Here is a 70,581-nt window from a genome sequence, read left to right as displayed (position 1 = left end):
CTTTGGGTCTAAAATGAGTCTCTTGCAGACAGCATATTGATGGGTCTTGTTTTTTAATCCAATCTGATAGCCTGTGTCTTTTGATTGGGGCATTTAGCCCATTTACATTCAGGGTAACTATTGAAAGGTATGAATTTAGTGTCATTGTATTACCTGTAAGGTGACTGTTAACTGTCTGTTGTCTGTGTTCGTTTCTGCTCTTTGCTGCTTTTAGGTTCTTTCTTTGCTTAGAGGACCCCTCTCAATATTTCTTGGAGGGCTGGTTTCGTGTTTGCAAATTCCTTTAGTTTTTGTTTGTTCTGGAAGCTTTTTATCTCTCCTTCTATTTTCAATGATAGCCTAGCTGGATATAGTATTCTTGGCTGCATATTTTTCTCGTTTAGTGCTCTGAAGATATCTTGCCAGTCCTTTCTGGCCTGCCAGGTGTCTGTGGATAGGTCTGTTGCCAATCTAATGTTTCTACCATTGTAGGTTACATATCTCTTCTCCCGAGCTGCTTTCAGGATTTTCTCTTTGTCTCTGAGACTCGTAAGTTTTACTATTAGATGTCGGGGTGTTGACCTATTATTATTGATTTTGAGAGGGGTTCTCTGTGCCTCCTGGATTTTAATGCCTGTTTCCTTCCTCACATTAGGGAAGTTCTCTGCTATAATTTGCTCCAATATACCTTCTGCCCCTCTCTCTCTCTCTTCTTCTTCTGGGATCCCAATTATTCTAATGTTGTTTCGTCTTATCATATCACTTATCTCTCGAATTCTGCCCTCGTGATCCTGTAGTTGTTTCTCTCTCTTTTTCTCAGCCTCTTTATTTTCCATCATTTGGTCTTCTATATCGCTGATTCTCTCTTCTGCCTCATTTATCCTAGCATTTAGTGCCCCCATTTTTGATTGCACCTCATCAATAGCCTTTTTGATTTCGATTTGGTTAGATTTTAGTTCTTTTATTTCTCCAGAAAGGGTTTCTCTAATAACTTCCACGCTTTTGTCAAGCCCAGCTAGTATCTTTAAAATCATGATTCTGAACTCTAGGTCCGATATCGTACTAATATCCGTATTGAGTAGGTCCCTGGCTGACGGTACTACCTCTTGTTCTTTTTGCTGAGGTGATTTCTTTCGTCTTGTCATTTTGTCCAGAGGAGAATAGATGAATGAGAGAACAAAATGCTAACAGGTTTACAACGTCCCCAGCAAATATACTGTATACAAATCAGAAAAGACCTGACAGCAGGGGAAAAGAAAGGGAAAGAAAGAAAAAAGAAAGAGAAAAAGAAAAAAAAAAGAAAAAAAAAGATAAAAACTAAAACAAAACAATACAAAAAAGGCAGAATATGATCAAATATGATCAGGCTAGTGCATAGATCAGTGCCACACACTAGATTTTGGGCGTATTTTGGTCTGTTAGAAAAAAGTGCCTCCTAAAATTTTAAAGGAAGAAAGACATATATGTACAAAATAAGGGTTGATACAATGAAGGGATGGAAGATGACTGTAAAGATGAAAATTATAAAAGATTTTATAAAAGGACTTGGTAAGATAAGTTGTTTGAAAAAAGAAAGAAGATTTAAGAAAAAAAAAAAAGGAAAAAGGGAGAGAATGTGATCAGGCAGGAGACTAGAACAAAGGCATACACTAGTGATTTAGGGTATATTTTGATCTGTTAGAAGAAACTGTACCTCAAAATTTTAAAGAGAGAACAACTTATATATATATATGCCAAAAATAAGGGTAACTACTATGAAGGGATAAAATATGACTCTAAAAATGAAAATAAAAAATGTTTTTTTTTAAAAAGGGATTTATAAGATGGTTGAAAAAGGGAAAAAGAAAAATAAAAAAAAAACAGTCAACAAAAATTAACTTTGATGAAATAATGAATCATGGTAAAAAAAAAAAAAAAAGCCATGAATCTATGTGCAGTATTCCCCTAGCGCTGGAGTTCTCCTATTCTCCTTGATCGGTAAACTTGGTCTTGGCTTGCTGGCTGTTTGTGCTGATCTTCTGGGGGAGGGGCCTGTTGCTGTGGTTTCCAAATGTCTTTGCCGGAGGCGGAATTGCACCGCCCTTGTCGGTCCGGGCTAAGGAAGCTGCTCCGGTTTGCTCTCAGGAGCTCTCGTTCCCTGCAAGCTCTCGGCACAGCTTTGGAGGACCAGGGTGAAAATGGTGGCCTCCCAATCTCCACTCGGAGGAGCTGAGAACTCGGGGCCCCGCTCCTCAGTGTGCCCCCAGAGAAAAGCAGTCACTTCCGTGTCCCCGGTCTCCGGCCGCACTCCGTGCTCACCCGGCCTGTGATCGAGCGTTGCTATCTCTGGCACCCGACCCCGCGCGGAGTCTCCAAACCCAGCAGATCCCTGCAGTGCGTTCCCGCACCGCTCCTCCCCGGGAAGGAAGGGGAGTCTCCCCGGATCTGCCGCTTGTTGGGTCCCTGCTGGGGGAGCCGTGGCCCGACTGGGCCGCAGATCACAGTTTATGGCAACCCCGAGCTGAGAGCCCACGCCTCGGCTCCGTCTCTGCAGCCGGCTTCCCCGCTCCGATCCCTGGGAGCTCTGCCACACTCAGGCTCCCCCGGTCTTTCTGTGACCCCGAGGGTCCTGAGACCACACTGTCCCGGGAGGATTCCACCCCCCGCTTAGCCACTGGAGCGGCGTCCCTCCGCCGAGCCAACTTGTAAAAGGTCCGATTTTGTGCTCCGCGGTTCTATCACTTGCCAGAAGCGGCCGGCGGAGGCCCCTCCCCCGCCGTCTATCCTCCCGAATATCGCCTCGGATTCACTTCTCCGCAAGCCCTACCTTCCAGTAAGTGGTCGCTTCTCTGTTCAGAGAGTTGTTGCTACTCTCCTGTTCGATCTCCTGTTGAGTTCGTAGGTGTTCAGAATGGTTTGATCCCTATTCAGCTGAATTCCTGAGACCAGACGAAATCTAGGTCTCCTACTCCTCCGCCATCTTGCTCTGCCCCCCCAAAAAGCCATGAATTCTATATGCAGTATTCCCCTAGCGCTGGAGTTCTGCCATTCTCATTGATTGGTAAACTTGGTCTTGGCTGGCTGTTCTTGCTGACTTTCTGGGGGAGGGGCCTGTTGCCATGGTTCCCAAATGTCTTTGCCAGAGGTGGAATTGCCCCGCCCTTGCCGGTCCAGGTTAAGGAATCTGCTCAGGTTTGCTCTCGGGAGATTTTGTTCCCTGCAAGCTTTCTGTACAGCTTTGGAGGACGGCAGTGAAAATGGTGGCCTTCCAATCTCCAGCCTGGGGGAGCTAAGACCTCAGGGCCCCACTCTTCAGTTCACCCCCAGAGAAAAGCAGTCAATCACTCCTGCCTCCCCGGTCTCTGGCCACACTCCGTGCTCACCTGGCCTGTGACCGAGCGTTTTTATCTCCGGCACAGGACCCCGTGTGGAGTCTCCAAACCCTGCAGATGCCTGCGGTGCGCTCCCATGCCCCTCCTTCCGGGGGAGGAAGGTCAGTCTCCCCTGATCTGCTGCTTGTTGGGTTCCTGCTGGAAGAGCAGTGGACTAGCGGTGATCATGGTTTATGGCAACCCCGAGCTGAGAGCCTGCTGAGAGCCTGCTCCTCTGCTGCGTCTCTGCAGCCAGCTTCCCTGCTCCAATACCTGGGAGCTGTGCTGCACTCAGGCATCTCTGGTCTTCTTGTGACCCTGATGGTCCTGAGCCCACAGTGTCCTCATGAGGGTTCCACCTCCCGCTTAGCCACTGGAGCGATGTCCCTCAGTGGAGCCGACTTCTACAAGTTCTGATTTTGTGCTCCGCTGCTCTATCACTTGCTGGTAGTGGCTGACGGAGGCCCCCTCCCCCGCTGTCTAGCTTCCAGTATATCTCCTCGGATTCACTTCTCCACACGTCCTACCTTCCAGAAAGTGGTCGCTTTTCTGTTCAGAGAGTTGTTGCTATTTTTTTCTTTGATCTCCTTTTGAGTTCCTAAGTGTTCAGAATGGTTTGATCCCTATCCAGCTGAATTCCTGGGTCAGACGAAATCCAGGTCTCTACTCTGCCAACTTGCTCCTCCCTTGGAGATTTAGTTTTAATTATAGTTTGGGTTCTCCTAGAAACGGAATCTTAACCAGTCAATTGGGAATCACCTCATCAGCACTACTGAGGTAATGTGCCTGGCATCCCCTAAAGGAAAGTAGCCTAGTGATAACCAATCTGGCTTTTTTTCTCCAGTGTAAACTTCTTGTTCCTGTTCCCTCCTGACTATTAAAGTCCTTCATTTTGTACTGCTCCACTGAGCTACTTTCTATCTGCTGGATTGGATGCTGTCCAATTCATGAAACACTGAATAAAGCCAATAAGATCGTAGTTGAATTTTATTTTCTAACAACTGTCAAACCCATAGGATTTTCATAAGGGACACAGCTACCACACACCAATCTTGGCATGTTGAAAATTTGTTGATGGGTAAGGATATACCAAAGAACAAAAGCAGGAGAGAAAATATTAGGATAGTAGAATTTAGGCAAAGAGTGTTAAGTGGAGTGAAGAAGAAGTCTTTCCCTGGAAAATTTATTCTAAGATACCAAGAAAATACAAATACTACGGCCATGACAGACACCTAATCCCAATATTATGGAAATGATGAAATCACAAATAGAGTAGAAAACAGAAATCTTTCAGAAGTTAGCACATCAAGTAGGAGGAGAATCAAGGAACTAGATGAAATAAGTAAAACAATGAGACCTTTTTGTTTCCAAGGGGCATAAAAATGATTTGGCTCTACCCTATGAGGGAAGAAGGAAGGGAGAGAGAACGAAGCCCAGGATTGCGGCCAGAGAGAATGACCAGAAGACCCCAGATGGCACCCCTTTGGGTTGAGGGGTGGGAAATATGACCCTTCTTCTGACTGTGGGTCCTTTGTCCTCCCTGTTGGTTTTCCCTGGTAAATGGTACTTCCTATAACTGCCCCCAAGTCTCCTGTGGAGTGTGCCCCTGATTTTCTGGCAGGAACTGGACCAAAAGTGGTATGTTCCAATAGCTCCTAGTCTCCTTCTGCAGCACCTCCTAGCTCAGCCAGTGCCAACCATGTGATTTTTGTCATGACACCATTCTCTCCCGAAGTATTAAAGGGCCATCAAGGACAATTTTGTGCATAACCAGGACCATTTCTATTGTTACTTAATGCATTTTCTTCACTTTCAAAATTAGATGTTGATTTCTATAGAACAAAAGGACATGACAAAAATCTTCTCTTACCCCTGTTCACTAGCCTTTCAAAGGATGTGCTGGGGCTGGGTCAACTCGCTGCCATCGACCTCATTCAGGGCCAGTGAGAGAGGCCCTGCAGTCCTCCCTGAGGAACTGTACCTCTCCTGTGGGCCCCATTGCTGTGGCTTGTCAGGAGGGAGAGGGGACTTTCAGTGCCTGGACAGACCCTCTGCAGGCCTGATGGTGGGGACTGCACAGTCCCCCCTTTTGCACTTCCACCTCTACCCAGAGCTATTTCATTCTCTCCCAGGAGGCCCTCCTCTGCTCCACACCTGTCTGGCTATGGATCTGTTAGGACACTTAAATTTGTGAGTCACCAATGGACTCGGGCCAGGGCAGTGGCCTTGGGGACAGATGGTAGAAATGGCAAGATCTGAGTCCTTGCCCCTGCTGTCTCCTCCCACTTGCTCACTGTACACCTTGTCCCACCAAAAAGTTGAAAAATGTTAGTTCAACGGTCTCCTTAGTCTTGAGCTGACACAGAGTTTGACTGTAGCAACTTCAAAGTAGGCCAGGGACAAAACATACTACAATGCTCTTGGCCAAAGAACAGAGAGTCCTTGGACTGGCAATAGGGAGGGCTTGAATTTGGGAGACCTCCAGCTTTTATATAGACACAATGGTGCATCTGTAGCATGCACCATCTCATCCATGTGAACCGGAATGTGAATCTATGGGGCCACTCTTAGAAAAAAATTGCCAGGGGGGTGGTAATGACCCCATTCCTTACCCCACACATCCTCCCACCTTGGACAATGCAGTGATGGGCCTCCAGAGCTATCTAACACAGCAGGTTCACCCCAAGGTATGCACACGTGCAGGTGCCTAGCTTGCTCTGCCCTGTTCTGCTGGGAACTCAAGGCCTACATCTGGTCCCTCACCGTACATGCAAAAGAAGCCCCTTCTGTACTCAATCACTCAGCCTCACCTTGCCACTGGAAAAAGAGCAGGAATGTGGGACTGTTCCCATTGCCAAGATGGGGAGCTGGATCTATGGTGGAACTAGCTTCAACTTGCCTAGTGTTACAGCAAATTCACCCATAAGAGAAGGCCCCAAGATAGGCTACAGGTCAGAGAATTGCTCTAAAGTCCTGGGAATAACAGCTTTGGCCTTCTTCCTGACAAAAAAAAAAAAAAGATTTGATTTGAAATGAGGGTGATTTCTACAGGATCTTTCCCAATTCAGCCACCCTGGGAGTAAGAGTTAAGGGCACTGCTATAAAAAGAACCACCACATCAGACTATCGTGGCTGGAATTATAAGTCACACAAGCCTATCTGCTCCACAGAGACAGGTGAATGCCAGGGAGGATAGGCAACTTTTCCAAAATGTGACAAGAGGCCAGGTGTCCTGACTCCAGGGCTGATGTCTCATGTGTCTTGCTGGCTTTGCACCATCCTGGCTATTGTTGCTTCTGCAGCTCAGCATCTGTCTTGGCAAGTGGCCAATAAATAATGGATGAGATGAAGGAATGGGTGATGGGACCACTTTCCTTCCCAGGCTTATTTGCTTTTCAAGGTCATTAATCCAAATGGAACAGGGCTCTCTTGAGGCAGACCTTGAAGCCTTCGTTGCACAGCCTTTCATGGGTGTCTATTTCTGGGAAATGGCTGGCATCTGTGCCCCTGAGCAGATCCTCAATCCTGCAGGTTGAGAAGGCTTCATGGAGGTCAGAATGGAGGGAAAGAGGTATGGAGAGAGAGGGAGAAATAAATCACTAAACAACTTAATTTAGTAATGTTAACTGGTCCTACAGCCTGGGTGGCTCCAGAATTTTTGCAAAGGAAATTGTTCACCCATAGCAATCTGGAGGGAAGAGGAGTTGGAGGACTTGTTTAGATCTGCTTTCCCACAGTTTATAGCAGAATGAGAAAGATACAATTGTTTATATCAAGTGGAGGAGCTACTGATGGATAAAACAATGGAGACAGAGGGTGTCAAGGGCCTTGGCTCCCACCACAGCCCACCACGCTTCTGACTGGGACCAGTCTCCTTCCTTAAGCACAACCTTTGATATGGGTTAGCACTATCCATTGGATGCCCTTTCCTTCACCTAAACCCTGCGTGGTATGTCAAAGTTGATCTGTATTAAAAAACTTAGTGAAGATGGTGACTGCCATTTTGTAAAAGGTTTGTTATTTGCTTTTTTTTTTTAAGACTGACTTATTTATTTTAGAGAGAGAGCACAAGCTGGGGGAGGGGCAGAAGGAGAGGGAAAGAGAACCTCAAGCAGACTCCCCACTGAGTGCAGAGCCTGATATCATGACCTGAACTGAAATCAAGTTAAACACTTAACGGACTGAGCTTCCAGGTGCCCCAGGTTTGTTATTTCTCATTCCAACAGAAGTCCACTCTCTTTAGCCAAAGGTCCAGGGTGGGACAGTCTAATAAGACAGAAAACTTCAGATACTAACTCCTCTATGCCAGTCAAGAAAACCTGACCTCATCCTCAAATATGTCACTAAAACCGTAGTGGGGAGCCTAGATTTCCAACCTTATGGAGACTATAATGAGGCTCTCCACTCCCTGGTGTCCGTGGAGATAATATGGGGAGTCTGGACTTCCACCCCCACCTGGCAGTAGAGAGGCTCCTGAGCTACCTCCACAAGGCAGTAATCAGGCAGTGACTCTGCTTCTCTTGCTGAAGAGGTGCTGGAGAGGCTACCTAAAACAGCAAGTTCAAATAGGATTCAGAGTCACATAACATGATATGAAAATGTTTAGGCTTTAACAAAAGAATCTGTTTTCATACTAACCAGGAATCTCTCAAACTGAATCAATAAATGCCAATAATCAGATGACAGAGGTGTTAGGCATATCTAACAAAGATTTTAAAGTAGCTGAGATAAAGTGGTCCAAGAAGCAATTATGAACACAAATGAAACACTCCTAAGATTAAAAAAAAAAAAAAAAAAGGAAGCCTCAGAAAAGAAATAGAAAATCTCAGCAAAGATATAAGGTGTAGGGGCGCCTGGGTGGCTCAGTTGGTTAAGCGACTGCCTTCAGCTCAGGTCATGATCCTGGAGTCTGGGGATCGAGTCCCACGTCGGGCTCCCTGCTCAGTGGGGAGTCTGCTTCTCTCTCTGACCCTCTTCCCTCTCATGTTCTCTGTCTCCCATTCTCTCTCTCTCAAATAAATAAATAAAATCTTAAAAAAAAGATATAAGGTGTAAAAGAGAGCCAAAATGGAAATTTTATAAATGAAAAAAATAATAGCTGATATTAAAAAGAAAAAAACACTGAATGAATGGGCTCACTAGCAGATGGAGGGAGCAGAGAAAACTATCACTAAGCTGGAAATAGAATAATAGAAATTATGCAGTTGTTCAGATTGAATATAGGCATAAAAAAAAGAATGGAGCCTCAGGGACCTGTATGATTATAAAAGGGTCTAAAGTTTGTTTCATCAGAGTCTGAGAAAGGGGGACAGAGGACAGGAATAAAGGCCTTTAAAAGAAAATGGCTGAAAATTCCCTAAATTTGGCTAGAGATATAATTTCAAAGATTCTAGAAACTGAGCAAATTACAAACAGAATAATTCCAACAAAATCTACACAAAAATCCACCTTGAAACGTCCGGAAACTACAGACAAATAAAAAATTCTTTAAACCAGTCAGAGAAAAATGGCATTCTACCTGTAGAGGGAACACAATTTGAGGGGCAGCAGATTTATTAGAAACCCTGGAGCAAGAAAGAACTGGGAAAATGTTTTTTTTTTTTTTTTTCTGTGAAAGCACGTAAAGCCAGTATCCTATAGACAGCAAAACAAAATCCTTCAGTTATGAAGGTGGAATCAAATCATTCTCAGATGAAGAGAAACTAAAAATTTGTACCCTAAAAACATGGCTAAGGGAAGTTCTCTAAACAAAAAAGAAACAGAAAAAGAAAAAAATCTCTGAAAATTAGAAAAGAAAAACAAAATGCAGATAAGTAAATAAGCTTTCCTTCCACTCATGAGTTTTCTTTTTTTTCCAGAAATTTTTTATCTTTTACTTTTACCTTTCTTTCTTTCTTTTTTTTTTTTTTGATGTAGTGTTCCATGATTCATTGTTTGTGCATAACACCCAGTGCTCCACACAGAATGTGCCCTCTTTAATAACTTTCACAAGGCTAACCCATCCCCCACCCCCTCCCCTCTAAAACCCTCAGTTTGTTTTTCAGAATCCATCGTCTCTCATGATTCGTCTCCCCCTCTGATTTACCCCCCTTCATTCTTCCCCTCCTGCTATCTTCTTCTTTTTTTTTTAACATATATTGCATTATTTGTTTCAGAGATACAGATCTGTGATTCAACGGTCTTGCACAATTCACAGCACTCACGATAGCACATACCCTCCCAATGTCTATCACCTAGCCACCCCATCCCTCCCACCCCACCCCCACTCCAGCAACCCTCAGTTTGTTTCCTGAGATTAAGAATTCCTCATGTCAGTGAGGTCATATGATACATGTCTTTCTCTGATTGACTTATTTCACTCAGCATAACACCCTCCAGTTTCATCCACTTCGTTGCAAAAGGCAAGATCTCATTCCTTTTGATGGCTGCATAATATTCCCTTGTAGATATATACCACATCTTCTTTATCCATTCATCTGTTGATGGACATCTTGGCTTTTTCCACAGTTTGGCTATTGTGGACATTGCTGCTATAAACATTGGGGTGCACGTACCCCTTTGGATCGCCACATTTGTATCTTTGGGGTAAATACTTACTAGTGCAATTGCTGGATCATACGGTAGCACTTTTTTCAACTTTTTGAGGAACCTCCATACTGTTTTCCAGAGTGGCTGCACCAGCTTGCATTCCCTACCAACAGTGTAAGAGGGTTCCCCTTTCTCCGCATCCCCAACAAAATCTGTCGTTTCCTGACTTGTTAATTTTAGCCATTCTGATGGGTGTGAGGTGGTATCTCATAGAGGTTTTGATTTGGATTTCCCTGAGGCCGAGGGATGTTGAGCACTTTTTCATGTGTTTGTTGGCCATTTGGATATCTTCTTTGGAAAAATGTCTGTTCATGTCTTCTGCCCATTTCTTGATTGGATTATTTGTTCTTTGGGTGTTGAGTTTGATAAGTTCTTTATAAATTTTGGATACGAGCCCTTTATCTGATATGTCATTTGCAAATATCTTCTCCCATTCTGTCGATTGTCCTTTGGTTTTGTGGACTGTTTCTTTTGCTGTGCAAAAGCTTTTTATCTTGATGAAATCCCAGTAGTTCATTTTTGCCCTTGCTTCCCTTGCCTTTGGCGATGTTTCTAGGAAGAAGTTGCTGCAGCTGAGGTCGAAGAGGTTGCTGCCTGTGTTCTCCTTTAGGATTTTGATGGACTCCTGTCTCACATTTAGGTCTTTCAACCATTTGGAGTCTATTTTTGTGTGTGGTGTAAGGAAATGGTCCAGGTTCATTCTTCTGCATGTGGCTGTCCAAGTTTTCCAACACCATTTGTTGAAGAGACTGTCTTTTTTCCGTTGGACATTCTTTCCTGCTTTGTCAAAGATGAGCTAACCAGAGAGTTGAAGGTCCATTTCTGGGCTCTCTGTTCTGTTCCATTGATCTATCTGTCTGTTTTTGTCCCAGTACCATACTGTCTTGATGATGACAGCTTTGAAATAGAGCTGGAAGTCCGGAATTGTGATGCCGCCAGCTTTGCTTTTCTTTTTCAACATTCCTCTGGCTATTCGGGGTCTCTTCTGGTTCCATACAAATTTTAGGATTATTTGTTACATTTCTTTGAAAAAAGTAGATGGTATTTTGATGGGGAATTACATTGAATGTGTAGATTGCTCTAGGTAACATTGACATTTTCACAATGTTTGTTCTTCCAATCCATGAGCATGGAACGTTTTTCCATTTCTTTGTGTCTTCCTCAATTCCTTTCATGAATATTTTATAGTTTTCTGAGTACAGATCCTTTGCTCTTTGGTTAGATTTATTCCTAGGTATCTTACGGTTTTAGGTGTAATTGTAAATGGGATTGACTCCTTAATTTCTCTCTCTTCTGTCTTGTTGTTGGTGTATAGGAATGCCACTGATTTCTGTGCATTGATTTTATATCCTGCCACTTGACTGAATTCCTGTGAGTTCTAGGAGTTTTGGGGTGGAGTCTTTTGGGTTTTCCACATAAAGTATCATATCATTTGCAAAGAGTGAGAGTTTGACTTCCTCTTTGCGAATTTGGATGCCTTTGATCTCTTTTTGTTGTCTGATTGCTGTGGCTAGGACTTCTAATACTATGTTGAATAGCAGTGGTGAGAGTGGACATCCCTGCTGCGTTACTGACCTTAGGGGGAAAGCTCTCAGTTGTTCCACATTGAGAATGATAATCGCTGTGGGTTTTTCGTAGATGGCTTTTATGATATTGATGTATGTACCCTCTATGCCTCTACTCTGAAGAGTTTTGATCAAGAAAGGATGCTGTATTTTGTCAAATGCTTTTTCTGCATCTATTGAGAGGATCATATGATTCTTGTTTTTTCTTTGGTTAATATATTGTATCACGTTGATTGATTTGTGGATATTGAACCAACCTTGCAGCCCAGGGATAAATCTCACTTGGTCATGGTGAATAATCCTTTTAATGTACTGTTGGATCCTATTGGCTTGTATTTTGGTGAGAATTTTTGCATCCATGTTCATCAAGGATATTGGTCTGTAATTCTCCTTTTTGATGGGGTCTTTGTCTGGTTTGGGGATCAAGGTAATGGTGGCCTCATAAAATGAATTTGGAAGTTTTCCTTCCATTTCTACTTTTTGGAACAGTTTCAGGAGAATAGGTATTAATTCTTCTTGAAGTGTTTGGTAGAATTCCTCTGGGAAGCCATCTGGCCCTGGCCTTTTGTTTTTTGGGAGATTTATGATGACTGCTTCCATTTCCTTAGTGGTTATAGGTCTCTTCAGGTTTTCTATTTCTTCCTGGTTCAGTTTTGGTAGTTGATACATCTGTAGGAATGCATCCATTTCTTCCAGGTTATCTAATTTGCTGGCATAGAGTTGCTCATAATATGTTCTTATAATTGTTTGTATTTCTTTGGTGTTGGTTGTGATCTCTCCTCTTTCTTTCATGATTTTGTTGATTTGGGTCATTTCTCTTTTCTTTTTGATAAGTCTGGCCAGGGGTTTATCAATCTTGTTAATTCTTTCAAAGAACCACCTCCTAGTTTCGTTGATCTGTTCTACTGTTCTTTTGGTTTCTATTTCATTGATTTCTGCTCTGATCTTTATTATTTCTTTTCTCCTGCTGGGTTTAGGCTTTATTTGCTGCTCTTTCTCCAGCTCCTTTAGGTGTAGGGTCAGGTTGTGTATTTGAGACCTTTCTTGTTTCTTGAGAAAGGCTTGTGTTGCTATATACTTTCCTTTTAGGACTGCCTTTCCTGAATCCCAAAGATTTTGAACAGTTGTGTTTTCATTTTCATTGGTTTCCATGAATTTTTTAAATTCTTCTTTAATTTCCTGGTTGACCCATTCATTCTTTAGTAGGATGCTCTTTAGCCTCCATGTATTTGAGTTCTTTCTGACTTTCCTCTTGTGATTGAGTTCCAGTTTCAAAGCATTGTGGTCTGAAAATATGGAGGGAATGATCCCAATCTTTTGGTACCGGTTGAGACCTGATTTGTGATCTAGGATGTGATCAATTCTGGAGAATGTTCCATGGGCACTAGAGAAGAATGTGTATTCCGTTGCTTTGGGATGGAATGTTCTGAATATGTCTGTGAAGTCCATTGGGTCCAGTGTGTCATTTAAAATCTTTATTTCCTTGTTGATCTTTTCCTGAGATGATCTGTCCCTTTCAGTGAGGGGGGTGTTGTTGTCAATGTGTTTCTTTGCTTTTTTTATTAATTGCCTTATATAATTGGGTGCTCCCACCTTAGGGGCATAGATATTTACAATTGTTACATCTTCTTGTTGGATAGACCCTTTAAGTAGGATATAGTGTCCTTCTTCATCTCTTATTACAGTCTTTGTTTTAAAATCTAATTTATCTGATATAAAGATTGCCACCCCAGCTTTCTTTTGGTGTCCATTGGCATGCTAAATGATTTTCCACCCCCTCACTTTCAATCTGGGGGTGTCTTTGGGTCTAAAATGAGTCTCTTGCAGATAGCATATCGATGGCTCTTGTTTTTTAATCAAATCTGATAGCTGTGTCTTTTGGTTGGGGCATTTAGCCCATTTACATTCAGGGTAACTATTGAAAGGTATGAATTCAGTGTCATTGTATTGCCTGTAAGGTGACTTTTAGTGTCTGTTGTCTGTGTTCCTTTCTGGTCTATGCTGCTTTTTGGCTCTCTGCTTAGAGGACCCCTTTCAATATTTCTTGTAGGGCTGGTTTCGTGTTTGCAAATTCCTTTAGTTTTTGTTTGTCTTGGAAGCTTTTTCTCTCTCCTTCTATTTTCAATGACAACTTAGATGGATATAGTATTATTGGTTGCATATTTTTCTTGTTTAGTGCTCTGAATATATCATGCTAGTCCTTTCTGGCCTGCCAGGTCTCTGCGGTTAGGTCTGTTGCCAGTCTAATGTTTCTACCATTATAGGTTACATATCTTTTCTCCTGAGCTGCTTTCAGGATTTTCTCTTCATCTCTGAGACTCGTAAGTTTTATTATTAGATGCCGGTGTGTTGACCCATTTTTATTGATTTTGAGAGGGGTTCTCTGTGCCTCCTGGATTTTGATGCCTGTTTCCAGCCCCACATCAGGGAAGTTCTCTGCTATAATTTGCTCCAATATACCTTCTGCCCCTCTCTCTCTTTCTTCTTCTTCTGGGGTCCCAATTATTCTAATGTTGTTTCGTCTTATGGTATCACTTGTCTCTCGAATTCTGCCCTCATGATCCAGTAGTTGTTTATCTGTCTTTTTCTCAGCTTCTTTATTTTCCATCATTTAGTCTTCTATATTGCTGATTCTCTCTTCTGCCTCATTTATCCTAGCAGTTAGTGCCCCCAGTTTTGATTGCACCTCATTAATAACCTTTTTGATTTTGACTTGTTTAGATTTTAGTTCTTTTATTTCTCCAGAAAGGGTTTCTCTAATAACTTCCATGCTTTTTTCAAGCCCAGCTAGTATCTTTAAAATCATTATTCTGAATTCTTGTTCTGACATCGTACTAATGTCCGTATTGAGTAGGTCCCTGGCAGACGGTAGTACCTCTTGTTCTTTTTTTGAGGTGATTTTTTCCATCTTCTCATTTTGTCCAGAAGAGAATAGATGAATGAGAGAAGAAAATGCTAACAGGGTAACAATGTCCCCATAAAATATACTCTAAACAAATCTGAAAAGACCTGAAACCAGGGGAAAAGAATGGGAAAGAAAGAGAAAAAATAAGAAAATGAATTAAGACAAAAACAAACAAAAACAGAACAAAACAAAGAAAAAACAGAATATGATCAAATATGATCAGGCTGGTGCATAGATCAGTGCCACACACTAGGTTTTGGGTGTATTTTGGTCTGTTAGAAGAAAGTGCCTCCCAAAATTTTAAAGAAAGACTTATATATGTACAAAATAAGTGTTGATACAATGAAGGGGTGGAATATGATTGTAAAGATGAAAATTATAAAAAATTTCATAAAAGATATTAATAAGATATAAAGTGGTTTGAAAAAAGAAAGAAGAGGATTTAAAGAAAAAAAAAGAAAGAAAGGAAAAAAAGGGGGGAGAGAATGAATGTGATCAGGCAGGAGACTAGAACAAAGCCATACAGTAGAGATTTAGGGTATATTTTGATCTGTTAGAAGAAACTGTATCTCAAAATTTTAAAGAGAGAACTATTTATATATATATGTCAAAAATAAGGGTAACTACTATGAAGGGATAGAATATGACTCTAAAAATGAAAAATAAAAATGTTTTTTTTGAAAAAGGGATTGATAAGATGGTTGAAAAAGGGAAAAAGAAAAATTAAAAAAAAAAAGACAATAAGAAATTTAACTTTGAAAGAGTAAAGAATCATGGTAAAAAAGCCATGAATTCTATGTGCAGTATTCCCCTAGTGCTGAAGTTCTGCCATTCTCTTTGATGGGTAAAGTTGGTCTTGGTTGGCTGTTCTTGCTGACCCTCTGGGGGAGGGGCCTGTTGCCATGGTTCCCAAATGTCTTTGGCGAGAGGCAGAATTGCCCCGCCTTTGCCGTCCGGGCTAAGGAATCTGCTCGGGCTTGCTCTTGGGAGCTTTTGTTCCCTGCAGGCTTTCGGTACAGCTTTGGAGAGCGAGAGTGAAAATGGTGGCCTCCCAATCTCCGCTCCGGAGGAGCCGAGAACTTGGGCCCTGCTCCTCAGTGCACCCCCAGAGAAAAGCAATCACTCCCATGTACCTGGTCTCCGGCTGCACTCTGTGCTCACCCAGCCTGTGACCGAGCGTTTCTATATCTGGTCCATGACCCTGTGTGGAGTCTCCAAACCCAGCAGATCCCTGCAGTGTGCTCCTGCGCCACTCCTCCCGGGGAAAGAAGGGGAGTATCCCCGGATCTGCCATTTGTTGGGCTCCTGCTGGAGAAGCAGTGGTCTGACTGTGCCACGGATCACAGTTTATGGCAACCCTGAGCTGAGAGCCCGCGCCTCCGCTCCATCTCTGCAACCAGCTTTCCCGCTCCGATACCTGGGAGCTCTGCTGCTTTCTGTGACTCTGAGGGTCCTGAGACCACACTGTCCCACGAGGGTTCCACCCCCCACTTAGCCACTGGAATGACGTCCCTCAGTGGACCCGACTTCTAAAAGTTCCAATTTTGTGCTCCGTGGCTCTATCACTTGCCAGAAGCCGACGGAGGCCCACTCCCCCGCCATCTACCCTCCCGAATATCACCTCGGATTCACTTCTCTGCACGTCTTACCTCCAGAAAGTGGTCGCTTTTCTGTTCAGAGAGTTGTTGCTATTCTTTTCTTCAATCTCCTTTTGAGGTTGTAGGTGTTCAGAATGGTTCCCTGGATCCTTATCCAGCTGAATTCCTGAGACCAGGCAAAATCCAGGACCCTGAGATCATGACCTGAGCCAAAGTCCGATGCTTAACTTAGCCATTCAGACACCACTCGAGTTTTCTAATTATATTTCATGGTTGAAGTAAAATTATAACATTGTCTGAAGTGGTTCTAAATATATATAGAGGAGATATTTAAGACAATACATTAAGTGGAGAGGGTAATGAGATGTAGAGAAAGGTAATGTTTCTATACTTCACTTGAACTGGTAAAATAATGGCACCAGTAGACTGTGATAAGTTATGTATACATAATGTAATATTTACAGTAACCACTAAAGAAGCTGTCACTTCTTTTGAGATATCATTCAAAAACCCTATAGGTAAATACAAATGAAATTCAAAAATTTTTTTCAAATAGTTCATAGGAAGGAAACAGAAAAAAAGCAAACAAACAGAGAGAATGGACAACAGAAAATAAAATAGTAGACTTAAGTCCTAACATCAAAAATTAAATTAAATTTAAATGGTCTAAATACACAAATTAAAAGATGGAGACTTGCAGAGGGGACTTAAAAGCATGACTTTGGAGAGGGTATGTGCTATGGTGAGCGCTGCGAATTGTGTAAGACTGTCGAATCACAGACCTGTACCTCTGAAACAAATAATACAGTATATGTTAAAAAAAGAAGAAGAAGATAGCAGGAAGAGAAAAATGATACGGGGGAAATCTAAGGGGGAGACAAACCATGAGAGACTATGGACTCTGAGAAACAAACTGAGGGTTCTAGAGGGGAGGGGGTGGGGGATGGGTTAGCCTGGTGATGGGTATAAAAGAGGGCACATACTGCATGGAGCCCTGGGTGTTATATGCAAACAATGAATCATGGAACACTACATCAAAAACTAATGATGTAATGTATGGGGATTAACATAACATAATAATAAAAAAAAGCATGACTCAACTGTATGCTGTCTGAAAGAAACTCACTTTGAATATAATGATATAGGAAAGTTGAAAGTGATGGAGAAAATGTATCAGGCAAACATTAAGCAGATGAAAATAGGACCGGCTATATTAATATCAGAGAGAGTAGGCTTCTGAGAAAAAAAAAATAACAGAGACAGAGGGACATAATGTAATGATAAAAGAGTCAAGAAGACAAAACAATCCCAACTGTGTACACATCAAACAATAGAGCTGCAAATTATGTGAAGAAAACCAATAGAATTAAAAAGAGATATACATAAATCCACAATTATAGTTAAAGACTTTAACACCCCTTTGTCAACAATAGAACAATTGAAAGAAAAACTAGACATAAAGTCAGCAAGGATATAGAAGAACCCAATATCCCTGAACAATAGGAATAATCAATATTCATTTTTTTATTTTTTATTTTTTTATTTTACATTTTTAAATTTTATTATGTTATGTTAATCACCATACATTACATCATTAGTTTTTGATGTAGTGTTCCATGATTCTTTGTTTGTGTATAACACCCAGTGCTCCATGCACTGTGTGCCCTCTTTAATACCCATCACCAGGCTAACCCATCCCCCCAACCCCTCCCCTCTAGAACCCTCAGTTTGTTGGGAATAATCAATATTCATAAACAACAGCTGAAAATACATTCTTTTCTAGTGCATACAGAACATGTACCAAGATAGATCACATCATGGGCCATAAAACATACCCTGGTAAACTAAAAAAATTAAAATCATACAGAATATGTTCTCTGACCACAATGGAAACAAACTAAAAATCTAAAACGGGAAGATCACAGGAAAATCTCCAAACACTTGGTAACTAAACAACACATTTCCAAATAATTCATGGGACAAAGAAAAAATTTCAATGAAAATAAAAAATACATTGAACTGAATTAAAATGAAAATGCAACATATTTAAATTGTGAGACACAGCAAAAACAGTGCTGAGAGGGAAAATTATAGCACTAAATTAACATATAGGTAGAGAAGAAGAGTCACCAATCAATAACCCAAATTTTCACCTGAAGCACCTAAAAAAAGAAGAGCAAAATGAACCCAATAGTAGCAAAAAGAAGGAAATAGTGAAGAGCAAAATCAATGAAATTGAAAACAAAAATAATAGAAAAAATCAATGAAACGGAGTTGCTTCTTTGAAAAGATCAATAAAATTGACAAACTTCTAGCCAGAACGTCAAAGAAAAAACGAGAAAAGACACAAAATACTAATATCAGGAATGAAACAGGGCATTATTACAGACACAACTATGAGAAGAATAAGGGAATTAAAAACTTTATTTACATACATTTGACAACTTAGATGAAATGAACCAATTCCTCAAAAAACACAAACTACCACAACTCAACTGAAGGATATGTAGATGGCAAATAAGGAAAGGTGTTCAACATTATTAGCTATTAGGGAGATTGTAATTACAGCCCCAACAAGATGCTGCTACACACTATCAGAATGTCTGGGGAAAAATTGTGACACTTCCAAATACTGTTAAGGATGATGAAAAACTGGGTCATTCAAACATTGCTTGTGGGAAGGTAAAACTGGAGAGCCCCTCTGGAAAACTGTTGGGCAGTTTCTTTAAAAATTAGACCTGCAATTACCACAGGACCCAACAATTTCCCTCCTGGTGTTTACCCCAGAAAATGAACACTTGTATCCACACAAAGACCTGAATATGAATGTTTATGGCAGCTTTACTCATAATAGCCCCAAACTGGAAACCATTCAGGTATTTTTCAATGAGTGGTACATCCATGCCATAGATACCGAAGACTAAAAAAACAATTGACCCAGGTAACCACCTGGAGGAATCGCCAGAGAATTATAATTGAAACAAACAAACAAACAAAGGTATTTATCGAGTGTTTCCACTTATATAACATTCTTAAAGTGACAAATTATAGAAAGGAAGAACAGATTAATGGTTTCCAGGGATGGAGGTGGGGATGGAAGCATGGTGCAGCTATAAAGGCAACATAAGGGATCCCTATGGATGGAAATGTTCCATATTTTGACTGCATCACTGTTAATATCCTGGTCATGATATTGGACTATCATGCAAGATGAGACCATTGGAGGAAACTGGGTAAAGGATACACAGAATCTGTGTATTGTTTCTTACAACTGCAGGTGGATTTGGAGTTATCTCAAAATAAACAAGATTAATTTAAATAAAAGTTTTTAAGAAGTCCTGGGAGCTTGGAAGTCACCTTTCCATCCTAACAAGTAACAAGCTGAATAGACTGACAATAAATTTATAAGAGATTGGAGGACACAGGGCAAACTGCAGCCCTCACGATTGGAGAGCCACAGAGGTGAGTAAAGGGTTCATGGTTTACCAGTGCAGAGACTAGCAGAAACCACTGTGGGAACCATTGTCAGAGCAGGCAAGCCTAAACTTCAACTGACAAATTGCAGGAGGCTCAGTGAGGACAACTCAGAAAAACTCCAGGGAAGCCCAGGCACTGCAGTATGGGGGAGATGTCCCCACAGTATTGTGAGATTTACTACTGGCAATTCAGCCAGATTCCCACAGTAAATATCAGAGAAAAGTCCCCTCCTGTTTTGGGCAGGAACCATTTTGAAATATCCCAAAGCCCTCTGTTCTTTTTTTTTTAATAAAAAATATTTTATTGAAAGATGCATTCTTTCTTTTTTTTTAAATTTTATTACGTTATGTTAATCACCATACAAGCCCTCTGTTTTTAATGAGTCCCACCCTCAGGGGAAACTAGTTAACCAGGGCCTAACCTGCTGGTGTATTGTCAGAGCCTCACTACACAACTTCTAGCTGGCTCTAGCTACACTGGGCCTACACAAGGCCTTATATATGCAAATATAAGATTATATGTGAATAGATGGATGAAAATAGGTCTCAGGAACTAGAAAGGATGCTGGTCTAGAATGTTTTAGAAAATGTAATGAGGAAAGAATTGATGCAAACACTAGAAAAGAAGATAAAAAGCAATCTCTTTCTCTATGATTGTTTTTCTGGAGAATCCAAGAGAGTTGGGTGAAAATCACACTCAGTCATTGGACCCTAGAAATTACCTGAGCAAGTGTGTTCCCCACCTTCCATGCTCTGTGGAAGCCCAGCCCTGACATGTGTAGAACAGTGGAGGCCACAAAGAACACCTCAGAAAGTATTTCTTGAAGTTTAAATAAAGCCACTACTTAATGTCATAAAAGATGATTCATTCTGAAAATGTAATAATTCTGAACTCAAATGCACCCCAAATTATATATATATATATGCCTCAAAATAGAGCAGGAGTCATCAGAACCACCAGGTGGCAAAGACACAGCCCCAGTGATTGTGGACATTTCTGTAGTCACCTGTCCTATGAATGAGAGGACGTGGACCCAAGCCAGAAAGTCCAAAAAAGGAGGCACCCAGGTAGAGCCTCCTGGAGAGGGTTTGTGGGACCAGGACCCATTTTTCAGGAGGTTCCAGCCCATTGTTGGGGATTGGTTATAGGCTCAGGGCAGCAGGAGAAGGAGCAAGAGAAGAGCCCAGCCTCCCTGATCTCAGTGAGGGGAGGAGGAACATCCAAAACCTTGGAAGGTACAGGACACATGCCTGTCCTTTGGTCTCCGTCCTGCCCTTTGAGAGCTCCCAGGCCTCACTGGACCCTCACCTCAACTCAGAACCAGCCTCTTGTTCCTACTTGCTTCCCTTTGGTTTATACTTTCCTTCTGGTTTCTCTTTTCCTCTTCTCTCATTTCTTTTTCCACTTCCTTCTCATCTCTCCACTGGCCTTGATGTGGGAACGAGGTATATGTCAATCACTAAGTCTATGTACAGAATCTTCGCTTCCTGGTTTTAGGAATTTAGTTAATTATAGAAAATTTGTGTTCTCTCTATCTCTCTCTCAAACACACACACACACACACACACACACACACACACAGATTCTTTTACAAGGCTTGGGGGAGATTCAGCTTATTACATTTGCATGCATGTTGACTATGTGATTTTTCAAGAAAATCACATTTAAGCAAGAATTTGGATATGTACAAAGAGATATGCACAGAATTATCATTATGCTGCTAATACCAGCAATGATGGCAGATGACATGTGTTCAAAATAGAGTCTAGACTAAATCAATCCTGAGACATTAGTCAGCCATTACAGGTGGAAAGGTCTTGTCTATATGATGGGGAAAGAAGGAGGAGGCAAATCATAGACCAATGAGCAAATTATTAAGGTTATTTCCAGTATTTGAAAGATATTCCCAGTATTTGATAGAATGGGTTAGTGGGCTACAGACTAATTGGCAAGTGGAAGTGAAGGGTAAGAACTACCTGAGACAGGTGTATCTTGCAGGTAGTTAACATTCCATTTGCCTCACATTCAACTCTTCACATTTCCTGCTGAAGCCTTCTCCTCCATTTTCCACCCCAGCACATGACACTGCCTGCTGCTTAAGCCACTTATTATCTGGGGTCACCTTTGACTTTTGACTCTTCTATCTCTAGGCCTGGTTAGCTCAACCAGCTCATAACTGCGGGCATTACTTTCCCCTTCATTTGCTTATACCCCAGTAGCAGCCACCTCCTCCCAATTGCAATGTCCCAACAGCCTTTTAACTGAGAATCTAGCTTCCACCACTTTTGCCTTATTCCAATTAATCATCTGTCATCATACAGATAATCATATTTAGAAAATTAGAAATCTTATGCCAGTCTGCTAGACCCCCATGTTTAAGCATTTGTTGTTTTGTTTTGCAAGTTCTTCAGTCATCTAATTTGGAAAGCACAGTTGTGGGAGGAAGGATGAATGAGGATTTGTGCAACAGAGAGTGGGATATGGGGATAAAGGAGGTAATGGAATAGATGAGGCTACTAACACCGTTACCCTACAGAGATAGGTTCAAAAGGAGCTCCTGGAGGTTGATGAATCAGAAGAGGTTTAATTATATTTTTAAACTTATACAAATAAGTAGTAGAATATCTATTGATTGATCAATCCATCAGTCCATCCATCCATCCACCCATCCATCCATTCATCCAAATAGTGAGAAGAAGGAGGAACATAAAGAGTTAGCATGTGAGCCAAATCCTCATCTTTCATATCAAGGATTCACAATATCTTCTATGAGTCCTGTGGAGTGGAACCGAGAGGTAAAGGGTGGAGTAGGCACTTGATTTTCATCATCTTAAGGTCTTCTCTACATTTAATTTTCACTGTGGAGCTTTCAAATTTTTATAGAAATTATTTTATTTTATTATTAGTTCTATTTTATTATTAAGAGCTAGAGCATTATGGAAATAATTAACTTAGAATGTAACATTCCTATGTAATCCCATCCCTCAGGCACAAGCCTGTGAATGGTTCAAAATCCCAAGTTTCCTTTTTTTGAGCTTAACAAATCATTATTTATTCTTAAAAAATCCAGATCTTTTTCTGCTTAATATTTTACAACTTGCTTATTTATCCAGAGCAGATGTTGTTCCTTGTCAGTACATGCACATACTTTGGTTAATTTTTTAGATCTCATTTCACGGATATTACATATTTTTAGAATTTTGTTGTTTTTTATTATAATTCCAGTGTAGTTCACATACAGTGTTATATTAGTTTCAGGTGTACAACATAGTGATTTGACAATTCTCTACATCACCTGGTGCTTATCACGACAAGTGTGATCCTTAATCCCCATCACCTATTTCACTCATTGCCCCACCCACCTCCCCTCTGGGAACCATCAGTTTGTTTTCTATAGTTAAGCGTCTGTTTCTTGGTTTATCTCTTTTTTTTTCCCTTTACTCATTTCTTTTGTTTCTTAAATTCCACATATTTGTGAAATCATATGGTATTTGTCTTTCTCTGACTGACTTATTTCACTTAGCATAATACTCTCTAGCTCTATCCATGTTGTTGCAAATGGCAAGATCTCATTCTTTTTATGGCTGAGTAATATTCCATTTTATATACACACTACATCTTTATCCATTCATCTATCAGTGGACACTTGGGCTGCTTCTATAATTTGGCTCTTGTAAATAATGCCACTATAAACATAGGGGTGCATTTATCCTTTTGAATTAGTATTTTTGTATTCTTTGGACGAATACCCAGTAGTGTGATTATTGGCTCATAGGGTCATTCTGTTTTTAATTTTTTGAGGAATCTCCATACTGTTTTCCCCAGTGGATACAGAATATTACATATTTTATTTAATAACCTACTATAGATACATATTTTGGCTGTTTTCCTCATGTCTTTTTTTTTTTTTTTAACTAGTAGGAACTGTAGTGCAGTGAATAATTTTCAGTCAGTTTTGTGCCTGTAGGCAAGCATTTCTGTGAGACAAAATCCTAGGTGTGGAACACTGTGCTGAGGAATATGTAACTTTTAAATGTTTAACAGGGATTGCTATATTGCTATAACAAAGACTGATTCCTACTCTTTCAATGCTGATGAAAGTGCCTTATCAATGGAGCATTATCATTGTGTTTAATTTTTTTCCCAGTGTGTAGAAGAATAGTGACATTTCATTCTTGGGTTAACTTGAATTTTTATTGTTGAGGATGTTAAGCATATTTCCATATGAGTATTATAGACATGTATATTTCTTTTTCTGTGATTTGTGTGTTCATGACTTTTCTCTGAATTTTCTATCGGAGTTTTGTCTTAAAAAATTACTCATAAAAGCACTTTGGTATAATGAAAATTAAAATTTACTGTGTCACATTTGTCAAATTCTTAGCACTTGTCTTACTTTGTTCCCACTAGGATGACTATAATCTAAAAAGACAGATATTAACCAGTGTTGGCAAGGATGTAGAGAAATTAGAACCCTCATACACTGCTGGTGGGAATGTAAAATGGTTTACCCACTTTAGAAAACCATCCAGTAATTCCTCAAAATGTTAAATATAGAGTTAACATGCAACCCAATAATTCCATTCTTAGGTGTATACTCAAGTGTCTACACAAATCTTGGAACATAAAGGTTCTAACAGTATTATTCATAATAGCCAAAAAATGGTGTTAAAAAACAAAATTTGATGAGTAGATTTGAAGGTCTAATTGGCTTTATTAAATGATTCATGAATTAGGCAGCATCCTATCTAGAAAGTAGAAGGGAAATTCACTGAGCTAAATAAACAGACAAACAGGAAAGGGTTTTTAAAGGCATAGAGAGGGCATTATAAGAAGAAGAAGGAGGAGGAGGAGGGGGAGGAGAAAGGGGGAGGAGGAGGAGAAGGAGAGAAGAAGAAGAAAAGAAGAAGAAGAAGAAGAAGAAGAAGAAGAAGAAGAAGAAGAAGAAGAAGAAGAAGACGAAGAAGAAGAAGAAGAAGAAGAAGAAAGGGGGAAGAAAGAGGAAGAAGAGGAAGAAAGGAATTTATTAGCAAGAGATGTGTTGTTTAAGCAAAGTTGCCCTTCTAAGGGGAGTGGAAGTGGTCTATCAGTTAATTTCCTAGCGTTTACTAACTAGGAAATTCCATGTTTCCTGGTTAAAGATTACATTTCTGGGGTGTTCACACTGTAGTTAGGTTAGTTATTAAGTCTTGGTTTACTGACTTGGGACCTTAACCTAAGTGATGCCATTTAGGCCTGTGGTTTTCTTTTTAACAGTGGAAACAACCCAAATCTGTGCAAATTGGTGAATAGATAAATGAAATGTGGTATACACATACAATGGGATATTATTTGGCAATAAAAAGAAATAAAGTAGCAAGATATGCTATAACATGAATGACCCTTGAAAACATTACCAGCCGTTGAATTGTGTACTTACATGGATGGATGGTATGGGAATTAGATTTTAAAAAGTTGCTTAAAAGATCACCCTACATGTGAGCAATGAGCCCAGGTGCATCCCAACTGCTCTTCAAATCCATGGGACACCCTGAGTGGCAAGCACCCTGATGGTCCCTTCTTGAAATCCTGATGCCTGCAGTCATGAGCAAAAAGAAAGGCTTTTTGGGTGGCAATGGCTTCTGGAGCAATCTGCATCTGTGTTTTCTGGTGACCCCAAAGTAGATAGAGTGTGATTGGTTGGGAGGAGAGGTGTTTTTGGGGGAGGAGTGGAGACCTGAGGATGGGCCCAAGACTCTGGCTTGTTGGAGCCCCTTCCTCTTCAAATCTGTGGGTCCACATCCACCACAGCATTCAGCAACTCCCCCACTCCCTTTTATTTCCCAGGACCACCTTCTTTGAGAAGAAGTGGGGTCAAAAATGGGCTCCTGTCCAGACCTGTGGAAGTCACAGAGAAGGGTGTGGGTGTCTCTCTGCTTTACATTGTGCAACTTCCTCTGGACACAGATACCAGGTAGAAGGTGAATCAACAGGGACAGCTAGAGAGAGTTCTTACCACAGGCCAGTTGTTTTCAAACAATTGATGTGTGGCCAAGAGGGGAAATGGATTCATTTTGGATGTGTTGTCTGCTAAAATTCTTGACTTACTTTGAATCAAGACAAAGGAGGAAATTGTCTTTTTCTTTTGGATTTAAAAAGAGTTTTCCAGAAGAGAGAATTTAGTCCTTCTGGACTATCCAAGATAAGTCCAAATATCTTCCAAATAACTTATTCTCTGTTCCCATTCATCTCTTGACTTTGCCTATATGTGCATGTGTGTGCGAGCACCAAAATGTGTGGCCAAATTAATTATTCTTTCCCATTTTGGTGTCTGTATTTTATACCTGCTTAGAAAGTCCTCCTCAGGTTGAGCACACAATTTTGTCTCAAACATCTGAACCCTCAGCCAGGCAATCTCAGGTTTTACAGGCCCAAGAGTCTGACTTCCTATTTGGAGTTTTATGTATCTCAGGTAAGATCCTCTTTATGCTGATCTATATTTTGCTCTGGAAAGACAAATATTAATCCCCAGGTTTCTGAGTTCCCGGGAGCTCCCTGTTACAGCTAGGCTCTAACTGCAGAGTGGGATGGAGTCTGCTCCTCGGTGGAGCCTGGTTTGGGCCTAAGAATCGCTACCAGGAGAGGGAACCCCCACAAGGGAGAGGGAGGCAGAATGGGGAATGTTTACCTGGGACAAGGTTAACAATGGAGGTACATATGGCTAATGGGTCTGTGGGAATCTGCTCATTCATTCATCCCACAGAGGTATATTATGCCAGCATTGTCATTGCCAAACGATGCTTTCTACTTGGTGTTTCTGGGGGCAGCTCTTGCTAGCCATAAGCATTACCTCCCCAAGTGCCTCTCAGTCCCAGATTCCCTGAGCCTGGCCATTTGGTGCCTCATCCTGCCTCTAGGACTATGGAGTCATATAACAGAACCCTGACAGAAATGACCATGGAGGTGCTTTCATTTCCAAGGAGTTCAGTCCTAAGCCCAGGAATTTAGAAAGCCAAGAGGTGTGAAACAAGCAAGATTTCTGCATTAGGGCTAGATACTGCTGGTCTTGCTGAGCCTGTGGGGCTCTGAGAGCTGAGGGACCTGTTAGAGGTACCCTGCCCTTGAACAGCATCAGAGGGGCTGGGCTTACCTCACAAAGGGCCCATAGATGTGACCACCTGGCCAGACAGTGTAGCCAGAGCGCAGAAGCATCCCTGACTCAGGCCTAACTAACACTCTGACCAGGTGCAGGGGCAAGAACTGAGTGTGCTGGGACAGAGAGTGGCCCACGAGGGGAGCTGGTCAAAGCTCAAGTCCTCAGAAGGAGAAAGATATCACCTGTGGGTAAGGACAGCCAGCTCAAGTCTCAGCAAGCAGGAGTGTGGTGAAGAACTTGGTTCTGAGGTGGGTCTGGGGTATAGCTGTACTGGGTGGGGAAGGACTATAATGCCAGGATGGCCTCCAAGTGTGCCCTGGGCAACACATTCAGACATTATGGAGTAGAAAGTCTCACAGGCCAAAGTTAGCTGCTCAAGCAAATCCCATGTATATCAAGTAAGTGCAAACCATCAAACCACTGGGCAAGAGGCTAGGTGGGGAAAGGAAGCAAGTTAACACACTTCAGGTATGGGGGCAAGCTGGGGAGACACAAAGGCCATGTTGCCCAGACCCTGGGCCTGTGATGCTCTTTGCTGCTTCAGTCTCCTTGCTGATGGGGTTAAGGGGCCCAGAGTGAGGGTTTGAGCAAAGCCTGTGTAACATGTCGGAAACACCCACTGGCCCTGAGGAGAGACACAGGTAAGTCTGCCTGGCACAGCTGGACATGTTGAGGATTTGGTTGGTGGTTCCTGGGGTGAGGACACATGGGGCCATGATGGCATCATCCCTGGTTGGCTGACATAAGACCTTATGAATATTCTGTGCTCCATGTATCTCATGTGTAGTTCGTGTCTGATGGATATCAGGTGTCGTTAGGTTCTGCTGCCACATTCCTTGCTCAACTTAGGCAAACTATACTTACTACTAGTCTGTGGTGAACACAACCTTTGGATTCTGCCTTTGTCTCTGTTGGGGAGGAAAAATTTCCTGTCCCCTTCAAGGACCTTCTAGCCAGACTAAGAATCAAATTGACATGCAACAGATTAACAGGAGAAAAATCAAATGTAATTTCATACATATGGGGAATCCACACAGACATGGAAATTCCAAAGACAGTCAGGCAAACTGTATATAAGTCATTCTGAACTAAGGAAAAGGAGAATGGGGTCTGGGACTTCAAAGGGAAGAAATGTAATCCTCAAGAAGAAAGAAAAAGATATTTGGTAAACAAATACTTATTGGTCCCATGGAAACAATGAGACAAAGAGAGGACTTTGATCCAACAGGCCTTACTAGGTTCCCCCCTGTCTACCATAGCATGTTCACCTCATAATGTAGTTGTCTGTGGTGATAGCTCTCTTCCTGGAGCAGGTCCTCTAAATTCTTTTTAGCTGGCTGGAGGAGGAGAGAAGGTAAAGAACTTTCCTTGAATCTGCTGGGTTTTGATTGTTTTTTAAATCAAAATAATCTTCATGCCCAGGTGGCTCCCTTGATGTGGCCTGCCCCTGGCCCCTACACCTGTCAAGCTATTTGCTTCTTCATTATCTATACTTAACACATTAACTGTTGTGCCTCTGTCTCATGAACTACACATTCTGATTCACCTTCTATAGGAGAATGGAATCTCCTCAAGAGCAAATGCACATTACAAGCTGTGATCTACACTTACTCATCTGTTAGATTGAGGTAGGTCTGAAGGTGCGTTTCAGGCAATGAAGTAAAACTCTGACAGGTAGCCTGAGGCATTTACTTGACCTCTTTGTGAGACCTATTTTCCTCCTGTGTAAAAGGGACTACTCATTATGTGGCCCCAAGGGAGATAATTAAATAAGAGAAACATGTGATATCCTTATTATAGGGCCTGACAAGACTCAATAATACTCCATAAACAGATCCCAGTGTGATTGCTAATGAACCTGACTGGAAATGGGAGAGATGCTGGGGGCAGTTTTGAGGCCAAAGGCTCAGCTGAGGATTTTCATACATTTTTTTGAAGAGGAAACAAGATGAGTTTCGAGACCCATCTTCTTCCTGTGGCAGTGCTTCTGTTGCAGGTCCTTGTGCCTTCTTGTGCAATGAGACCAGATACAGAGAGACACTTACACTGGATGTGTGGGAACCTCTCAGGCAAAGAGGCAGGGGTCAGTTGGTAAGGAGGGAAAGGAGTGTGAGTGCACTCCCTCCAGAAAGATGGGAAAATGCTCTGAATTGTGACTGCCCAATTCCCTTCCCTTCCCTTCTCTTTGAGGAAGGAGAAAGAGAAGACCATATGACACAAAACTAACAGAAGTTCTCCCCCTTTTGTCCCTAGCAGTGCCAGGAAGATCTGAGGGTGCAGAAGCAGCAGGGCCAGCCCAGTCCATGTTCTGCCCCAGTCCTGGAAGGATAGAAGGAACAAGACCTATACCCACTTGGCTGAGGTACCATGGCCAGACTCTGCCTGAGCCTGCTGTTCCTGGTGGCCACTATGACCCTTGTGTTCAGAGGTATCCACACCTGGGGCAGGTCGAAGGTGGTGAGGAAGTTCCAAGACATCCCAGAAAGTTACGTCTATGTGCAGCAGGCACTGTGGTTTGCCATGAAAGAGTATAATAAGACCAGCAAAGACAAGTACACCTTCAAGGTGGTAAAGGTCCTGAAATCCCAGGAGCAGGTTGGTGAGCATGTTCTCTTTTCTCTTTCTCTCCAAGATGCAGTCATGAGGGGGCCCATTATCCACAGAGGGCACAGACCCCAGGGAGTGGAAAACAGCTGAGAGATGCCTTTAGCCAAATATATATTAATTTTATTTTAGGGGTTTTGGAGGAAAATTAGTTACACTTTATCTTTTATTATTCTATTATAAAATAGCCATTAAAATAACTTAAAATTTATTACAATCATATCAGAAAGCATAGGTGAGGGTCTAAGAAGGGCTGTTGAGGGGGTCAAGTCTGGGACAATTTGGGCTGATATCATCAAATGAGTCATTATAGGTGTGAATTATAACACAGTGAAAAGGCAAAGAAAGTGCAAGTCCAGCTTTCACTGAAAAAAGGAAGGGAAGGCTCTTCTTTACAGAAAAACGCCTACCTGTAGATATAAAAGACTGACATCATGGTATCATGGCAATAACTATTTCAGGCAAACATCATCAGTGAGTCCCACTGGGTGGGAGAGTGGTGGAGGACAAATTGCTGCAGGGATTCTTTCATTAATTAATTACAGTAGGGAAAACATACCCTTATAATCAGAAAATCTGGCAAATACCTTGTTCACCAAATGCTTGTCACCAACACTGGGGACAAACTAACATCATGTGCCCCTGATGTGAAGTCATGGAAAAGACATAGTATCACCTGTGCATGGTATGCTTGTCTAAGATCCACCCCCTGAAGGAAATCATGAGGAACGAATCCATATTATGGGGTATTCTGTAAGACCTCTTAACACTATCAGGGTCATGAGAGACCAGGAGAAAAAACAAGGGAACTTCTTGATTAAAAGAGGTATAAGAAACATGACAACTAAATGCAATATGTGGTCTTGTATTATCCCTTGGATTAAAAAAAAAAAAACTATAAAAGATGTAGTTGGAGGAATTGAAATACGGTCCGTATCATAGAAGAGAGCATTGCATCAATGTTGTTTCCCAAGAAAATTGATTGGACTGTGGTTTGGGGGGACCCCAGAGAGGAATCAGTAGGTGCAAAGAAGGAATGGAGGTTCAGCCAGTCTGGCTGGAGTTTAAGGAAGGGAAGAGAGAGAGGTTGATGGGGAATGGGGGCTACCCTGCAACGTTGGAGTGACATGCTGTATAGGGACAGTCTTTGTGCTCCTCTTCCTCCTCCACTAGCCCTGTCTCCTCTCCACCCTCTGCCCTGCAGCCTTTACGGTCCATCCCTCCAGGTCACCAGGAATTTGCTGAGGTTACTGTTTTCTTAATGGGGTCAGGAGAGAAGGCTCATTTGGCAGCTTCATGTCCCTATGAGGCTGGGACATTTGGCCCCTTGGTCATCCTCCACTCTCAGTGGGCCTTGGCTTCCTCCTTTTCTTTTGTGTGATCCTGGTTATGTTGTTTGTGTTTCTTGGATAGTGGACACCTGGGGCCTAGATGTGTGTCATCACTGGGTGGCCAATTTAAAGCCTCATGAATATCGACTGCCCTGGGGGCTCATTTATATGTAGTAAACTAATTAATAGTGAACTATTCCACTTTCATGGACTTGTCTTTATCTATGCTTTTTCAGTTCCAAAAATAGATGGTTCTGCTTTATTTAATCAAAAGTACACCGAATTCTCATGTCTCAAAAATTATACATCATTTTGTACTGTGCGCTAGTTTTTTCATGAATGCACATTTTATTTCTCAGCTCACTGTAAACTCTTGAATGCAGGTAAGAATTCAAAAGAATCAGGTAGAAACAGGTTCAAAAATAGTCTAGAACAGAGGTATTTAAAATTCCTTGAACTTCCATCTACATACCACTGGAAAACACACTAAAGAAAAAGGTAAGGAAGAATGAAACATTCCCTCCCCCCAAACAAAATTAACTCAAAACAAAACAAAAGCAAAAAGAAAAATACTTGGTGATAATTCAGATTAAATTTAGTAACACACACAGGCTCTATATAAAGAGAACAACTATATCTTATTGGTTGATTTAACTTAAAAGTACAAAGCTCTCTATCAGGAGCTGGACAATTATAGCCTGCAGCCAGGCTGGCTTGCTGCTTATTTCGTATGCCCCATGAACTAAGAATAGTTACAAGAAATAAAAAAAGGATATTTTGTGACATGAAAATTACATAAAATTTAAATTTCCATGTCTATAAATAAAGTTTTATTAGAACATTGCCACCCACATTATTTGAGTGCAGTCTAGGGCTACTTTTGTGCCATACTGACAAGATTGTGTGCTCTGAGCCTAAAATATTTACCCTCCAGTCCTTAAAGAAAAAGTTTGCAGCTACCTGCTTTAGTTCATAGTTAACTGAGACTCTGCTGCAGATTTTGTGCGAGGTGAATGATGGTAAAAATAAGCACCGTGGGCCCAATTATATGCTAATTTCTTTCAAGAAATACACTGCAGTGCTATATTTATGTATTTTCTCTTCCTTATAATTTTCTTAATAAAATTTTCTTTTCTCTAGCTTACTTTATTTCAAGAATACGGTATATAATATATATGACACACAAAATATGTGTTAATTGGCTGTTTATGTTATTGGTAAAGCTTCTGGTCTAAAGTAGGCTATTAGTAGTTATGTTTTTGAGGAGTCATAAGTTCCACTTGGATTTTTGATTGTGCCTGTAAGCCCCACGTCATTCAAGGGTCAACTGTATATACAGTCTACTTTGTGCCAGACCTGGTTGCTTTTCATATGCTCATTCAGATCTCACAACTCATTATGTAGGAACTGCTTTCTTCCACTTTGAAAAGGAAATAGGCACAGAGAGGTTTAGTATTTTGTCCAGGGACACACAGCTAGTATGTAGAAGAGCCAAGATTTAAACCCAGGCTGTCTGTTTTGAATGAGCACATGTTACTGCCTGAGTGATATGGATGGAGTAAAGTGGTGGGACGTTGCAGCCAAAGGAAAGAGGTCATGGAAGGTCAGGAGAGTCAGAAGCCTTGTCTGTGAAAGCTGTGAAGGGCTGCCTCAGCAGCCAGGGCCCCTATCCTCTTCCCTTTTCTGGGCAATTAGGGGTCAAGCTAGGGCTAGCGGTCAGTTGGTGGTTGTTGAGTATGATTCAGAGCAGTTTGTTTTTATGATAATTTTAACTTGGAAATATTACTCAAATATAAAGCAGTGGTTCCCAAGTGGGCATGGATTTTGCTTGGCAGGAGACTTTTGGCAATACCTGGAAGGATTTTTGGTGATTGCAACCAGAGGGGGCCACTAACCGACACTTAGTGGGCAGAGGCTAGGACGCTGCTAAGCACCCCACAGTGCCCAGAATAGCCCTTACCACAAAGACTGATCCAGCCCCAAATGTCAATAGTGCTGAGGTTGAGAAACTTGTTATCCAGTCATAAAAAAATGTTCTAGGAGTATGTCTGGAAGACATTGAGTTGAAAAATAGAAACGAAGACCCAATTTCTTGCATTTCCAATCTGACTCGGCATTTCCTGAGGGCACCCCCAGAAGCAGTTGGCTGTCCTTCCAGACACTTTATATACGCTTACACACACAACTGAAAAATTTTAAAGTATATATGATATTCAAGAAACCGTCCTTAGAATTCTCCCAACCACTACCATTTTGTTCAATTGCCCAGGCAATTTCTCAAGAATGTCCAAAATGTTTACTATGTTTTCAAAATGATCTCTTACTCTTCTAGGGTCAGTTATTGTGTTTAACTTGGTCATTCTCTTTAATGCATTCTCTCCCTTAAGTTTTGTAAAATCTTACCTTGTTCTCATTTTTAAATAATAAAAGTCTCCATTTGCCATCATGCATCTCCATTTCCCCATAGGGCCCTCTGGAATACAAGGGCTGGTGGGGGGCTCTTCATGGGAGAGGAAGATGCCCTGAAGTCAGGGACTTGGGAGGGTGTATCATGTGGAATAAGGTTGGATTGCTAAAATTGCCAAGGAAGGAAGTTAGAAAAGCAATACCCTCCAAGCAAATTCCAGTTCTGGGATGTCTTCTTCTCCCAATAGTGACTAGGTATGAAGATGTTATAGACTGCTGTTTATTTTCCAAGCTCCGATAAGCAAACCATTACCTTTCCCAGGAAAACATTCTTTGGGGAATAGTTTTCTTGCTTTATCTTGGGGACAGTTGTCATTATTTAACATTCAATACCATGATGAGAGATAGACAGACAAAGGGAGAGAGATCAAGGGAGGAATTCCTCCCCCTCCAGTTACCCCAAAATTTCTGGCAAGGAAACTATAGGAGGGAAGGAGGGTGGTGGGGAGACATTCTTTGCCCTGAGCGGTCAATGACATGTTTATTTATTAGAGATGACAATTGATATCATGTATTCATTTATGATATCTAATTTTTATTTTTTATTTTCTTAAGGATTTTATTTATTTTAAGAAAGAAAGAAAGAGAGAACACGAGTGAGGGGAAGGGGCAAAGGAAGAAGGGGAAGCAGACTCCCTGCTGAGCAGGGAGCCTGATGCAAGGCTCAATTCAGGGCTCAATCCCAAGACCCCAGGATCATGACCTGAGCCAAAGGCAGACACTTAGCCGACTGAGTCACCCAGGTGCCCCTGTGATATCTAATTCTTAAATTACTTCTTGACAGGTCACAGAGAGTTTGGACTACTTTCTTGAAGTCAAAATTGCCCGAACAATGTGCAAGAAAATTTCAGGAGAAAATGAAAACTGCTTATTACAACAGGATCCCCAAATGCAAAAGGTATGGCCTCGGTCAGGTCTGTGTACCAGACAGAGAAAACCGATAGGACCAACCCTGCTAGTTTCCTTTTTATTTTTATTTATTTTTATTTTTTATTTTTTTATTATGTTATGTTAGTCACTGTACAATACATCATTAGTTCTTGATGTAGTGATCCACGATCCATTGTTGCATATAACACCCAGTGCTCCATGCAGTACATGCCCTCCTTAATACCCATCACCAGGCTAACACATCCCCCCACCCCCCTCCCCTCTAAAACCCTGTTTGTTTCTCAGAGTCCATAGTCTCTCATGGTTCATCTCTTCCTCCTATTTTTCCCTCCCTTCATTTTTCCCTTCCTTCTCCTAATGCTAGTTTCCTTTTTAAACCATAGTCTGATCATATTCAGGACCAAGGACAGCCAGGTTCTAAACATAGAGCACTGTTTCTGTCAGTTTTTGCTGATACCCCTCACTCCTGCCAACACATACATAGACACTTAGTGGCTTAAAGCAACACCCATTCACTATTTCTCACTATTCTGCAAAGCTGGGCTGGGTTTGGCTGGGCAGATTTGTCTTGGTGATCTTTTCATAGAAGTTACTTCTAGTTTTTCTCTTTCATAGTTGAAGGTGTGTACACAAGTATGCATATGTCTGTGTCTTATGTATTTTCTTCACCTATTTGGTATATACCTAAAGCTGGCATGAGACATGGCTAAGCAAAAATAATGGCAGATTAGTGGTTCCTGAAAATTGCTCAGACATGTGCAAATAAAATACATCTTCATATTCTAATGAATAGTAGGCACCACAGCAGAACACCAAATACAAGTGGATGGCTACATCTAGAGAGTAAGCTATAAGTTACTGGAACTAGTTTTCAATTAAGTAACATTTTAAAAATTCTGGTAGATACTAAGAATGATATATCAAATACCCATATGCTTGATTTTATAACTGTTGTCATTTTATTACATTAATTTAAAATGCTTATTTCAACCAGTAAAATGTTAAATACACATTCCACTCCCCTCTCTCTAAGATAAACACTCAAATTGTTGAGAAGTGTCCCTACCCATTAAAAAAAATTAATCTGTGTCTGCAGAGTTTTGTGTGTTTTTCAAAATGTACATACATTTTGGAACTTCCTCTTGTTTTCCACTCAACAATATGTTTTGAGATTTATTATGTTGGTACAATCTGTTAGTATTTAATTATGCCAAATGATTTCTTGGGCCATTTAATGTGTATATAAATCAGGCAAAATTGTTTTTATTACTGCATATTAAGCTCTTATATGGCTGTATTATGTCATATTTAACCATCTTGCTATTTGTGGTCATCTTAAAATTTCACTTTTAACCATAATGTAGCAGTGACAGGGTGCATGCAGACTGAGCAGATTCGGGGCTCTCCTCTGGGGTGCCCTGGGGAGTGGGTCTACCATTTAGCCACACGTGCGGCTTCAGCGCTGGTGGGACCACCACACGTGACTTGCAATCTCCGTTTTACTCTCCAAATTGGTTGAACCAGCACACCCTCCTTCCGTGGTGTGCACAGTTGTTCATTTTCCCTCAGCCCTTGGGGTTGAATCTTAAATGTTTTCATTCTGATGTATGTGAAAGGTGATCTCCCCACCATTTCACTTGGTTGCTCCCTGATTTCTAGTAAGGTTGAAATATTTTAATATCCCTAGTAATCATCCACGTTTTCACTTCCAGGCCTTGCTTTTTAATGTCTTTTTTTTTCCCCCCTGGAGCAACCAGAGGGCCCCTGTCAGGAGCCACAGTCAAGTCACTGGAAACCCCTAACCTCAACTCCTCAGCTTCCCACTTCCTGTCTGTCTCCCCTTGGCCAAACTCAACTGCAAGCCAGAGGGTGCCCATTGATGAGATCTATAGAAGTCACAGGGCAGAACGCCTATTGACACAGACAGTGGAAGCTATAGAGCAAGTGTGCTCATTGGCATAGCCCATTGAAGTCATTGGTCTTTCAAGACACTCCAGGTAAAAATAGAAGGAATGCAGACATGGAGAAACACATGGAGAAAAGCCAGCATGGGGGCAGGGGGTGGAGACAGCAAGATCAACAGGAGTCTGTTAGGAGTCTAATGGACTAGCTCAAATGAGAGATGATGCTGTTTGGGTTGGTGGAGGTACTCAGTTCTGGATGTCTTTGAAAGGCTTGGTTGAAATTTGCTGATAGATTGGCCATGGAGAGTTAGAGGAGAAGAGCTGAGGATGACTTCAAGGTTTCTGGGGTTTTGAGGCAGTTCTTTCTCTTGGTTTTCTCTTATGCTTTCATCTTCTACATAGAGCATCTGGCATTCAGTAGACTTTGTCACCTTGATTGCATCCACTTCTTATCACGAGGAGAATCTTCTCTGTCTCTGTCCTTGCATGGCGTCCCTTCCCATTTCAGAGCTCCTATAGATTTAACCTTCTCTGCTTTCTTTTTTTTTTTTTTTTGACCTTATCTGCTTTCTTTAGTTATTTATTGGGATTTAGAAAAGAAGAAAAGGCAAACATCTGAGCTCCTTGGAATATAAATTTAAAACTTGATATGATTTTAAATAGTTATTAGCCTGATTCATTTCGTGTGGAAAATTTGGAACTTTCAAAAGTCACTTAAAATCAACTATAAATACCCTTATGTAAAGTTTACCACTGTCAATATATCGTTATTTATACTAGCTTTTCTATATTTTATATTTGTATTTTTATGTAGTTGGGATCATACTGTATACTGTTCTATAACCTAGATTTTCATTTAATAATAAAGTGTAAGGATTTCTAAAATTGTAAAATTATTTGAGAGCATTATATAGTGAAACTGTGATTTCATTTACTTGTGTTCCACATTTTACTTAACCGATCCCTGAGAATTGGTTAAGTTTTCCTAACTTTTAGCTATTATGAACAGTGCTTTAATAAATATTCTTCTTTATTTCTATTTATGTGATTTTTGTTTCCTTGTAGGCAAAGTTCCTGGAAGTTGAATTACTCAGTAGTTTTTCACTTCTTAAAGATTTTTAATATATGTCCTTTAGGATTGATCCTGATAATTGGGTTTTTAATTCCTCTGTTTCCTGATTTTTTCCTGTCTACTTTGGCTGATCCAGAAGTTAAGCAATTAGTTGACGCTCTGATAAGCCCACTCCCTCCCCTTCCTACTACTGCCAAGAAACAGCTGAACCCGTCCCAGATGCCCCTCCAGCCAGGATGAATATCTGGACTGGCCTTAGTTCTCCAATGGCCTGTCTGGATTGCTGGTAGCTTGGTCTTATTTTCTTCCTCAAGCTGATCCCTCAGTATTTGTATCTTATACAACTTCAATTCTGTTTGATGTTGCCATTCATGTTTCCATTGATGTAGTAGAGATATTCCTCATTTATATTTTTATTCTAACTGAATAAAAATTTTAGGAGTGAGAGGAGGGATACAAGTGAACTCATCCCACACCAGCAGTCTGAAACTCTCGCTCATTCTGCAGGCCCTGGGAAAGAGCTCTATGTGTCCCCTCAGTTCCCTGGCTACAAATTTTGCTTCTTGTCTCTGGCCAGACCTTGACCTGCCCCACCAAGACATGCAGGACTCTGTACTATTCCTACCTCTTCTGGGAAGGACTCACTGGGCCCTTCAGGCAGCATGCAGTCTCAGTAGGCTGCAGGCGAGTCAGCGTGGCTGGATGAGGGCCAGAGCTGGAGATGAGGATTTCTGAGAATAACCAGTTTCTGGGCTCCTGCTATCCATGATGGCTTCAGATCACAAAGAGGTGAATTGGCAAGGGTCCATCCTGGTGAGTGAGGCTGGCTCCCCTGCCATCCGGTCTCAGGTCTAACAGTGCCAGGGACTGCAGGGGCAAGACTGGCTCAGGCTGCCTTTAGCCACCCTGAAGCCAAATCCCAGCACCCAGAAATAGAAACTTCTGTTTGTTTTTCATTTTTCTTTCTTAAAAACTGATTATTCTTTTTGTCTCTTTTAGATGTTTCTTTGCACATTTATTGTTGCAACCAAACCTTGGGAATTTGAGTTCACTATGCTGAAGAAACAGTGCGAAGAGATCTAATTATCTTCTAGCATGTTCGACTGTTTTCACTTCCATTTTAAAGAAGCAAATACACCTGCAAAACATTTAAATAAGCTGACCCACTGACTTCATTTCTGTGGCCTTTTTGCTTTGTTGTGTGCCCTTCAGGGGCTGAAACTGAGAACATGATGCCTTTTTACAGTGTTGGTCAGCCTCTTCTAGGTGACTCACTCATCTACTAGCAGGACAATCTGCTACCAGTAGATGGAAGAGAGTGTAAACCTGTTTCCTTATCTCACTGAACTCTGAGCACAAATTACTTTTCACTGGCAGCTGTTTCTGGAGAACTAACTGGAGGACGCAGTCCTCAACTGTTTCGAACTGATGGGTTGTTTCTGCAAGATTCTGAGGGGTCTGGCTGCCTTGAGAGTGTTCCTTCCATGGATTTCCACAGAAATCTCCCTGCCTAGGACTCCAGGGAAGACACAGCCCATTGGCTTAGAAACAGTTTCAGACAACTGATCCAACTGGAAGATAGTTGGATTATTTGTAGATTTGCAGTGTACTTTTGGTTTTGAAATGAAGCAGAAACAATGTAAGGGTGATTAATGGCTCATGGATAGTAGGCTGCTTTGTGCATGAACGTGTGTGCGTGTGTGCACCGTGGGATATATTAGTTATCTAATGCTGCATGACTAATCACTCTGCCCTTAATGGCTTAAGCAATTTGAATCTCTTATGGTGTCTGTGGGTCAGGGATCTGAGGGTGGCTTTGTGGGGTGATTCCAGATGTCATTGTCTGTTGAGGTTACACTCAGACGTTGACTACATTGCCCTCATCTGAGGGTTTGTTTGGCTCTGGAGAATCCACTTCCCAGGTGGCTCATACTTATGACTGCAAGTTGGTGTTGGCCATTGACAGGAGATCTCTGTTCTCCATGTGGGCCTCTCCACAGAGCTGCTGGGTGCTTGGTATGGCTTCCTCCAGATAGAATGTTCTGAGAGACTGAGATAGAAACCACACTGCCCTTTGTGACTTAGCTTCGGATGTCAGACACCATCACCTCTTCCTTGTGTTAATCGTCCCCCAGGTTAGCTCTGGCTCAGTGTGGGAGGGGACTGTACAAGAGTATGATGACCAGGAGATGAGGATCAGTGGATGCCATCTTGGAGGCTGGCTACCACTGTGTGTGCGCACATGTGCATATGTGTTTGTGTGTACGTGTATGTGTGCATGTGTGGAGAGGTGGGATATGATGATGAAGATGGTTAACATGACCAGAAAGTGGCATTTTCTGAAACCTGGATATGGAAGTTACAGCACTGGTGTACAGGTCAAGTCCAGCCAGGGCAGTGTCAACAGTAACACAGGAACAGGGGCATGCATGCCATCTTCGACATGTGAGAGCCGGTAAAGCTCAGGGGTCACCTGGCTGACAAGGAAACACTCCCTGTATCTGAGCCTCGCTGCCTGAAAGCTTTCTCTCCACCTATGGGACGTGGCTAGAGTGCTGGGGAGGGAACACCCCAGCCTCCAGACCCTTGGCCAGTAACACTGAAGCATGTTCTATCTAGTTTCTGAGATGTGCCCAGCAAGACAGAGCCCTAACCTCCCACATTGTTAGTCTGCTCACTCTGACATGCTGCTTCCCACTCTTACTTCCTCACTGCCCTTCTGGTATTTTCTATAATCCCCTCCAAATAAACCACTTGCACTTGAATTATTGTCTCAAGCTGAGCTTCTGGAGGAAGCAACCTCACACTGGAGCCCAGATCTACTGTGAAGGGCAGCCTGGGACCACCTGGGGCATACCTGGGGAAGGTCAGGCAACAGGACACACTTGCATTTTCTCACCTCAGCCAGCAACCATGTTCTGGGGGAAGGCATGCCCAGAACCTCCCTCCTCCATGTGGTCATGGAGTTCTAGGAACAGAGGCAGACCAGTTCTTGTCACATTGCTCCCCCACCTTGGGATGGGGATCCCTATATGAACGGTACCTGTAACTTTCACTTCTCTGCCCACCTCTGCCCTTCAGCCCCCAACCACTGCCAGGGCATTTGCTCTCTTGCTCTATAGCTGGAGTTGGCCAGCCCCATCTGGTCCCATTAGCAGCCCCTAGAGCAGGGCTTTCTCCTCTGAATCCTGACAATGTGGTTCCATGCCTGGAGGGACCTAACACATTGACACACCCTAGGCTGGTTGTTTCCATCTTATCCATAATAGTTGCAAGCACCTGAGGGAAACTAGACTTTACTGACCACACCCAAGGTCAGCTGTCTAGTATTGGAGGGATATTGCTTTGGGTTTAACTCTCCAAAACTGTCTGGGCCCTTCTGATGCACTGAGTTAGTCAGAATGAAGAATCAGTATCAAAATAGTTATATTGACTAATGAGATTTCTGAGGTTTTTTTTTTTTTTTTTTTTAGATTTTACGTATTTATTGCGGGGGGGAGAGAGAGAGAGTGAGCATGCATGAGCAGGGGGGAGGGGCAGAGGGAGAAGGAGAAGCAGGCTCCCCGCTGAGCAGGGAGCCCGACGTGGGGCTGGATCCCAGGACCCTAAGATCATGACCTGACCCAAAGGCAGATGCTTAACCACGGATGCTTAACTGACTGAGCCACCCAGGGGCTCCGGATTTCTGAGTTTTTATTTGCACACAGTTGTCAGTGTCATATGTGAGCCTGAAGAGATCTCTGAGGCACCTTCAGTATTGGCCCATTCCCTTCCAAAGTTCAAAGCCTCATTAAGGCCACATCTGTAGCCTGGGCCACCTGGGGGAGAGAATTTATCCTGCTTCCACCCTCCTCTGCAGAAATTGTGCTTTTTAGAAGATACACGGATGACAGAAGTATTGACTTTGTCACCATGTCCTCATTTTCCCTTTGATCATGAGAATTTTGAAAAAAAGAGAGACTCAAAAATGTAGCTTCCAAGCAAGACATACTCCCTTACTGGGCTACACTAGGGCCTGGGAGAAATCCAGGTCTGCATCCCACATCAGGTATTGGGATCCGAGGGGAGTTGGAGCATCAGGGACTGATGTCATTGTCTGTTGAGGTTACACTCAGACGTTGACTACACTGTCCTCGTCTGAGGGTTAATTTGGCTCTGGAGAATCCACTTCCCAAGTGGCTCACACTTATGACTGCAGGTTGGTGTTGGCCATTGACAGATCTCTGTTCTCCATGTGGGCCTCTCCACAGAGCTGCTGGGTGCTTGGTATGGCTTCCTCCAGATAGAATGTTCTGAGAGACTGAGATGGAAGCCACACTGCCCTTTGTGACTTAGCTTCGGATGTCAGACACCATCACCTCTTCCTTGTGTTAATCGTCCCCCAGGTTAGCTCTGGCTCAGTGTGGGAGGGGACTGTACAAGAGTATGATGACCAGGAGATGAGGATCAGTGGATGCCATCTTGGAGGCTGGCTACCCCTGATGGGACCACTCTGAAATGTGTGGGGTCATGCTGAGGCTCATTCACAGGGCAAAGACTGCAGGCTCCTGGGGTAGCTCTCCGTGTACGTCACCTACCAGCTCTGACTACCCCAGGTCCCAGACCCTTTCCTCCTTCCTCTGGCCTCCATGGGAGAGGCCTGGGCATCCATCAAGGCTGTCCCAAGTTTTCCACTTCGTTGTTACTTTGTGTTCAGTCCTGTATTTATTGAGCCCAGGCTATATCGTGACTCTGACACCTTGGGAAATTTGAGGGAAGTGTCCACTGTCTCCTGACAGATGAGGAAGTGGCTGCAGAGCAGAACATGGTAGAGCATTTGATAACCAGCATAGTTATTTTCCCAGTTGCAGGCCTTGACCCAGAGACTGAGGCTAACAGGCCAGTACTAGGGCAGCAGAGTCAACACAAGATTCACATTTTAGGGGAAGAGTGAGCTCTCCTGAGATTGAGCCACTAGCTGGACCTCTTTTCCTCTCTGGAAATTGGGACCTGGCCAGGTAGATGGTCTGTGTTTCTAGCAACCCCCTGCTTTTGCCTCTGCCTCTGGCAGGGCTTTGCCCAGGGACCTACCTCAGGGTGACACTGAGTATCCAGAAACCTGCTTTCCTGTTCCTTCAACAACAAACTCCAGAAAAGAAGCAGGCAGGACCACCCCAAGCCAACAAGGATGGACAGGGCAAGGGAGAAGGGCCTTCCCACAAGAACTGGTCCCTCAGTCTTACACCTGTTACAAAACTGGGGCACCTGAAACTTGTACTCATCCTCAGGGCCCTGGGGACACAGTGGGAACTGGGACAAAACCCCACTTTCTTTTTCTCCTTTTTTTTTATTTTTTAAAGATTTTATTTATTTATTTGTGTGTGGGTGGGGGAGAGAGAGAAATATAACAAGCAGGGGGAGCTGCAGGCAGAGGGAGAAGCAGGTTCCCCACTGAGCAGGGAGCCCAAAATGGGGCTTGATCCTGGGACCCTGGGATCTGGGACCCTGGGACCTGAGCCAAAAGCAGACACTTAACCGACTGAGCCACCCAGGTGCCCCTAAAACCCCAACTTTCTGTAGATTTCCATGGGAAGGGGGAGGGGTAGAACCATTAACAAATCCCCACAAGTATGATCTGAGGCAGGATTTACTGAGTCCTTACCAGGTGCCATGATTTGATACCTGCTTTGTGGGCTCTGCTTCCCCAGCCCCAGGAAGTAAGGTGAGCCCACAAAAGGGCCAGGAAAGGTCCCCCCCTCATTGGGCTGAACACACAGGAGACCCTTTCCTGGAGCTACTTGGTGGGACTTCACTAGAATTAGTGGGGTTGACTATGGAAAACATGCTGGGATCACAGTGGATAGAGAGCCCCCTTTATGCTTCCTTCTGCTGATTGAGGCACAACTCAGGACAGACCAGTGTGGGAGTAGACAGGAGGGTGGTTGGTGGGAGAGTCTTCAGAAATCTCTTGAAGTCTGGGACCAGGCAGGATGGCTTGGGACAAGAGCACAGCTATCTCCATGTTTAGTGATGCTCGGCTGGCAGGGAGGATACCCACCCCTAGGGTCTCCCCATGGCTCTGCCTGGAATCCTGGGAAGCCCATCCAGGTCTCTATGGAGGATGAGCCCTAAAGATATCTAACACCACATGTCTGCTGTTAAGTCCCCAAGGAGACCCTGAGATGCAAATTGGGGGGTGCAGGTGGTTCATTTGGGAGATGGTCACAGAGGCACAGAGGGGAAGGGAGACAGAGGAGGGAGAAAGTCAATGCGGCTGTTGTTATGGGCCACTGAGCAGCCATGGGTTTTGTCCTACTGGAATGTATGAGAACCCTGTGGATCTTCCCTCTGACAACCTCTGTGGAGCTGGGAGCCTGTCGCCATCCTACCTGGGGTTGGAGTGTTGTCCTTGAGTCCTACCTCTCTCCAATGAGGTGTGCTGACTCTGCAGATGGAGTGCCACTTGCACAGAGAAAGCCCTGAGCAGAACTTGGGGGAGATGCAGATCTTGAGGAGGAATGGGAAGCGTTAGGTACTGGGTAGTCCAACTACATGGACACTGGAGGGATGGCTGGTTGGAAGAAGGGAACCATGGCCCCAGGATCAAGCACTGCCCCTGCCTGTATGTGTAAATATAGTCTGACTGGAACACAACACTCTTATTTGTATTAGTATTGTCTATGGTACTTTCAAGGCAACATTAGGGAGTTGAGAACAGGCCATATGGCCTGAAAAGGCCAAAATAGTTACATTTACTTACAGAAAAATTTTGCCATGTCCTCTTTTAGAAGATTCCCAAGTCCTCTTTTAGAAGATTCCCAAGACAAGGGCCACATGTGTCCTGAGGGCCTGAGGGCTTGTCTGGGTCTATCTTGCATTCTGTGTCCCCTGCTGGGTCATGGTCATTGTACCTCTGTGAGCCCAGAAAGAGAAGCACCTGGGCTTCCAGGTTGGGCCACCTGGAAGATGACCCCAGAAGTCTGAGAGGGAAGAGAACCCATCCTGGGCCCACCTGACTTCCCTATTAGGATGAGTCCTTCACTTACCCAGCCCCTCTGTCTGGAACCAATGCTACACAAAGCTTCTTGAAATGCTAATGTTTAGTGATCTATTCTACAGGATGGAAATGGACAATGAAGAATTTCCATAATGCCTGGGAGTGAGACCCAGACACTTGCAAGAGAACAAACAGAGCCTGGTGTTGCACAGCCACTGAAGAGACACCTATAGAGAAACAGTGGATCCAGGAGAACAGTCAGAGCCAGGCAAGGTATGGTATCATTCAGTGGAAGCCCTCCAAGCAGGTCTTGTACAGGAGATAGAAGGGTGTTCCCCAGGGCACAGTACTAATGGTGAAGAAGCAGTTGATAGTCTGAGGGGACTAGCACAGGGATGGAGGGTGGCTGGAGAGTAGTGGGAAACAATCCAACTCTGAACACAGCACATATCCCAACCACCCATCCTGGGCTAAGCACCTGGGGATGCAGGCTGTGGCCCTCAGGTGCAGCCCCACCTGAATCCTCCTTGTTTTGGACCTGGGACCTTGTCCTGACCTCAGGGGCTTCTGTGCCAATTCCTCATCCTTAGCCCTGTGGTTTCCAGGGCAACACTTAAGCTGACCCAGTGTGACCCATGCCCTAGTACAGCATTGGGGTGCTTTCTCCCATGGGGTGCTATCTCACTCAGAGGAACCCCTCACCCTAGGCGGAGTGGCCCAGAGTTGGGGTTCACCTTGACCTTTTTCCCTGGAGCAACAGCTTATAAATCAGTGGGACCCAGGTCAGGGCATGAGAGGGAGGGCAGTGGGCTGCTCCTCAACCCTTATAACCTCAGACCCTCAACAGAGCCAACAAAACCTCAAAAGAGCCACAGGGGCAAAGGTGATGTTGTCCACCCCAACATGCTCCTTCTCCTTAATGCCAGGAAGAGAGGTGGATAAAGCTCAGAGAAGGGGCATCCTGTCTCAGCCTCAGGAGACCTGGACCCTCATGGCCAGGAGCAATCTGATACTGGTATGGCCTGGGGGCCAGGCAGTTGGAATGAGGTGAGTGGGCAGAGTTAGTTCCCAGATTGACCAGGGGCTACAATGCATCCTGAGGATGGCCTGTCCCTATCTGGCTGGGCTCCTACTGCAGCACCAGCAGTGAGCAAGTTAGGGCCTGCAGTTCCCTCACTCGTCTGTGTCCCTAGGAATGGCACTGTCATCTGCTTCACCTCCATGTCTGTCCCAAGCTGCATCCTCAGCTCTGTGACCTGAGGGATCTGCTGTGTGTCTTACATTGTTCAGCTCTGAGCTTTCTTGAAAGGGACAGTTGTCAATGTCTTCATCAAATTTCCCATGTTCGGTTCTGCGAAGCTCCAGCTCCATGGAGAACGCCAGGTCGTCTTCTATCTGTGGTACATGGAGACATTACAGTGGGAACACCTGTCTTGGTTCCATTAAGAGCTGCTAGTGTAGATCCATGCAGTGTAGGGAGAGTCCCAAACACTCCTCCCCATAGGGAGCTGGACCTGGAACAGCTTGCTGGGGGTAAAGCCAAGCTTGGGGAATTCAAGCAAAGAGGCCCTCATTTGCTGTGAGACCCAGGGTAGATGCAGGCCTGGGCACACATCATTCATACATCACACCCTAAAGCCCCAAGTCCACAAGTGCCCCAGGGAGACCCAGCCTGACTTCCAGCATGCTTCTGAAGCTACAACAGCACTCCCCAGGGTTAGGTGCTGAGTGCTTAGGAAGGTATTTGCTCTGCAAAATTTTGCTGAGTAATGTCAGCCCCAGAGTGGGAGACTCTTCTATAGCCCCATTGTGACACCTTTCACCTGCCTGAGAACAGGAAGATGCCCTGCAGTGCTGCTGGAACACTCACATGTGCACACATGCACACAAACAATGATACCTCTTGTCCTACTACAAAGTGCCTTCTAAAATTTTTTGTACTCTTCTCCACTCCATTCTACTTCATTCCATCCATACCCCTACTCCACTCTCCACTACTCCACCCTAAACTCAGTGTGAGTGCATATCTAGGGAGCCCAGAGCAAAGGTCCAGCCTGAGAGAGCTTAGGCAGCAGAACCAGATGGGACCTGGCCCAGCAGTGTTCACAGAGGCTGGAGTTCCATGCAGGGTGGAGCTCCCACTGTCCTTTCCTCAGGCTCTCAGGGCAGAGGTCCAAAGGCAGAGAGGAATGCCCTGGGCCCCCAACACAAGCACACTCACACATACATACTAGGACATACATACACACACTCAAACACACACATACACATGCTCACTGACACACTCACACTCACACCCACACCTACACACACAGACACATTCGCATTAACACATAAAACATGTGTGCTTACACATGTGCTCACACTTTCACAATACTATACATGCTCACTGACACACATATTCACCTACACCCACACCCACTCACAGACACACACTCACTCAAAACCTCATACTTACAATATACACTCTCACACTCACTGATACACTCAAACACACTCATACACACACTCATTCATGGACATATACCCACTCATAACTACTCATACTCACCTTTACACACACACCTACACACACACACACACACACACACACACTTACACACACCTACCTATACACACATGACTAGACCCGCTCCTGATGTAGCCCATGTGAAAACAGCATTCCTGGTTGCATTCTGTAGACACTCCCATTACAAGGACAATGCTCTGGAAAGAGTGTAGAGTAACATTTATTCCCTTAGGTGGAGACTGTAGGGAGGATACCAGAGAAGAAGCTCTGCTCCGGATGAGGAAGAATCCTCACTCCCCGCATTCTCAAGCCACCTCTCTCTATGTCTGTTCCTCTGTTTGCTAATGATCTTTTTGTATTTGTTTTCTTAGAATATTTCCCCAGCTGATCTCTTCTTTAGGCCTTTTCTTACTCAGGATCTTTATCACCTCATAGTCCAGATTTTGAAGTATTAGTCATTAAATAATGTCATAAAATGATGAAGATTGAAAATATGTCCTACATGTGAATGGACCCTGACTAAGGTGTTTAATTTCCAAATTATTTCTTTTATAAAACTAACACTAACTGGACAGTTGTATTTTCACTGTATTTTATGGACTTCAGATGGTGAACAAGATCCCTGGCCTTGACTATAGCAAGTGCAGGTCATTATGTCAAAAAATGTGGTTACCTACCTGCTCCTTCCAGGAATTCAGGATGCGCACCAATCTGTAGGCCTTCATATCCTTGCTCTGCAGGTTGAATATGTGTAAGGCATATTCCACAGTGGCAGGGAAATGACTTTCCGTGTCACTGTCTTTCTCCTCTTGGGAATTGCATCTGTGAGTAACCAGGAGCTGGAAACCTAAGAGAAGCAGGAGCATGGCCCAGGGCAGGGCCCACCTGCACTGCCAATGTGTCATGATTGCAGGGGTCTGGGCACACACGGCCTTTGCCCTTCCCAGTTCAGGCTCCTACCCAAGTATCCCTTGGGCATTGTTCCAATTCACTGGCTCCAAAATAACTCTTGAGTCCAGGCCTCCTCTCTGTTATTACACTCTGTTCCTTCAATCTGTTACTCTGCCTTCTCCATCCAAATCTGCAAAATGTGCCTGCACTCCAAGGGAGAGGACCAGTCCCAGGCAGTGTGGGTTGGTAAGAACCAGCAATGTGTGGGAGGGGTCCCCTGTAGCTGAGTCCCAGCCACAACCCCTCCATGACCGCCCCACTGGTGAGATATATCATTTGGAGGCCCCAGTATCAGAGGCTAAAACAAGGACACAAGACTAAGAGGTAGAAGTGGAAAGTGACTCCAGGACACAACAGTAGGGTGAGGGCCACTGAGATAAGAACAGAGCTGAAAAGGATGAATTGCCAAGAGTCAGCCTTGTGGGACATGGAAAGCAACCTCCCTAGAGAAAATGCATATGCATCAGAAGGACCAGAGGTTTTGAAGACTTGACAGGTCCAGGTGACTCTGTCCCTCTTGGGTCGCAGCCCCCTTGAGTAGTGGAGCGGACTAGTTCACTGACTCTTGGGATGATATCATGTTAGGAGAGTACAGGGGTGGGAGCCCAGGGTTGGGAGGGGGACTGTCCAGTGATGCACACAGGGACCTATCTCAGCTGCCTAAAGTCCCTGCCTTGTGTGGGAGCCTCAGTATTATCCTCCCACATTCCTGAAGAAAATAAGAATACCTCCATTACATAGAAACATATATGGCAGCATAAAGCTATAGGATAATTTTGAAGGGGGAAAATAACACCAAGTGACCTGTTTCAAGGCTAGAGGGGCTTCCAGGATGGGTGAACAGGTACAGAGCATTTTTGGAAAGGGGAGTGATTGAGATTGGGACTTATCAGAAGATAAAGCAATTGTTTAGTGTCTGGAGAAGCCAATGTAGAGAGAATCATCATAAATTTAAGAATTGAAAACAATTTTTAAGAACATTTACATTGGACATTTATACAATGTGAATTCAAAATTCTTAAGTGAAACAATATAGAAGAAGCAATTTAATACCTGGAAACTTTGCTTACAAAGAAGGAATAATCAGGCACAAAAATAAATACATAGAAAAGAAATACACAATACAACACTTATCACAATAACTGAAAATAGAAAAACATGAATCAATCAATTCTTGGGCATTGATTAAGGGTGACAATGAGTTTTGAGAGGCCCCATTCCTGGGAAGGACACCAGCTCTGAGGACCTTTGTGCAGTGAGGACAGGCTGTCAGCTTCAAAGCAGCCTTCTCTCTGTCTATAGGGCCATCTGGTCACTGATGCCTGGGGGTCTGCAAACCCTACACCAGGCATGGAGTTCTGACCCCTTCCCTGATCCAGTGTGACCCCCACACACCATCCCCAGCCCCAGACCTTGCCTTACACTTGAGTGACTTCTCCTGGTGATTTAGCTGCATCCCCCACCCCCACCTTCAGGGACTCACTCTGAACTGTGCTCCTCAACATGTGGTCCAGAGACTAGGACCATCAGCATCCCCTGGGAGCAGGTGAAGTCCCTGGGAGGAGGTGAAGATGCAAACTTTCCAGGCCTGCCTGACTGACTGGGTCAGAATTCTGGCTGGGGAAAGGCCCAAGGCTCTGGGTGTCCACAGGCCTTTCAGGGCATTCTGGTCCCCCTGAGTTCACAAGTAGTGGCAGACAAATGCTGAAGCCTTTCACAAGCACAGAGCTGAAGCCTCGTTTGGAAAGATGTGCTCTTTAGTCCTTCCAGAGCCCCATCTGCTGCTCTAGATGGAGGCTGTGAGGGCCCCTCTCTAGAACCCAGACTCTGCACACAGGAATTGTGTCCACTGAGCCTTGAGGACCTTCACCACGAGAGGGCACTGATGCTCACCTAATGGTCACAACTCAGCCATCCCTGGGAGCTCACTGGCTTTGTTCTGTGTCTGTTTCTCCCTCACTCCACCCTCCCTCTTCTAGAACAAACTCCTACAAAGGGATCTATAGGCCCAGTGTGTGTCAAGGCTCACCCCTGCTGCAACACCTTTGGAGAGCATGTGCTTACATCATCCAGCCAGGCCCCAGGCTGAGCACATGGCAGCACATCCAGGGGCCAAGAAGTGCGAAGGGAGATGCAATGAGCTCAGCTGGAAGCTTCTGGTTCCAGGACCCTGAATTCTCCTGGCCTGGCATCAGCCCAGGAACCAGTGAGCCTTCTCTGCTCTACTACTCAAGGTGGGGGGGGGGGGAGCTGAGGGGGACACGGACACTTGTAGTCATCAAGGCCTCAGTGCTTCTTTCTTCCAAAGAAACCCATTTTCTCTGTGCAGGTTGCCTCTGTCTCCCCCAGATTTGGCTCTTGATCACTTGTCCTTTTTGGCTCTGTCCTTATCTCAGTGGCCCTCTCCCTACTGCTATGTCCTGGGGTCACCTTCCACTTCCACCTCTTGCTCTTGTGTCCTTGTTTCAGCCTCTGATTCTGGGGCATCCAAATAATATCTCTGCCCAGCGAGGAGCTGAGAGGGATGTTGTGGCAGGGACTCAGCTACAGGGGACCCCTCCCTCCCATTGCTGGTTCTTTCCAACCCACCCTGCCTGGGCTTGTTCCTGTCTCTGGATAGGAGGCAATTATGCAGCTTGGAATGGGGAGGCAGGGTGACGTGTGGGAAGGGAGTATGATAGCAGGGAGGATATCCAGAGGAGGAGTGGTTCTGAAGCTATTATACTGGACCAATGCCCAGGGAGGCTCAGGTAGGAGCCTGAGCTGGGAAGGCAAAGACCATGGGTGCCCAGATTCCTGCAACCATGCTGCACTGGCAGTTCAGGTGGGCTCTGCCCTGGGCCTTGCTCCTGCTACTACTAAGTTCCCAACTCCTGGTGACTTACAGCTGGAGTTCCCAGGAGAAGGGGGACAGTGATGAGCAAAGGGACATAGAACATCACTTCCCTGCCACTGTGGAGTATGCCTTACACATATTCAACCTACAGAGCAATGACACGAAGGCCTACAGGCTGGTGCGCATCCTGAATTCCTGGAAGGAACAGGTAGGTGACCACATCTTCCTGCCTGATGACCTGCACTTGCTATAAAGTCAGGGTTGTGGGAGGAGGGGTCTTATTGAGGGATCTTGTTCACCATCTGAAGTCCATAAAACAGGGAAAGTACAACCTGTCCAGTTAGATTCAGTTTTATAAAATAAAAAATTTGGAAATTTAAATACCTCGGACAACATCTACTCTCATATAAGGTATATTTTCAATCTTCATCATTTTATAACATTAATGATGAATGACCTCAAAATATAAACTATGAGGTGATAAAAATCCTAGCTAAGGAAAAGATCCACAGATGAGATCCGTTAAGGGAATATTCTAAGGAACAAATACAAGGAGATGATTAGAAAACAGAGAGCAGACACTGAGAGAGAGGGAGGGAGAAGGGCTTGAGGATCAGGGGAGTAAGGATTCTCCCTCATCCAGAGCAGCCTCTGTGACTTCAGGGCCTCTTCTCTGGGCTCCTCCCTGTGGTCTCCACCTACGGGGATGGGTGCTATTCTATTCTCTCCCCAGACCATGGTTCTCAATATCCTAGAGCATTGTGCTTATAATGGAGTGTCTACAGAATGCAGCCACGAGTGCTGTTTTCACGTGGGCTGCATCAGGAGCATATACGGCCATGTGTGTTTGGGGGGGTGAGAGGGTTTAGGTATGATTGTGTCAATGAGTATGTGTGCATATGTGAAAGTGTGAGTTGAGTGAGTGTGTCTCTTTGTGTGTGTTTGTATGTACATGTGGATGTGAGTGAGTGTGTGTTAGTGGGTGAGTGAGGTTGTGTTAGTATGTGTGCAAGTGTGAGTGTGTAGGCGTGAGTGTGTGAAAGTGTATATGTGTGTCTGAGTGTATGTCTGTGAGTGTGTGTGCATGTGTGCACGTGTTAGGGCCTGGGCCATTCCTTTCTCTCCCTCTGGACCTCTGCTCCGAGACCCTGAGGGAAGGGCAGTGGGAGCTCCACCCTGCAGAGAGCTCCAGCCTCTGTGAACACTGCTGGGTCATATCCCTGCTGGTTCTGCTGCCTAAGCTCTCTCTGAGTTCTGCTCTGGGCTCCTAGATCTGCACTCACACTGAGTTAGGGTGTGGGGAGTAATGAAGGGTGGAGTGGGGGATATGGGTTGGAATAAAGTAGACAGAGTGGAGAAGAGTATAGAAAATTCCAGCTGCACTTTGTAATAGGACAAGAGGTATCCAGAAGCCATAGTTGGCATGTGTGTGTGTGTGTGTGTGTGTGTGTGTGTGTGTGTGTGTGTGTGTGCGCTCATGTGCTCAGTGTTCCAGCAACATGCAGGACATTTTCCTGTTCTCGGGCAGGTGAAAGGTGTACCAGTGGAGTCATAAATGAATCTCCTACTCTGGGGCTGACATTACTCAGCAAAACTCTTGCAGAGCCAACACCTTCCCAGGCACTTGGCACCTGTCTCCTGAGAATGTGTTGTAGCTTCAGAAGCATGATGGAAGTCAGGCTGGGTTTCCCTCATGTATCTGGGGACATGATGCTGCAAGGTGTGATATATGACTGGTGTGTGACTCAGCCGATATCTATCTCTGGCCTCAACAACCACCTCAGGCCTCTTTGCTCTGAATTCCCCAAGCTTGGCTTTACCCCCAGCAAGCTGACCAAGGCCCAGAGGCAGCTCCCTGTGTGGAGGAGTGTTTGGGGCTCTCCCCACACTGCATGGGTCTAAACTAGTACTTGTTCAAGCGAACCAAGAGGTGGGTTGAGACTGTAACATCTCCATGTACCACAGATAGAAGACATCCTGACATTCTCCATGGAGATAAAGCTTTGCAGAACTGAATGTGGGAATTTGATGAAGACATTGACAACTGTCCCTTTCAAGAAAGCCCAGAGCTGAACAATGTAAGACACACAGCAGATCCCTTGGGTCACACAGCTGAGGATGCAGCTTGGGACAGATGTGGAGGTGAAGCAGATGACAGTGCCATTCCTAGGGACACAGATGAGTGGGGGAGCTGTAGGCACTGCCATGTCCACTGCTGGTGCTGCAGTAGGAGCCCAACTGGGCCAGCCAGCCCCAAGTTCCCCTTGTAGGCTCCTGGCAAATCTGGGAACCAAGTCTGCCCACTCACCCCATTCTAGCTGCCTGTGCCCTGGGCCACACTGGTATCAGATTGCTCCTGGCCATGAGGGTCCAGGTCTCCTGGGGCTGAGACAGGATTCTCTTCTCTGAGCTTTATCCACTTCCCTTCCTGACCTCTAGGAATAGGAGCATGTTAAGGTGGCCTACAGCACCTTTGCCTCACTGACTATTTTGGAGTTCCCCTTGGTTCTGTCAACAGTCTGAAGGGGTGGAGGTTAAGGAAGGGCTTACTGCCCTTTCTCCTATGTCCTGACCTGGGTCCCAGTGAACTACCAGCTCCTGGTACAAGGGAAAATGTCAATGTGAACCCTAGCTCTGGGGCAAGCCCACCTTGACCAGAGGCTCCTCTGAATTAGCACTCACTGGTAAAGAGCACCCCAATGCTGCACTAGGGGCATGGGTCACATTGAGTCAACCTGAGTGTTCCCCTGGAGCCAAGGTAAGGAGTATAACACAGGTGCCCCTGAGTTCAGGACAAGGTCCTAGGTCCAGAATATGAAGACCTTGGATGGGGGTACATCAGAGGACCACAGCCTGCAACCCTAGCTGCTCACCTTGGGGTGGGTGGTTGGGATGTGTGCCGTATTTAAAGCTGGAGCCACTGCTTTCCAGTATTCTCTACCCACCTTCCATTCTTGTGCTTGTTCCCTCAGACCATCACCTGCTTCTTCACCATCAGCACTGAGCCCTGGAGAACAAAGTTTGAACTCCTGAACAAGACCTGCTTGGAGCGCTTCCTTTGATTGAGGCCATCCCCACCTGGCCTCTAGCTGTTCTTCTTCTGGACACCAGCATTTCTATGTAGGTGACAATACCAGGTTGTTCTCTTGCAAGTGTCTGGGTCTCACTTCCAGGCATTGTGGAGATTCCTCACTGTCCAATTTTTTCATGTAGAATATATCATTAAATATCTGCATTTCAAGAAGCTTTGTGTGGCATGGTTCCAGAGGGGCTGTACAGGTGAAGGACTGATCCCAGCACAGCAGTAGGGTGGACCCATGGTGGTGGGTTCTCTTCCCTCTTGGACCTCTGGAGCCAGTCCAGGTGTCACAGCCTGGAAGCACAAGGTACTTCTGAGCCGCTGTCTTGCGGCTCATGAGGAATCACTTTTGTCCCCAAAGGTGCAATGCCCATGACCTGGCAGAGAACCCAAACTGCAAGGTGGACCCAGACAGGCCCTCAGGCCCTCAGGACACATGAGGCCCCCATCTCTGGGTCTTGGGGGCTTGCTCACATCCATTCCGTGGTCCACACAGCTGTGAGGATGTGGGAGCATCTGTAGCCTCCACCCACAGAGTGGTCCAGCCACCACCAACAGCAGCAAGTCCTTGAGCCTCAGAAATGTTCCATTAGTGTCTCCCCACCTTTGCACAAGGAAGCTGCATTTTCTTGAATTCCCAGGAGACCCATGGACACTTACCATTTGAAAGGCACTGCTCTCCCAGATGCTATGAGACTCAGCCTGAATCCCCTAAAAGAGGATTGGCAAACTTTTTCTGTACATAAAGTGAAACTGTTTTGGCCTTTGTGGGCTATATGGCGTTGTTCTCAGATCCCCAACTTTGCTTTGAAAGTTCCATAAACAATGTAAACCCAAATATGAGTGTTGTGTTCTAGTAAGACTATTTACAAAAATAAGCAGGGTCTGCATTTGGTCTTGGAGCTGTGGCTCCCCTCCCACAACTAGCTGTCCCTCCAGTGCTCATACAGGTGGACTACCCAGTACCTGACACTCTCCACTTCACTGAAAGGTCCTATTCTCCTCTAAGTTCTACTCAGGGCTTTCTCTGTACAAGTGGTACCCCATCTGCAGAGTAGGCACACCTCAGTGGGGAAAGGTAGGCCCAAGGACAACACTCCATCCCCACATAGAGCTGCACCAGGAAAAGGCTTAGAGTTCCATCACCACAGATGCAGGTCAGAGACAAGATCCACAGGGTTCTCACATAGTCCAGCAGGACAGTGACCCATAACAACAGCCATGTTGACTGTCTCCCTTCTTTGCTTCCCTTCCCCTCAGTGCGCCCCCTGTGATCATTTCCCAAATGAACTACCTGTACCTTCCAGTCCACATATAAGGGTCTCCCTGGGGACTCGCAGTACACATGTTGTATTAGATATCTTCAGGGTTCATCCTCTTTAGAGACCTGGATGGGCTTCCCAGGAATGTATGATCTCCCAGGCAGAGCCATGGGGAAAGCCTGACAGTGGGCTTCCTTGCTGCCAGCTGAACATCACTCAGAATGGACACAACTGTGTTCTTCTCCCACAGCCTTCCCGTCTGGTTGCAAACTTTAGTACATTTTTCTTGAAGACTCTCCCACCAACCAACCTCCTGTCTACCCCACACTGGACTGTCCTGAGTCAAGCCTCAATCTGCAGAAGAAGCATAAAGGGGGCTCTTTACCCACTGTGATCCCCATGTATTTTCCATAGCCACTGCACTAATTCTACTCAAGTCCTATCAGGTAGCTCCAGGAGACAGTCTCTTGTGTGTTCAGAGCCCACAAAGCAGGCATCAAGTCATGGCTCCTGGCAGAGACTTGCTAAATCCTGCTTCAGACCACACTTGTGGGGCTTTGTTAATAGTTCTCCCCACCCCCCAGAGACTCTGGCTCCAGGGCCTGACAGTGAGTCCATGCTCCAGGTGCTCCAACTTTGTAACAGATGTAGGATTGAGGATCATGTACTGTGGGGAAACCTTTCCTCTCTTACCGTGTCCACCTCTGCCTGGCTCCGGAGACCCCGCCCACTTCTCCTCTTTTCAGAGTAGGTTTGTTGAGTAAGTCTAAGCTGCCTTCTTGGGATCAGGAGAGGAAAGAAATCCTAGTATCCAGGGAAGGGGACCCAGGCCAGGGCTGTGGAGTGAGCTTGAGAAAGCACTGGGAATGGGCTGCCTGGAGCCATCCTGCCTCAGTGAGCAGGGCTGGCAGGTAGAGCCAGATGTCTGCAGCCTTCAAGGCTCTGGTCGAAGGATGAGTGTGGCCATGGCAGAAGCCCTGTTCAGGCTCACAATACTCCTCATGTTTGAGCACACCCTCTCTCCCTAGGCATCAGACCACGGGGAGAGAACACAGGTGGGATTCACCCATCGGAGGTGAGGACAGGGTCAAGTTTAGAGGGACCCAGGCTCCCACTCTCTGGCTGACCCTCTCTACCCTAGGCGATGGGTGACAAAGGCCATTTCCTTGTGTGAAGCCACTGAGAACCCTGGGGACCATATAGCACTGGCCAACTGTGATGCATTCCCCTTGGTCTCCAGGGAGCCCCAGGGAGCTGGCTGGGGGCCCTGGACTGGAATTGAGAGAGCTGGCCCAACTCTACCACATGCCAGTCCTGCAGCCTTGGCCCTGCTCTTAGCCATCTACACGCCAATTGCCCAGATGCCACCCTGGGATAGCATCCTCCATGCTTTCACCAAAGGGTGCTATTTGGGATAATATTCAAGGTTATGGAGTAGAAGTGCTGTGTTTTCTGACACATTCTCCCTAGTTTGGAGTCACTCTGACTACTTGTTTCTTTCCTTGTCTCTGCTCAGGTCCATGTGGACCTTGTGCATTGGTCATTGATGCATTGGTACTGAAGGATTCGGTCCATCCCCCATCCAGCCTGCCCACTGGGGGCACCCCTGATGCTCACTCCTCACCACCTGCAACACCTGGTGCCCACTGGTGACACATTGGGTGTGGTCCCCAACACTCATCCTGAATCCATTATCCTCACAGAGCCACACAAGCATGGAGGGTCCAAGTAACATTTCTCTCCCATGTGAGACAAGGAGATAAACTCATCACCCACCCCAAGTGTAGACATCTCTAACCCCCTGCAAAGTCCTGTATTGTGGGCCAACTCCTTCCCACACATCACTAGTCAGAGGGCAACTACAAGAACGTTCTCATAGCAGTGGTGATATGGTTGGATTGAGATCAGTAGCCTCTAGAGCGGTACACTTTGCAGTGAGGTGATGCTAAGAGGAGGGCTCCATCAAGAAGCTCCAGTACTCATGAACCTGAATCCCAGTAACACCAGAGTTGGACCATTCACCACAGCAGCTGATCCTGTTACAGGCAAACAGGCATCTGCACATGAAGTTAGAAGGTTCTATCACCTGTCTCAGAGCTGATACCAAGAAGGCTAAACATTATAAAGGAAGCAACAGAGTTGAAAGGTGAGTGAACCAGTCTACTTCCACAGGGTCTGTAAACCCCTCTACCCGATATAGAATGTGGATTTTTGAAATAATAATCTGATAATCACTAAAATAAACTGTTAATTATAAAGGTATTTTCAGCCCAAGATTAAATTATAGGTGATGGGACACTGGGTGCATCAGCTTAGTGGGCACTGGAGGGGCCTTTACTTTGGCAGGGGTGGGGGTGGTGGCAGCCACAGCCTGAGGATCAAACACATACCCTGCCTGTGTATGTAAATACAGTCTCACTGGAAGACAACACTGTAATATGTATTCATATTTTCTATGGAGCTTTCAAACCCACACTGAGGAGATGAGAACAAGACTGATGGCCCACAAAGGCCAACACAGTTGAACTCTTTTTGCAGAAATTGTCTGCTAAATCTGCACCCAGGAGTTGCAGGCAGAGTCTCATAGCATTTGGTACAGCAGTGCCACTCAAAATTCAATTGTCTGTGGGTCTCCTGGGATTTCATGAAAATGCAGCCCCCTTATGCAAAGGTGGGGAGACACTAATGGAACATTTCTGAGGCTCCAGGACTTGCTGCTATTGATGGCAGCTGGACCACTTTGTGGGTGGAGGCTACAGATGCTCCCATATCCTCACAGCTGTGTGGACCACGGAATGGGTGTGAGCAAGCCCCCCAAGACAGAGGCCTCATCTGTCCTGAGGGCCTGAGTGCCTGTCTGCGTCCATTCTGCGCTTCGGGTTTTCTGCCGGGTCATAGTCATTGAACCTCTAGGGAGCAGGTCATTTCTCATGAGCCCCAAGGCAAGCTCAGAGATACCTGTACTTCCAGGTTGGGCCACCGGGAGATGACTCCAGAGGTCTGAGAGGGAGGGGAACCATCACCATAGGCCTGCTCGACTGCCCTGTTAGGATGAGCCCTTCACGTGCCCAGCCCCTCTATCTGCAACCATGCTGCGCAAGCTTCTTGAAATGCTAATGTTTAATGATTTTTCTACATGAAGAAAATGAGCTGGAGGGATTTTCACAATGCCCAGATATGAGACACGAAATATCTGCAAATAAAGAGAACACAACTTGGAGCTGCTCAGCCACTGAAGGGAGACCTACAGAACATCACTGGTGTCCAGGAGAAGAACAACCAGAGCCAGGTGTGCTGACATTTCATCAGTGGGAACCATCCAAGCAGGTGTTTCTTTTTAATATTTTTCTAGTATTTTTTTTGACACAGAGGGAGAGACCACAAGCAGGGGGGGAGTGGCAGGCAGAGAGAGAGGGAGAAGCAGACTCCCCACTGAGCAGGGATACTGATGCAGGACTCGATCCCAGGACCCTGGGATCATGACCTGAGCCAAAGGCAGATGCTTAACCAACTGAGCCACGCAAGCGTCCCTCTAAGCAGGTCTTGTTCCAGAGTTCGAACATTGTGTTCCAGGGCTCAGTGCTGATGATGAAGAAGCAGGTGATGATCTGAGGGTAAGCACAGGGATGTAAGGTGGGTGGAGAATGGTTAGAAACAGTGGCTCCTGCTTTAAACACAGCACACATCCCAACCACCTGTACTGGGGTGAACAGCTGGGGCTGCAGGCTGTGGTCCTCAGCCACAGCCCCACCTGAGCCCTGGTTGTTCTGAACTCAGGACCTTGTCCTGACCTCAGGGGCTCCTGTACCATATTCTCATCCTTAGCCCTGTGGTCTCCAGGAAAACACTCAGGCTGAACCAGTGTGACCTATGATCCTACCATAGCATTGGGGTGCTCTCTACTAGGGGGTGCTATTTCAGAGGAGCCCTTCACCCTAGGGGGGTTAGTCTCAGAGCTGGGGTTCACCTTGACCATTCTCCCTGATGCAGCAGCTGATAGTCCATGGAATCTGGTCAGGGCATGGAAAGGAGGGCGATTGTCCCCTCCTCAATCCCTACCCCACAGGCTCTTTTCTCAGGGGGACCTGAGAAAGCCAGTCTGGCAAAGGCCATGTTGCCCATCTCAATATTTCCCCCCTGAATTCTGTGAGGAAGGCACATAAATAAAGACAAGAGAAGGGACATCCTATGGCTTTCCCAGGAGACATGGACCTGTGTGGCCAAGAGCAATCTGTCATCACTGGCCTCTCAAGGGCAGGCAACTGGAATGGGGTGAGTGGGCAGAGGTAGTTCCCAGATTGGCCAGGGGGCTACGAGTGGACCCTGAGGATGGCCTGTCCAGCTGGGCTCCTATTGCAGCATCAGTGGTGGGGAGAGCAGTGCCTGCAGCTCCCTCACTCGCCTGTGTCCCTAGGAATGGCACTGTCATCTGCTTCACCTCCACGTCTGTCCCAAGCTGCATCCTCAGCTGTGTGACCCCAGGGATCTGCTGTGTGTCTTACATTGTTCTGCCCTGAACTTGCTTGAAAGGGACAGTTGTCAATGTCTTCATCAAATTTCCCACATCTTGTTCTTCTAAGCTGCAACTCCATGGAGAATGCCATTGTGTTCTTCTCCATCAACTGTAACAGACATCGACATTAACGTGAGAATCTGCCTCCTGGTTCCCTTGCACAGCTGCCAGTGTAGACCCATGCAGTGTGCGGAGAGCCCCAAACACTCCTCCACATAGGGAGTTGCCTCTGGGCCTGGATCAGCTTGCTGGGGGTAAAGCTAAGCTTGGGGAATTCAAACAAAGAGGCCTGTGTTTGCTGTGAGACCTGGGGTAGACGCAGGTCTGGTCACACACCATTTATACATCGCACCCTGCATCCCCATGTCCCCAAATGCTCCAGGGAGACCCAGCCTGACTTCTAGCATGCTTCTGAAGCTACAACAACACTCCGGGGGTCAGGTGCCTGGGAGGGTGTTGGCTCTGCAAGATTCTGCTGAGTAATGTCAGCTCCAGAGTAGGAGACTCATCTACCACTCCATCCTCACAACTTTCACTTGCTTGACAACAGGAAATACACCTGCAGTGCTGTGAACACTCGTGTGAGCCCAAGAGTGCCCACTTTCACACACAACCCTTATTTCCCCCAACTATGGCTTCCAGATACCTCTTGCCCTATTACAAAGTGAAGCTGGAATTTTCTGTATTCCTTTTTACTCTTCTCTGCTCAATTCTTTCCATTCCTTACCCACCCCCCACTCCACACTTAATTACTCCCAATACCCTAACTCAATGTGAGTGCAGATCTAGGGATCCCGGAAGTCCAATCTGCAAGAGCTCGGGTAGCAGAACCAGACGGGACCTGGCACAGCAGGAGGCTGGAGCTCTGTGCAGGGTGGAGCTCCCACTGTCCTTCCCTCAGGCTCTCGGAGCAGAGGGCCAGAGGGAGAGAGGAATGTCCTGGGCCCTAACATGTGTACACACACACACATGCTTACACACACATAATACACACAGTGACACACTCATGCTACTCACACCCACACCTACACACACAGTCACACAAAGGGACACACACACTCACTCAAAAACTCATACTGACCCATATTCACACTCTCACATACTCACTAAAACACTCACACCCACACCTACACCTGACACACATACACACATGACCATACATGCTCCTGCTGCAGCCCACATGAAAACAACCTTCCTAGCTGCATTCTGTAGACACTCCATTACAAGGACACTGCCCTAGGATTGAGAACCATGGTCTGGGAAGAGTACAGAATAGCATCCATCCCCATAGGTGGAGACCACAGGGAGGAGCCCAGAGAAGAGGCCCGGAGGTCACAGAGGCTACTCTGGATGAGGGAGAATCCTTACTGCCCTGATCCTCAGGCCCTTCTCCCTCCCTTTCTCTCGGTATCTGTTCTCTGTTTCTGTTTGCATTTGTTTTACTAGATTATTTCCTCAAACCCTCTCCTCTGACATTTTCTCAATCGAGCTCCTCCTCCTCCTTTCTGTCTTGTTCTTTTCCTTATTCAGGATCTTTAGCATCTCATAGTCTGTATTTTGATCATCAATAAGTAACTTCATCAAATGATGAAAATTAGAACATCCTACCTGCAGTAGACATTGACCTGGGTATTTAAAATTTCAAATTCTTTCATAAAACTGAAACTAACTGTAGAGTTTGTATTTTTGCTCTATTTTATGGACTTCAGAACAAGATCCCTAGAGAGGACCCCCCCACTCCTGACCCTGACTTCATAGCAAGTGCAGATTATTAGGCCAGGGTGTGGTACCTACCAGCTCCCTCCTGGAATTCAGGATGCGCACCAGCCTGTAGGCCTTTGTGTCATTGCTCTGCAAGTTGAATATGTGTAAGGCATACTCCACGGTAGCAAGGAAGTAGCTCTGCATGGCTTTTTGGTTATCACTCTCTGCTTCCTCTTCGGATCTTGACCCATGAGTCACCCGGAACTGGGAACCTAAGAGAAGCAGAAGCAAGGCCCAGGGCAGAGGCTGCTCACCCTGCCAGTGTGGCATGACTATGCATATCTGGGAACCCAGGGGCTTTGCCCTTCCAGCTCAAGCTCCCTCCAAGCCTCCTTGGGCATTGGTCCAGTATAATAGCTTCAGAACCACTCCTCCTCTGGATATCCTCCCTGCTATCATACTCCCTTCCCACACGTCACCCTGCCTCCCCATTCCAAGCTGCATAATTGCCTCCTATCCAGAGACAGGAACAAGCCCAGGCAGGGTGGGTTGGAAAGAACCAGCAGTGGGAGGGAGGGGTCCCCTGTAGCTGAGTCCCTGCCACAACATCCCTCTCAGCTCCTCGCTGGGCAGAGATATTATTTGGATGCCCCAGAATCAGAGGCTGAAACAAGGACACAAGAGCAAGAGGTGGAAGTGGAAGGTGACCCCAGGACATAGCAGTAGGGAGAGGGCCACTGAGATAAGGACAGAGCCAAAAAGGACAAGTGATCAAGAGCCAAATCTGGGGGAGACAGAGGCAACCTGCACAGAGAAAATGGGTTTCTTTGGAAGAAAGAAGCACTGAGGCCTTGATGACTACAAGTGTCCGTGTCCCCCTCAGCTCCCCCCCCCCCACCTTGAGTAGTAGAGCAGAGAAGGCTCACTGGTTCCTGGGCTGATGCCAGGCCAGGAGAATTCAGGGTCCTGGAACCAGAAGCTTCCAGCTGAGCTCATTGCATCTCCCTTCGCACTTCTTGGCCCCTGGATGTGCTGCCATGTGCTCAGCCTGGGGCCTGGCTGGATGATGTAAGCACATGCTCTCCAAAGGTGTTGCAGCAGGGGTGAGCCTTGACACACACTGGGCCTATAGATCCCTTTGTAGGAGTTTGTTCTAGAAGAGGGAGGGTGGAGTGAGGGAGAAACAGACACAGAACAAAGCCAGTGAGCTCCCAGGGATGGCTGAGTTGTGACCATTAGGTGAGCATCAGTGCCCTCTCGTGGTGAAGGTCCTCAAGGCTCAGTGGACACAATTCCTGTGTGCAGAGTCTGGGTTCTAGAGAGGGGCCCTCACAGCCTCCATCTAGAGCAGCAGATGGGGCTCTGGAAGGACTAAAGAGCACATCTTTCCAAACGAGGCTTCAGCTCTGTGCTTGTGAAAGGCTTCAGCATTTGTCTGCCACTACTTGTGAACTCAGGGGGACCAGAATGCCCTGAAAGGCCTGTGGACACCCAGAGCCTTGGGCCTTTCCCCAGCCAGAATTCTGACCCAGTCAGTCAGGCAGGCCTGGAAAGTTTGCATCTTCACCTCCTCCCAGGGACTTCACCTGCTCCCAGGGGATGCTGATGGTCCTAGTCTCTGGACCACATGTTGAGGAGCACAGTTCAGAGTGAGTCCCTGAAGGTGGGGGTGGGGGGTGCAGCTAAATCACCAGGAGAAGTCACTCAAGTGTAAGGCAAGGTCTGGGGCTGGGGATGGTGTGTGGGGGTCACACTGGATCAGGGAAGGGGTCAGAACTCCATGCCTGGTGTAGGGTTTGCAGACCCCCAGGCATCAGTGACCAGATGGCCCTATAGACAGAGAGAAGGCTGCTTTGAAGCTGACAGCCTGTCCTCACTGCACAAAGGTCCTCAGAGCTGGTGCCCTTCCCAGGACTTGGGTCTCTCCAACACAAGTTTTGCAATTCTAGGGTTGCCCACATTTAGGAAATGCTGCAAGGTGCCCTCAGCTAATGCTCTCCCCTGAGAACTTCGTCTCCTTGTTCCAGGGAATGTGAGCAACCCTGTGTTTTATCCTTCATGATTGTGATTTTTCTCTTTTGGCAAAGTTCTGTGGTCACTGTTTTATTGTCCCCCACCATACTCCATCCTGACAGGTTGTGTTGTGTTATTTGTAATGATAGTGATACTTTCATTGGTACATAGTCATCTCCAAACTCTCAGTTGTAGACATCAAATGTTACAGCTTTTGTATGTCAATCACACTTCAATAGAGCACATTAACCAAAATCAATTAAAAAAAAAAAGGAAAGGAAAGGAAAGAAAGAGGTCATATCATTTCTCAGATGGCTTTAAGTTTACACAAATTGAAGCTTAAGTGATATGGGTTTTTAGCCTGAGAATGATTGTGCATGTTTTGGGGTGGGATAGGAGTGTTTGCAATCATAGGGATGTCGCTGTGGATTTTCAGTGGTGGGGACAGGCTGTGGAGACCTGTGTGAAGTAGAATCCTGAAACAGATGGATAGATTGCAAACGTCCCAACAGAACCAGCAAATGCCCACTGAGGCCACTCACACTTTGCCATAGAAAGGGCCCAAAGAATACAGATCTGTCTTACATATGTCAGTGTCTTCCCCATCCAAGGGAAAGTCCTCACATGATCTTACAGTAGGGATGATTTAGACCTCTGTGCGCCACACGGGTCCTCACAGTACAGCTAAGAGGAAGTCAGCGTCTGGCCACATCCAGACCTGGGATCACAGGTGCATGGACACACTACTCTTACAAGTGTGTTTATACACTTGCCAAGTCCTTACTGGTCTGGAGTGGTCTTCCTTTCCAGGCTGAGAGCTACTAGCATATCAAGAAGGAATTAGAAGCATATCAAGCCAAGGAATGAGAAGAGTGAATATGTATCTTACCCTGTTAGAACCTGAAAGATGTAGGCACAGACATTTTGTAAGCCCTGAGTAGACCCAGAGGTATATGATCTCCATCTGGGAGCATACAGCAGCTTGTCACAGCCTTCTGTCTGGCCACCCCTCCATCTGGGATCTGGGATGCCTTTTCTCTAGGGACTCCTATTTATCCTTCAATGCCCAGGCCAAATGTACCTTTTCTCTAAGGCTGTCTTAAGTCCCATGACAAAACTTTGTCTCACTAACCTGAGTAATAAGTGCTTGTCTCCTGGGAGAAGCAGGGCTTTTATTAGGCCCACTTTTATGTTACTGGCACAGAGTGCCCCACATAGGCCGCATAGGAAGGTTTCAGTACCTGCTCACTGAAATGGGCCTGATTCCTTCAACCAAAACCCTGTATTTCTGGAAGCATTCCTTTTGGAAATCAGGAAATGTCAGTAGTGGCCAGGACTAAACGAACAGCTCTTCCCTGTGGAGACAAAAGTGATGCAGCAAGCAAGCTGAAACCACCATCTCTGTCCCAGATGCAGTCATGGCATTCCTCTCAGCTCCCTCCCTCTGACCTCATAGCTCAATACCTTCCAGGTGGTCTGACTCACTGCCCAGCTTTACTCTGCCCTACCTTCCAACTGTCCTGCACCATCTTGCCCAGGATTGCCTGTTTGGCTTCCAGACCACTTCCTAAGGGCCCTGCACCTCCAGCTTGACACTGCCCCACCCAGATAACCTGAGATGCTCGGGTTCCTGTGCTGGGAAATAAGACTGTGCCCAGAGTCCGTGTGAGCAAAAGAGGAAAACAGGGGCAGAGAGAACCCCAGGACTCAGCACAGAATAGAGTGATCACTGTCAGGTCAAAGGAAAGCACCGAGGAGGCAGGAGACCTCCAGGCCTAGCAGAGCTGCTCCACACCTGTCCCTCCCATCCTTGGGGCTTCCATCCGGAGAGCTCTTCTTGCTTGAGTCTTCAGGAGACATTGAATCCTGATCATTTAAGGCAGGCATCTCATTTAGACTTCTAGCTAATTTAAATTGATAAAGAGGAGTAACAAAAACTGAATGTATAAATGGCAAAAGGAAGAATAAAAAGGCCACAAGATATGTGATGCCTCCACCAGAAAATCACTTGCAGCATGTGCAGATGGAAAGTCACTGGGGTGGTTTTTCTCCTCCTTGCACCAATCCAGCCTGCTGTGTGGTTATGAGCCAGTGGTCTTACAGGTGCTGTAAGGTTCCACTTAGGAGGAACAGGCCCACTGGCCCCTTGTCCCTGGGCAGCTGGGCTCCCACCGAGCCAGAGTGCTGCCCCACACCCCTCCATGGCTCACTGTTGCAAACTGTCCTTTGCCTTTCTTGTGATCAGAGCTGGCCGCCCCATCTCCTTCATTGTTGTCCACATGAAAACAGAGGCTTTCTTTTGAACTGTGGGCTATATACAGCTTGACCCTTGAACAATGTGGGGGTTAGGGGCACTGACCCCTGTGCAGATGAATATCCATCTATAAATTTTAACAACCCCCCCCCAAACTTAGCTAAGGTTGTCAGGAAGTCTTACTGATAATTTAATAGTCAGTTAACATATATTTTGAGTGTTATACATATTAAATACTGTATTCTTACAATCAAGTCAGCTAGAGAAAAGAAAACATTGGTAAGAAAATCATAAGGAAGAGAAAATATGTTGACAGCACCATACTGTGTTATTAATTGGAGAAATCCCACCTATACGTGGACCCATGGAGCTCAAATGCATGTTGTTCAAGGGTCAGCTGTATATGGGCAAAGTGGATTTGAAAACCGAAACAAGATGACAGAAAATCACCCAATCCTGTTATAAACGTGCTTGTGGTTGTTGAGATCTTGTCTCCTAAAGCGTCTTTCTCTGGCTTCCAAGAGACCCTGAGCTCTCTCACTTTTGCTCAATGCAGGCCTGCACCCACTGTGTCCTTTGACAAGCCTGCCATGTGCCCAGAATAGAATTTGTCCTGACAGCGCCCATTATTTTTCTTTCCTGTGTACTTTAGTTTTTTTTTTAACTTCAAAATATTCGCCAAAAATATAAAAAGTATGAAATGGTACACAACCACTTTTACTAGGTAAAATGTAGGTTTGCCTCAGCAGAACTGAAATTCAAATAACAGTGCCTTCAACAATCAAGAGGTTTTTTTTTTTTTTTTCTCAATACAGACAGTAGCTGATATTCACATGGGCTCACTCTTGCCAGGTACTGCCCCAGGCTCTCTAGAAGCATTGTCCCATTGAAGCCTCACAGGGAGAAAGTCAGCTAAAATGATATATGTTATTAAGTGGCAGGCTTTTAGCATTTTGCATAAATAATATCATACTGCATTTCTGCAACTTGATGCTTTTACTCAAGTCATATTGGTGAGATCGCCCATGTGGGCACTTGATCTAATGCATTAGAACCTTGTTGTAATTCACCACTGTTAATGAAATCATTCCCTGATGAGTGGCCCTGGATTGACCTACTCTTTTCCTGTTAAAGTTGGGCCAGCAACAGGCACTTTCATCCTGGTATCCATATGCACCTGTGTGAGTTACTCTAGGGTGGGGCCTGGAAGGAATATTACTGGGACATGGGATAGCCCCTCCAACAGTTTTATTAGGGATCACCATGCTAATGATTTCTGTCGTTATACAGATTACATTGAAGACAGCTTAGTGTATCAACATTTTTGTTGAGGGTTTGTGCTCTTTTTATGTTTGTTTTAAAAATCCTCTCCCATATTCTTCTATATTTTCTTTGAACTGTGTTATTTTCTTTGCTTTTCTCCTTTATGTGTGTGATCCAGCTGGAGTCTGAGTGTGTGTTAGGTGTGAGGTAGGGATCTAAGGCTTGACATCCACTCCTCCCCACCCCTGCCAGCCCTGGATGCACAGCTGGCTTTTCCAGCACTCTTCATGGAACAATTCCTTCTTTACTCCCAGATTCTAATAGCCTGTCTGTCCTACGGCCATTTTCTAAAACATGTTGGTTGCTTTTGAGTCTCTTTTTCTACTCTACTGGTGGGTGAAGAAGGTACAGGCTTAATATAAGAAGGTGATCATTTGACCTTGGCCAAAAAGGGAGTATAATGTCAGGACACATTACTAGGCCTAGGTCTTGCCTGCTGCCCAGGGCTGCTTCCTGCCAGCTCCTAACTTGTGGTCAGGGGGCCAGTGGCCCTTTGTGATCTCCACTCAGACCCTGGCTTTGGGGAAGGTGGTTTGAGCTCAGGTTTTAGGAAGCCCTTCCTGGATTAGCCATTATAACTTAGTATCCCCAGCACCTAATCCTACAAACTCTACCTTATTCTTTTATCATTTGGAAATATTAGATTTCTTATTTTATCTTTTTCTGAACTTTTGTGGGTTTTATTCTTCAAGGAGTTTGTTTTCCTGGGAAGTTTTAATTACCTCTTGGATGCAGGCAAGCACTTGCCCAGAAGAGCAAGAGAAAAAACCTGGGGTGCAGACTCAGAATATGAGTTGATTGCAAAGAAGCTGTTTCATCTTTGTATCCATTTATAGAGGCTGAAGGTTTTAGATGATTTGTATGGTCAATATGTTGTAGCTTATAGAAACCTTGGAAGGAGGCAAAGCACAGTTGAGGAGGTCTTTGGAGTTGGACACACCTAAGTTTGGGTCCCATTTTGCACCTCTTGCTGGTTGCAGCACTGGGACACATTTTTACTTTACATGAACTTCTGTTTCCACAACCATGAAATTAGAATTATCTGGTATCTTACCCAAGTGGTTGTTATGAAGTGAATGAGACAATGTACAAAAGACAATGACAGAATGCCTGGCAGAACTAGACACTCAACAAATTATATTTGTGGTCTTTGATTCTTCTCCTTATTGGAAAAGGATCCCTCAGGAGCCAAGCTTGTTTCTAACCATCCTCATCCCCAGGAGAAGGCAACTGAGCTAAGGTGTGCACTACATATTCTGAGCTGTGGGACTAGGGAACCTGTAGAGGAGGAGGGGAGCAGAGATTTCCATGGCTCTGTTACTATCTATCAGGTTCCCTGGGGTGGTGTGAACACAGAATGTGGCACTGTTGTTTGGCTTTAAGTTTAGACTTCTGGTCTGATTCATGTTGAAATAAGAGCTTAAGAAAACTTATTCTAGAGAATAAAATATGATTTTTTTTTTTGAGAAGTTCTGGCCACCAAACTCACCCTCTTGAACTTCAAATTCAAAGTGTTGAGAAGCTTGGGTTCAAGTCCTTGTGTTCTGACCTTGCAACTGGGAGACCCCTGTCCCATACCCAGGCTTCCCAAGGCCCCTTCCCCTCTTCTGTGGCATGGTCTTGTGTGAAGTTTACATGAAAGGCACATGCAACGAAGCTGTGTGGCCTCTCACAACACCAGCTAACTGCTGCCTCATATAGTACCTGTGTTCTCTGCCCCAGTGTTGAAATCTAAGCAGACTTGGGTTCTTCTTGTTTTCTACTGGGAGCAAGTTTTATTGCATTACAAAATAAGGCCTAAGCAACAGATGCAATCATTGGCAGAGGCCCTTGAAACCTTCTGTCCAACCACTCTGTTTTATTTTATGCTGACCTCTTGTCACAGAAGCCCTGTCTGCATAGCCTGTCAGGGTTGTCCTGCCTTAGACATTTTATTCACATTGTGCACGATATCCTCAATTCTTTTCATTTTGACAGTTTTTGGGCAATGTTTACTGCTGCTTCTTTCAAAACAGTCTCTTTAAACCTGGCCAATTTGACAAATGTGTCCTTTTTGCCTTCCTTAATGGCTCTCCAGACATGGACAACGGCTGCTTTCTCCTTGAAATGGTTCCATTCAGAGTTCTTTTTGGGTATCCTGCAACAGTTTCCATTGACTCAGCCAAATTTCCACTTCCTCAAATAGCATTTGGAGATCAACCACAAATGTCCAACACTGGCACTTATTTTGGAAACATAAAACAGTCAACTCACTGCAAAGATAACACCCCTTTTTGGGGAACAAAACACTAATTCAGTCCAGTTTCCAGCTTTTTGCTTTTCCAGACACATCAGCTGCTCTTGACTAAGTGAATGTCGTTCTTAAGCCTCATTGCAATCCATGTGAATTCAGGCTAAAGAATTAGGTTTGGGATATATACCTCCAATTTCCACACACAGTGGTTCAATTTAAAGGATAGCATATAGTAGAATTGAAATAGAAATATCAAATATGGGAGATGGGTTTGTGCCTGTTTGGATCAATTGCCACCTTTCATATCAGAGATCAGACAGATCTTGTCCAACGCTGACAAATACAGCTAGAGTGGTATAAGCCTATAGCCTAGACAAGTCATAAGGGAAGACACGAGAAGAACTGGAGCATAGCAGCCTGCTCTGGACCCAGGACAGTAGCATGGAGCAGATGAGACTGTTGTTTTTTCTCTTAAGCTCATCTGCACTTCCTATTATGTGCAGATATTACTTTGACAAAAATAAAATAATGGTTCTCAGCTTTTTTTTGCATCCTGCTGACTGTAAAGGGAAGTTGTCAGACTTAATAGAGTGATGAAGGTTGGGGGCCAGGGACAAGAGGGTAGGTTAAGGTGAGAGAGTATCTTAAGGGATGCTCTGACCTCCTTAGGGGTGCTTCCTCTTCCTTAGAGGGTGTTCTATCCTCCTTAGGGGTTGTTCTGTTCTCCTTAGGGATACCCAGGTGAGCAGCAAGACAGGACAGGACAGCTCCTGGAAAACCCAGTGAGTCATTCAGCGAGTAATTTGTGGCCCTTGTCTTTAGATTTTCCAATTAAATGGTCTAAGATAACCATGGGGAGTTCTTCATTCACTACCACATGTTTCAAGAGCCTAAAGCCTGGGTCTTCACAGTCAAATTCTAAGGTTGTAGAGTCTGCCTTCCTGCTTCCCAGTCTAAACCCATCTCTGTGCTCCTGTCTCTGTTTCTGGACATTCTTCCTCGGAGGTTGCACATTACCCTCTCTCATGAGATTGCAAGATTGTTTTGGAATTCAATTCACAGCAACATTTACTCACTCTAGCACTAAAAAACAAAACAACAACAACAACAAAAAACCCAACCAACTGAAAAAACAAAAAAACCCAAGAAACCAAAGAAATCCTTAGTGAAATCTCAGAGCACCGATTTCAGCCCCAGCACAGGTGTGCTCTGGCCACAAAGACTTGTCTGTTCTATGTCCTTAGATGGGTATTAAAGTCCTGGAGATGTGACCAATCTCAAAGTCTACTTGGGTTCTGGAGGGGATGGTCAGGAACTATTTGATCCAATCTTCCTTATGCCATAGGGAGACCATCAAGCTCCACCAGACCCTGCAACTTCAAATTGCAAGTTACTTTTAGTGTACTCTGCTCATCTTTTTACGGCATTGCCTGCAATCTGAAATCTGACTCCCCACCAGAAACACCTGAGAGCTTAAAAATGTATACAGATGCTGAGTCTTTATCTGATAGAGTCAGACCCTCTGGCAGTGGAGCCTAGGAACCTGCATTTTAAACAAATCCTCCAGGTGATTTTGATGCAGCAGCAAGGGCATTATCTACAGGCCAGCCTTTGGAAACCATTTAGAAGAAAGTCTCAAGGGTCCTCTGAATTCTCCTGTCCCATGATCTTTTGAGTCAATGAATGCATCCCTAACATAGGGCAACATGCCTGTAGGAGGAGGATCTGAAGGATCTTGCCATACCTATGCCCATGCCATACCTCTTGCAAGTTGTGATTGCTTTTGGGACCTGAAAGGAGCTCTTATGGGAAGAACACACATGATCCTGCCCCTCACTATGACCCCTTTGTGTCCCAGACCAGCAAGTCCTTGCAGGAAGAGTGCAAGGCCTCTTGTGGAAGGTGAGAATCCTCTTCAGAAATCCACACTCCAAATCCTGCTCTGCCCACCCCAGTCTTGGTGATGTGTAAGACCTTGTCCTCTTGGGAAACTGTTTTTGGCATGAGGTGAGACTTCAGTGTCTGCAAGTATGAAGATGTGACTGATGCAAGAAACACTCTAG

General features: G+C 44.9%; 4 protein-coding genes across 7 annotated transcripts; 2 read left to right on the top strand and 2 right to left on the bottom strand.

Annotated features, from left to right (window-relative positions):
* Positions 1–26,638: 26,638 nt before the first annotated feature.
* LOC113937670 (cystatin-13-like) lies at positions 26,639–44,106 on the top strand. 4 transcript variants are annotated; one of them, XR_003524676.1, is made up of 5 exons: positions 26,639–26,845; positions 28,854–29,192; positions 33,783–33,896; positions 37,443–37,654; positions 37,865–38,372. XR_003524676.1 is itself a non-coding variant. In XM_027622351.1 (4 exons), exons 2-4 carry the CDS (start codon positions 28,965–28,967, stop codon positions 43,979–43,981), a joined length of 360 nt encoding a protein of 119 aa, XP_027478152.1. In that variant the 5' UTR covers positions 26,639–26,845; positions 28,851–28,964; the 3' UTR covers positions 43,982–44,106. The 4 variants fall into 4 exon arrangements, 2 of the variants coding, with proteins under 2 accessions (XP_027478152.1, XP_027478151.1); XR_003524675.1 differs by having other exon boundaries at positions 28,851–29,192; XM_027622351.1 differs by lacking the exons at positions 37,443–37,654; positions 37,865–38,372 and adding an exon at positions 43,964–44,106 and having other exon boundaries at positions 28,851–29,192.
* Positions 44,107–44,126: 20 nt separating this feature from the next.
* LOC113938530 (cystatin-9-like) lies at positions 44,127–48,806 on the bottom strand. Its single transcript, XM_035729024.1, has 4 exons — positions 48,771–48,806; positions 47,028–47,306; positions 45,123–45,236; positions 44,127–44,216 (listed from the first exon to the last, which is right to left on the bottom strand). The coding sequence occupies exons 1-4, from the start codon at positions 48,804–48,806 to the stop codon at positions 44,127–44,129; spliced, it is 519 nt and encodes a 172-aa protein (XP_035584917.1).
* Positions 48,807–50,001: 1,195 nt separating this feature from the next.
* LOC113937671 (cystatin-9-like) lies at positions 50,002–54,032 on the top strand. Its single transcript, XM_027622352.2, is given in 4 exon segments — positions 50,002–50,345; positions 52,103–52,157; positions 52,160–52,215; positions 53,110–54,032. Coding segments are annotated over 4 exon segments (465 nt in total). The 5' UTR covers positions 50,002–50,081; the 3' UTR covers positions 53,200–54,032.
* A 3,556-nt stretch (positions 54,033–57,588) lies between these two features.
* On the bottom strand, positions 57,589–61,091 carry LOC113938066 (cystatin-9-like). The gene is made up of 3 exons (XM_027623163.1): positions 60,786–61,091; positions 58,981–59,100; positions 57,589–58,086 (listed from the first exon to the last, which is right to left on the bottom strand). The coding sequence occupies exons 1-3, from the start codon at positions 61,023–61,025 to the stop codon at positions 57,982–57,984; spliced, it is 465 nt and encodes a 154-aa protein (XP_027478964.1). The 5' UTR covers positions 61,026–61,091; the 3' UTR covers positions 57,589–57,981.
* Between the last annotated feature and the right edge of the window lie 9,490 nt (positions 61,092–70,581).

Source organism: Zalophus californianus, chromosome 8 (genome assembly GCF_009762305.2).
Source record: "Zalophus californianus isolate mZalCal1 chromosome 8, mZalCal1.pri.v2, whole genome shotgun sequence".
Classification (NCBI taxonomy): domain Eukaryota; kingdom Metazoa; phylum Chordata; class Mammalia; order Carnivora; family Otariidae; genus Zalophus; species Zalophus californianus.
This window is presented reverse-complemented; position numbering and strand designations above follow the sequence as displayed.

Coding starts and splice junctions, on each gene's coding strand:
- LOC113937670 (XM_027622350.1), top strand. CDS start 28,965: ATGGCCAGACTCTGCCTGAGCCTGCTGTTCCTGGTGGCCACTATGACC. Junction 29,193..33,782: donor TCCTGAAATCCCAGGAGCAG/GTTGGTGAGCAT, acceptor ACTTCTTGACAG/GTCACAGAGAGTTTGGACTA. Junction 33,897..37,864: donor AGGATCCCCAAATGCAAAAG/GTATGGCCTCGG, acceptor TGTCTCTTTTAG/ATGTTTCTTTGCACATTTAT.
- LOC113938530 (XM_035729024.1), bottom strand. CDS start 48,806: ATGTTGAGGAGCACAGTTCAGAGTGAGTCCCTGAAG. Junction 47,307..48,770: donor TTCAGAGTGAGTCCCTGAAG/GTGGGGGTGGGG, acceptor ATACTTGGGTAG/GAGCCTGAACTGGGAAGGGC. Junction 44,217..45,122: donor AAAGCTCAGAGCTGAACAAT/GTAAGACACACA, acceptor TAGTCCCCTCAG/ACTATCAACTGCTTCTTCAC.
- LOC113938066 (XM_027623163.1), bottom strand. CDS start 61,025: ATGCCACACTGGCAGGGTGAGCAGCCTCTGCCCTGGGCCTTGCTTCTG. Junction 59,101..60,785: donor TGAATTCCAGGAGGGAGCTG/GTAGGTACCACA, acceptor TGTCTGTTACAG/TTGATGGAGAAGAACACAAT. Junction 58,087..58,980: donor CAAGTTCAGGGCAGAACAAT/GTAAGACACACA, acceptor GCTTACCCTCAG/ATCATCACCTGCTTCTTCAT.